Genomic DNA, 71,885 nt, shown 5'->3' on the forward strand with positions numbered 1-71,885 from the left:
TAATGTCACTCTAAGCTCAAAAGCCTTGGCACAGCTGAATTTTGGGAGGATGGTTTTGATGTTGCCGTGAATATGAAAAATGAGGTTATTTTCTGCAAATTAGGGCTTCTGACTCTGATGTTTTAGTTCTTGTACATAACCTTCATGCTACACCAGGCAGGGAAGCGGCATGGGAGAGGTTTCCCACTGTTTTCTTTTCTTTCTATGATGCTCAAAGAAGCCAACGGTTGGTGTATAATTGCACTCTTCAAGTCAGAGAGCACCTTAAAAGTTTGGTACCTCTTGAGACAAATTAGAGATCTTCTGATTGACTCTCGTACAATTTCTCTGCAAGAAATACCTTTTATGGACTCAATGAAAGGTGCTTAGTTTTTGTGATCGTGCATCTGCCTTCCACAGCACAGTTGTACTTTAGTGTTAGCACTGTAACTGCTTTGTTTGAACACCACAGATGGCAGCTGCATTATCCACTGCATCCCTTCCTTGTGAGGGGAGACATGATGGTATGTGAGGGAGGGACCCCAGCTCTGATTTCTGATCCAAACAGTCCCAGGAGTTCTTAGGCCTGGCTCAGGGCAGGGGGACTCTGTCTTATGCATCAATATGGTTGACATATTTGAGAGAAAGCCCATTAAAGTTAGTAGCTTCTGCCTAAATGACATTCCAACCTCAGGCACCTTCCCATAGTGAAAGAAAGAACCCCTTTTTTTGGCAGGTAAGAGGAAAAGCAATGATGTCTAATGTTATAGACTGGGTGTAGCTGCCACTCTTCATTTACTGCAGTTGTGAGAAATTATTAACACTCCTTTGTGGAATCAGGGAGCTGAAACAATGGTGACCTCCACCCCAAGCACACGTCACTGCCCAAAACAAAGGCACTGCCCCAGCCTGCATAGGTGTGGACAGGTTTCCTTGGCAAGAGCCTGGCAGGAAAGGCAGGGAGGCAGCTGGGGAAAGCCTCAGGCAGAGAAGCAGTCAGAGCTTTGTGGGCTGACTGATGGTGAAAAGGGAGCTGAAACAGGAGCAAATAAACTGGGTCCGGCATGGGGAGGAGAGATTTTGTACCTGCGTCCTACAGGAGCAGGATTTCTGCAAAGAATTAACTGGCACTGCTGAGAGGCAGAATCCACATATGGAGTCAACCCAAGGCTCTGGTTATCCACTTGTCTGAAATAAAGTCACTAAAGAAAATGAAATGAGTTGGAAAACAGAAGGCATTGGCAGGAGAACAGCCTGTTACCGGAATACATTTGTTGTATAGCAGTAAATGGAGAAGCCTGATTTGCCTGGCCCTGTGCAAATCCCACTAAGCTTTTACAAACCCAGAAGTGATGACTGACACAGAGCAGAGGGGCAGCAGGGGGAGAGTAAAGTGCTTTGAATGTCTGCTTTTCATTTGACTCAGTTCCAGGACGACACAATCCACTCCAGATTAAAAATAATTAAGCTTCAGGGTATCTTTTAGGAGTATCACAGGTTTGATTCAGCCTCCATTTTTAACCTTCATGCTTGCCTCTCTTTGGAATTGTGGCATTGTGGCTGATGTAATACTGTGGTGACTGGTAGCTGTGACAAGGCCCTTAGCCTGCCTTCCTCATTTTTACTTGGAAATGTAAGGAAGACCTAGCAGTATCCTTATTTTTACCCAGAAATGCTTTTCATCCAGAGGCCAAGCACAGCAGTGCCAGGACGTGTGACTTCTATCTCTCAGTGTGAATTTCTGGGAGGACTGGTGGGAGCAGGGACTGATGTTTGCCAAGGCTTTCTGTCACTTCTTTCAGTCGCCTTTGCAGGTGTGCCAGTAGAAACACCTCCCCACTGTCCTTTTGAGTCCTTTTGAGTGATTTCACCTCAAATTTTGCCTTTGTTCAAGTGGCAGTATATCATCTCCAAGTAATCTTCTCAGCTGAAATCATCAAGTGTGGTTTAAAATGGCTGCTTCAAAATAGTTGAGGGTTTCCAACCCTCAGACTTTTTATTGTCAGAATTATTTGGGAATTTGCGGCGTTTCATATGTTTCCCTGTGAATTTACAGTTTTCTGTAAAACTGAATGAATTACCCAGCTCTTTTGTGGTCATATGGCACAGGCAATGTGGCAGCTGAGAAGCCAGAGGTGCCTGGTTGGAAGTGGCCAGGACTTGCTCTGCCAGCTCTCCTCAAGTGCTCTAGGATTTTGGAAATGCTGCTGTCATCTGAAGGATGTTTCATGCTGCTGAAGAACAGAGAAAAAAATCTTTTCTAAGAACTCAAGCCTGAAAAATACAATGACTCCACGCATTTCTTGGTTTTCTGTGTAATCTCCTTGTGCTGCCTCACAGTTCTATCTCTCCCCCCACCCTTTAGGGTGACTATGGTTGCTCTCGTGCGTAAGTGAGGGAATGTTCCATTTCCTTGTAAGGAGTGTCTACTGGCCTTACCTGCTGCTGCTTTGCCTTGCAGGGAGTGTGACTTGTACAACTCCTGTAGGTTATCTCTTGTGGGAGGAAGAAAACATCTTCACCCAGCAGTGAGGTCGGAGTGACCACTCGTATGTAGAGATGGAGTTTTCAGTGGAGGGCAGGGCTTTGCTGCTGTTTGCCATGATGTACAAAGCCTTCCCATCAGAGATGGGATCTTCTTGTGTGAGGCATGCACAGGTAGGAAGACATTGTTCTAAATCACAAAAAAAAAAACCAAAAACAATACCAAAAAAACCCCCAAAAAAACCCAAAAGAAGTTAAAATACATAAGTGGAAAGTTGGGAAAAGCTGCACAGAATTATTGACTGTCCCATGGCCTTTTGGTGGACTACTGGCGTGTAAGCCCAGCCCACACAAAATCTGTTCAGCATACACAAAGTGAGTTTCTCAAGAGAGTAAGTGTCCAGTGCTCCTTCAGCTCAAAATACCTGTTTTGGGCACTCATTGCAATAGTCTCACATGCACTGGGTGGATGCAGCCAGACCAGCTGACTGAGCCCATCATTGCTGCAGTGGTTTTTTTTAGTGTTAATTTTTGGTCAGTTCAGTGAACTGAATTTGACTCATGTAGGCATCTCCAGTGCTGGAAACATCAGCAGAGGACAGAGTAACAGTGGGATAGAGACTGGCCCTTTGGGCAGCTGTTACATTAAGCCAGTCACTCTGGTTTACTCAGTCCTGGTGCCCCTTCTTCCCTTTGCTGGTGGGACCCTGGTATCCCCAAATTTCTGCAATTTACAGGTCTCTCCTTGGTGACAGAAGAAGTGGAGACCATGCTTTCCAGCATGATCCATGCAGCACTGTTTGCTGCTGATGAGACACTCAGGAGAAAGCACATGAGCAGTGATCAGCTCACAGCTGGAGAGAAACTCGTGGAGTGAAAGAGGAAAACAAGGAGTGTCTTCTGTGTTGGAGGGCTACTCACAGAAGCTGACCCTGCAGTGGGAATTGATGAAAACTTACAGCCCTTCACCATTTCACTTTCCATGGATTTTTAAATTCAGTTTGTGCTTTTTTCATCCTGGGGTGGAGATTGCAGCACCTCCTCAGCACAGTACCTTAAGCAGCTCTTAAATTGTTTGCCAGACTCCTGTGGTTCTCACCAGAGCTGGGGTTTCACCTCTTGTTATTCAGGCTGACTGCATGAGGTAGATTGAAATTGTAGGGTGTCCTTTCACTCATCCTTTTTTTCTTTCTGATGTTTCATCACATCTCCTTATTTTAGGCAGGCTGTTATATCTGATACAACATGAAACTTTGGCGAGGGAAGGCTTTGTTAAGTAGATGAGGGTTACGAAGCCGGGGGTAGATTGTCAATCAGAGGAGAGCTTGTGGTGTCTGTCCTTGGAACTTTTTAGGAAGAGGTTGTCCATGTGCTTCAGCCATGCTACACAAAAGTGGGGCCTGCTTTAAGATGGGATGGGAACTGCTTGTCCCTGCACCATTTCTTCACTTCAGCTTTGCAAGCAGTGCTTGTTAAGATAATCAGCAATGACGAATGCTTATGGAATATTGCAAGTGTGTGAATAACCACCTAAGAAGTATTTGGAAATTGCTGCTCTTAGTTTTCTGAGTCTGAGTTTCCAAACAAGAGCTCCAAATAAGTAAGCAAGAGCAAGACACGTGTTCTCTTAGCTGTGGGTACCCTTTGCTGAATGGGTGTGGGCAGCAAACCCATGCAGAGGCTGTTAGTAATCCTCACAGGCTCTGATGTGGTCACAATGAACCGGAGGCTTTGTGTTATATGTGAATGCAGTGAAATTACTTTCTAATATTTGGCTGGCTTTGTAAACCATCTTCCTTTCTCCCTGCTCTTGTTTTCTCTCATGAAGGCACCATTTCTTGTTGTTGGTTTTGGGCTGTTTTGGTGAGTAGAGAGGAATGTAGGCTTCTCAGAAGCACATGAGCTGTTTTGCTCTTCAGTAGTGTCCCTGCTCAGCTCATAGACAGAGGAGAGCTGGGTGGAGAGGATCAGTCAGGAGGCTAAGGAGAGGCATGAAAGAAAGCCTCTGAAGCAGGATGGAGTGGCAGAAAGGCTGCTTTTTCTCAAGGGATCTGTGAAATGAGGCGATCCTGCTGTCATTTCTGCAGCAGGTAATTGCATGGTTTTTGTGCACTTTGCATGTATCCTTTGTGACCTGTGTGTTTCTCATCCCTTGTGCTTTCCTCTGACTCTGCTGAGCTGTTCTTTCTTATTCTCTTCCACTTCTGTGCATGAAGGAGAGGTGCCTGCTACCCCTTTGATATCTTCTCAGCATGACTGACGCTAGCCAGGCTTTGGAACAGAAGCAGCTGCAACATGGGCCCTCCCCAGCAGGTCTCCTGTCCTGCTTCTGTGCAGTCTCTGTGCATCTGGAGGGGCCAGTCTGCTGCAGTGCCATGGCTGCAGCTCCAGCCAGCCAGAAGCCTCTGCAATTTGCCTCCTGTGACACTGACTCACAGGAGGGGGAAGGTCTTGATTCACTGTCTCATGGGAAGTGCTCTGGCTCCAGCCATCCCTTAGCATTTCCTTGCTTAGACCCCAGCTCAACAAAGCCCTTGAATGGAGTTTGTTGAGCTGCTGCTCACTACCCCTCTGCCAGAAAATGTCCTTGTGGCACTGATAGTTGCTTCCTGAAAAGGTGTCAACAGTATCAAGTGGATTTGGTTGCATTGATATTCCCTATTCATGGTGAATACTAAAAATACTTGTTAAAAGTCATTACTCTGGTGGCAGAATTTTTTTTTTCCTTTTCTGTTTTTGTAAACTCTTTCACTTCAAGAGTAGGGAAACATGCCTGTAGGATGGAGAGAGGATTCTTTTTCCCCACTGCCAAAACAAATGTAACATTTTAGGGAGAGAGAAAAACTTCCCGTTACTTTCATGAGTAATTGAAACTTCATAAAAAGTGTCTACCGTTTATTCTTTCTACCTCTGTGGAGATTTTCCACTTAGCCATCATCTTGGAGGTGCTGGCCAGCTCTGCCTTGGCCTTGATCCCAAAATGTCTCTGATCTGGAAAACCATGCTGGAAACATCACTAGAACAGCCTTTCCTGTGAGATTTATGCTTCCTGCTGGGCCGACAATACTGCTGGATTCAGTGGGATTCTGCTCCTGTGGGGAGCAGAACACGGTGTGTCTGCTCAGTACCTCAAGTCTCAGGCTCCTCCTGAGCAGAGGAGAAACCTGTGAAGAACCACATTCAACTTAAATACTCAAGATTTTCACACTTGAAGGTTTTGGTAGTAGGTATGATGTTAAATCCTTCATGGGTGGAAGGCAGCCTTTGGATTTGTTAATCTTACAAAGGAAATTTAGTTTTTGGAGTGTTGTACTGGGACCCCAGAGAACTATTTTGGGAAAACTAAGAATATAAGATTGGCTGTGGCTGGGCAGTGTTGCTTCACTCCTTTATTCCTTCTTTAGCCTGCTGCTGACATATCTGTAGTACAGCTGGAAGTACACTGATAATGTCACTCAGACATCAGGTGCTCTTATGGTGTTAGGGGCCACTGGATGCCTGTCTCAGACAGACAGGGAGAGGAGAGTTCAGGCAGGTTTTTTCTTTCTAATTTCTTCCCTTCCCAATAAAAAAGCTGGAGCCATGCAGCTCCAATTGTGCAGAACTGGATTTGGATTCAAAGAACACTTTCATTTTATGTCAGTGCACCAACCACCATTTGAGTGTAGGGGTTCTATGTCCTTCAAGTTTGTGGTGAATCCCTAAGGTCTCTTTCTAAATCTCTGATTCCTTGTGTCTCTCTTTGTGAGTTCTGATGCGTCACAGACCTTGCATTTATGGAATCTGCCAGGCTGGAAGGTGCAGCCTGCTGTTAGATCACATTTACAGAGGGCTCATGCAAGACTTAAGCCCAGATTACGTTTGTTCCTCTGTGATGCTTATATTTGTCTTGCACTTTGTCTGGGAATTCAGATTGTGTGTCTTGGCTGGGCTCTGTCATACATGTTTAATCCCAGTTTCTTTGCTTTCCTGCAGGGACTTGCTAGGGAACAGGAAGTAAATGGAGTGTCTTGTGGAGATGCCTTGTAGGGAGAGCTGACTGCCAGCCAAAAACCCATCCAGCTACAAAAGCAGTTGTTTCAGCCCAAAGAATTTGTAAGCACAGTTATTTTCTTAGCACCTCATCAAGCTTCTTGCAGGAACTTCAGCTGTCAGACAGGTTTTCCATCCTGCTAGGCTGGGAAACACAGGGTGCTTAGTTGGTGATCCAGTGACTGAAGGGGTACATGTGGCAAAGCGGGGAGAGAAAGTCTCAAGACATGGAAAGGGGAACACTTGGGCCCAATCAGTACTGGAGGTTTGGAGTCAGGTTTCAGCCTTTTTCCTGTGCCTGCTAACTCCAGGTTTGCAGCTGGATCTGGGACGTGTGTGTGTGTGCACATGCCTCAGGCACAAGGGGAAGCAGGAATTTTCCTAGGCTGTGATGAACAGTCTACCTGGAGGACTGGCTTTGTCCTAGCTCTGGGCTGAGGAGGCAGGTCCCAGCTGTCCAAGCATCAGTCCTGTCTGGAACCTCTCTTACACTAACAAGTACCTGGAATTAAATATAAAAAATGTCATTTGGGAGAGATTAGTTGGCACAGTGAAAAAGAGTGACCTGCTCCCTATATCTCACATGCATGTCTCACTGTCAGTTCTTTTACAGAAAAAATCCTCCACATTTTGACAGCAGACATAAGGAAAATAGATTTTGTTTGGTCTAACCACGCAGTTAAATGTAGCAGGCTGGTTCCCCTTTGCTCTTTGTTTCTCCACTGGCCCAGAGTGGGGAAATTCCTAATCTCAACACTCAGAGGTGCCCTCTTTGCCAAGACTCATTTTGCCCACGTAGCTTGTGTCAGGGCTGTGACTGGGAGAGCAAAGCCTGGCAGCTATTTTTCTAAGACCGTAGCAATCCATTGCTGGTGTTCAAGGATCTGCTGCAGAGCTGCTGCTTCATGGAGCTGCAGGGACCTTCTGGGCAGGTCCTGGCCAGGGTTATCTGTGCTCCCCTGCCCCAGGCTCTCCTGAAGGGAATGACTGAACAGCACAGAAAACAGCTCTGACACAATTTACAGCCCAGAGTGTTAAGATAATGCCAGTTGGTGCTGCTTGGCTGCACCAGCTGCTTCCTCCATTGTGTCATTACTGGGCGGGGGGGACAGACTGTTCTGAGCATTGCTGTTACAAATATGTTTTCCCACTGTGATTGTGAACAGCATCACTGTCCTGAAGATGGATGGCTGCACCACAGCTCATAGAGAGAGCCGAGGTCTCCTTTTCTCCCTCTCTAGGCCCTTGCCAGACCCATGGGACTCCAACTTAAATTCTCAAAATTCTCCATTTACATTTTGGTTGCAGCTGGCTGTGCTGTGCCCTGCATCAGCCTCCAGAGAGCCTGTGTCACAGGACAGGAGACCTTTCAGCTGGAGAAGTCAGCCACTGTTCAAGCTTGACCCAGATTCTGAGGTAAGGGGTAAATCTGCTGTTGTTTCTCAAGCACTGCAGTAACAGCAGCAGGGTCGGGGTCGTGGATGGCAGCACAGCCACATCCTGCAGAGCTGCTGAGGGGTTCACATGCTCACCCTGCCCACGTGTCTTCCCTTGGGGAATGGTTACAAAATGTTCTCTGTAACTTTGATGGCACTTGCTGTCTTTTATTGGACTCCCATATACTCATAACTTTAGTTGATGATGGCAGTAATTCAACAGCAATGCTAAAAGTAGTCAACTGCTGCCAGCCTTGCTGACTGGCTGCTTCAGGCCACCCCTTCAGAAAGCTCCAGAAACATCTGGGGGAATGATGCTTGTACTTATTGCTCTAAGCAAGCCTTAACTACAGAGCAGATGTCACCTTTCAACTTGGTTGTCTGAATTCAGTGGCAGCCTTTCACATGCAGCAGGATGCAGGATCCTTTCCTTCCCGACCAAAACTGTTGAATGTCATTTGTTGTGTCAGCCTAAAATGCAGGGGTGAATTTCATTGGGTAAAGCAATGCCTGTGTGTGGATGAAAAACAGATGAAAGCATAATGTGATCCAGCAGCTAGAAATTCAACTTAGATAAATGTAGCCTAGAAAAAGAAGGTACATGGTTTTTAACCATGACTAAATAGCAACAATTAAATAATTATTGGCACCAATTACCAAGGGATACAGTGGTGGTTCCGTCTCTTGATGCTTCAGAAGAATCCATGTCTTGCTATCCCAGACAGAAGAAATTTGGGATGTCAGATGAAGTCTAAGAACATTTTTATGCAGGAGACCAATATGATTATTCCTGCTGCCTTCTTTATATCTAAACATGTAAAAATTGTAATTTTAAGGGCACTCAGTATTCTTTAGTGTAAATATTGCTATTCTGCAGCAATTTCCTTCTCCTCGATGCTGCTTTCTTAACACATTGCTCTGAGCTGGTGGATGGCAATCAAGATTACAACAGATTAAATGCCTTGCTACCTCTGTATACTGTGGAGTGGTGGTTCATGCCCAATATGAAACAGGGATTGGTCTTTTAAAAGGCTTCATGCTGAGGTCAAGTTTTGCTGAGCATTTCTTCCGGTGGCAGTATGGCCAGAAACTTCTCCTTCCACTGCTGTTCCTTTTGTTTGCTTATGTTGTTTTGAATAAAGTTCTCGATGTCATCATAAAGCATAGTGTGATTTCCTTTTGGTTGCACAGGCTTTCATCTGGAGAGCTTCCTCACTGATTTTCAGTCTTGGCTGTGTGAGTTTGTCTCCAGACCAGTCTGGGAATGTAAGAGCTGGGGAATCATCTGACTCTTGCTGGAAGCAAGAGCACCCACTGGGAGCTGTTCTACCAGGTGGGAGAGAATGGTCATGGTCAGAGATTAACCCTGAGCTCAGCTGAGGCCCTGGGCAGTAGGAACCTTGCTGCATTCACAGTCTGGACCTGGAGAACTGCAAGGGGCACAGATGTTTCTGAAGGATGTAGAACAGACTGATCTAGTGACTGGAAGGTCCAAAGCTCTTTCTTGATTTGACCTGAGATTTGGGAAAGTAGTGGTTTTTAATCCTTGTGATCCTGGAATGCCCATGGGATGTGAAAGGAAGCCTGGACCTCTTGAAACACCCTGTACCACAAAACAACCTTACTGTGAAGGACCGTATTAAACTAATCAAGCTTTTGTTTGCTGAATCCTTAAAAAATGTGAGACACCTGCAAATGACTCTAAATGTTCATTTGTAGTTTTTAAAATTTTGATTTTACATGTCTGTAATCCTATTGCCTATTTGGTGCTCAGTAAATAAAACAACCTGCAACTATTTCCTTTGACTTGCTGAACTTAAGGGCGATGCCAAAGCTGTAACTTAATACCAAAGCATCCCAGCACTGTGGACGTGTTGACAACCAGTCCTCTGACAACCAGTGAATTCCTCTGGGCTAACCAGGGGGTTATAAAATACATCTTAACGTGCAGCTATTCAGCAGAAATCTTTCCTTATATGATATTAGCCAGGAAATCCCTCTGGCCTGCCCTGGAGGGGAGGGGTCCCTGAAGTGCATGGACAGCCAGAGAGGTTTTGATGGCTATATTCTGTAAACACAGCACCTTCTCCACCAGTCATTACCCTGCCCTCCCTCCTCTCCCAAATATCTAATGCGTAAAAGAAAGGCACAATTGCAAGGTCAAACTTTCAAATTCCAAGCTGCTGCTTCTGAGTGCTGTTGAGTTGACCAAAAGGTATTTGAGAAGTGCCGTGGATCTCCAAGATCAAACCAACAAACTGGAGATTGGGCAGACCTATGATGCCCTCAGAGAAGCAGAGGTCAAAGGTTTGGATTACAGGATGAGGAAGTTAAAGCTCCATGTCTGAGTCATGATCTTTTGTTTGGCTCTTCTGAGAAGGGGATTTTTGTGCTTTTAGAAGAGAAATTGTTCTTCTTTTAAAGTATTGCCTTTGATTTCAAATGAAGGAAAAGTGAGTATAAAAAATGAATGTTTGTCCATGTTTTCTTTCTTTTCTGTAAAAGCCTTGTGAAAGCACAAATCAAATTCATTTCTGAAGAACAGGATACTCCAAAAGTGGGAAAGTACCATACCCTGTCCCATCTGCTGTGGGTGACCTGAGTCCAGACATGGGAAGTCCCATAAAAGAAGCAATAAAGCACTCTAGGATACTTCAGCCTGGAAAAGGGATGATTTGAGAGGGAATGTAACAGACAGCAACAAAATCTGGAGATGCATGAAACAAATGGGTAGGGACTGCCTATTCCTACCTTCTCCCTTACAAGAATTGGAGGCCAACAAATGTGGGCAGATTTCAAACAAATGGTGGGAGCAGGTTCTGGATGTACCACGTAGGACACGCAGAGAACTTCTCATCAGAGGGTGTTCTGGGTGCAAGCTGTATTCTTGTGTTCAAAGGAAGACAGTAGTGTTTGAAACCAAGATTGTTAGGGATCACAGAATAGACCAATTCTCTAAGGCTGAAAAAAATCTCTTCAGCTGAAAATGGTTGAAGGTTAAGTAAATAATTTGTGTTTGAGAAGGGAAGTACCATGTATTTTTGACCTGTTCTTCCTCTTTCCTCCATAGTTTATATTGTGGTGGTAGGTGGATCCTTGCTGTGGACTCATATGGCTGCTCTAGGAGTTCTGAGACATTTAAGCCTGGAGACAATATTGTTAATGTTTTTAGTCCTGCAAAAGAAGCATCAGCACAACTAGAGCTTCTTAGAACATCCCAAGGATGACTGATCTCCTTAGAAATTGTTTCCAGGCTATTCCTAAATTATCTGCTGTCTCAGTGGTTATTTCTTTAATGCCCTCCCTGACCACATAAGCAGTAAATGGGAAGGTCTCTGCTTGCTCAGGGAAGTATCCCCTGAGGAATGGGGACTTCTGGGGAAGAGTAAGGCACAAGAGGGGCCAGAAGGCAAAGGGGAGGTCTAGGGGAAGGGACTTAGGAAGTGTAATCTTTGGCAAGCTGTATTTACTTGAAAAATTTCAGCTGCCTGTAAGTGGATAGCTGGATTGAGAGAGCTGGGTAAGAGCTGTACTGGGATGGGGTAGGAGCTAGTGATGAAAAAGAAGCTCTGTGTTGGAAGGTGTGGGAACATCTCTGTCTCATTTGCTCTTGAGGATAACCGACCCAAAGGAGCAGTGCTGGCTGTTGGTTTCTTTAGAATGGGAAGCCAGGCTCTCTACTTCCCACATATTGCTATGAGCAAGTCTGACAACTCCTCAGAGGGATTTTTGAGGACTGTTAAATGTCATGTCTACATGGAGCTTGTGCTGGGGAAATGCATATTCCCAGAGCTGCTTTTCTGAAAGCAGGACTTTTTCCTTTATTTTTCACTTCAAAAGGACTAAGTGTATAAATCCTGTCCCTGGCAGAACCTGCCTCTCCCTTTGTGACGGCTCAAGTGCGTACACAGGGAATCAGAGAGCAGGTGACTTCAACTTAACCTTCCCTCTGAGCTTGAAGAACAAGCCAAGGCAATACAAAAGGGACCTTCTAAGAGACTTGTGCAACTGCACAGCCCTTATATTGGCCCCATGATGTGTTTATCTTTTGCCTTCAAGAAAGTCTCAGAGTTAGGGGAAGCTCCCCCAAGTGGGATGGCTTAAAAGACTGTATCCGCTGCTGGGAAGTGCACATGCTTCTTTCTTTATAAGCCATTTGATGTGTTTTTCCTCCCTTGCTCTCTCTTCCCCTCCTCCCCTGGCAGCAGGATCTCTGGCTGTTGCATGCTTTTCATTAAATCTTTCTGATTGTAAGCTTGTATGTTCTGACCCAGGGTCAGAGAGTACCATGGCAAGGATACAGCTCAGCAACAGAATGGAAAGCTTTTTCTGCTTTGGATTATTGGACATCTCCAGTTATTGCAGAGTGTGTTCTTGTCTGGTGCCTGAAGACGGAGTTAAATGTCACCCGGAAGGGAGCATTCCATGATGCTCCTGGAACACTGGACTTCTCCTCTTGAATGATGAGGGTGTCTGTGTGTGTGCTCCAGTTATGTCTTGGCCAATTTCCAGCCTCTAATGCTACTGTCGCTCTTATCCCACATGTTCCACTTTTGCAGTATCCATTGGGGGAGGTTATTTAACTTTCCTCACCGATATCAACAACTGCCACCGTTGTGTTGTTTGGGTTTAGGTTGTTTGTCTGTAATGAAAGCCCCACGCTTAGCGCCAGCTCAAATCACCAGTTGCTTACTCAGCTTCGCAGCTCTGTTATCGGAAGGCATAATCACTTCCTGCATCTCTGTTTGTCTTTGCCTCCGCGCTGCTGTACTGATGGGCTGGGAGGTGCCCTGCTGCTCCTGCAGCTGCTTTTCCTTGCCCCAAGGCACATCAGCATGTGGGGAGGAAAAGCAGTTCCTGGTTATTGCTTCACCTTCTTGAGATGCCTCAGACACAGGCTGCTCTGTAATATGGAATATCATCCCTCTTACTCCTGAGGGAGGAGGTCAAGGAGCATTTATGCCTATTGTGAAGGCTGTGGAGTTTGCACTTAGAGGGGCAGTGGCAAAATCCATCTGTAAACTCTGGGCTACCTGGTATGAACCCAGGTGCTGAGATGTCATGGGATGTGCGGGCATCTCTCTTAGTGCCTGGCCATGATACTGGCCAGGGCTGTGGAGATGAAGTGTCAGGGCCTTGAGTGTAATTAGCCTGATGAGCCTGCCATGGGCCTCCAGCCACTGTCCTGCCCATGAGCTCAGGGGCTCCATTTAAACTCAGTCCATGACTTTCCACTGCTCCCTGAGCTGTGGTGTAGATGTACCACTCCATACAGGGCCTCACATTGGGACCCTGATCCAGGGACTGACCTCCCAGTTTGGCATCAGACCTGCCTGGTGACCACTAGACTGTGTCTGACCGTGATTACTATCACTGGAGCTGACTGACCTGCACTTTGAGCTCCTGCCTTGATGTGCTCTATCATCACAAATGATCTGGGCTCTGGGCTGGCCCTGGCTGCCATCCCCACACTTGGCTGCTGGACTCACTTATGTCCTGTGGTAGGGGGAGCCCTGTCCTGCTGACTGACTTATCCTCGACTCCTCATCCTGTAGGGAACTGCCAGCCCTTCCTGATCCCTGACCCTTGAGAGGTCTCTATGGAGAGCTGATTCTTTGGAAAGACTCATCTTGGTGTGAAACACTTCCTCAACTACCAGCACAGCACAGCAAGAGCCTGTGGCCTTGGGGATATCCTGTCTGCCCACTGGGGAAGGTAACACTGTGTATCAAAGCTGTGCCTTCCTTCACATCTCCAGTGTGCTAAATGTGTTATCACCAGCTCATTAGTTGCAAAATTAATTAGCATTCCAGCCATGGGATGTGATGTGTTTCTCAACTCAGCAGGCTGGCCAAGCAAGAGCTTCTGTCCAACCTCAGCAAAGGATGTCTGGGGATTTGGGGGTTTATTTCTTTTTTGCTTTTTAAGCTGCTAATAGTTCTAGTGTTTTCTGCTGCAATCAGCATGCTGCCCTATACTGTGACACTTGCAACCTTCCAGGACAAGAAGAGAAACCATTCTTTTGCAGAATCCTTGCCAAACAGGTTCCCTGAAAAATATGAGGAACTTGTGACTGCTCACGCCTTGCAAGAAAAGATCATGATAGATGCATTTACAGAGCAGAAATAATAACAATCATCAACAGACAGGGGGAAATGGCTCCTCTGAGAGTAAGAACCAGACTATGGGAAGAAAAATGCTCAGGTTAGATAACTTAGTTTTGTGAGAAGGGAGGGGAGAAAATGCTGAGAAAGGAGGGGTGCTAAAGGAGGGACAGGGTGGGGAGCAGCCCCTGAGGAGGGGATGTGCCATGGCAAGAAGCCACCTGTGAACATGAAGCCTCCTCACTGATAAGGCTGTAAAATGTGTAAACAGAATTGCTGCAGCCTTGTGCCATGGGAGGCCAGGTCCAGCTGTGCAGGGGATACCTCCTGCCCTAGGGCAGGTCTCAAGGGAGGGAGCAGAGGTTTCCTTGGAGAGGCACTGCCACTGTGGGTTTCCTCCCAAAGGGCTGGGAAGTGTGGAGGCATTTAGCTGAGTGTGGCAGCTCCTGTTGGCTGGTGCTGCCTCAGGGGGATGGAGAGAGCTGTAGAGAGGGGACTGTCCCTCCCAGAGGGCTCTGCATGGGGCTTGCAGTGCAAGAAACCTCACCTATGGTGTGTATTTGTAATTTAGCACTAGGTTGTGCTGATCCCTCCTGCTCCCCTCTTTTTCCTTGCTGAGCTTGTCTCAAGTTGATGGCACATAAAAACTTTTTCTCTCTTTTATGATAGGCTCCTAAATTCACTTATGATTGCAAGATATTGAAGGTTGCAAGCTCTTGCCAACCTTCAGAGGTTTATAGCAAAATCCTCCCACACATGCTATGTACTTCAGAGGGTGGAGTATAAGGGGTGCTCTGGGGACGGCTGGGAGATGTCTGTGATGTTTTGGAGATCCCCATTTGTCACTGAAAGGTAAAGTGGAACAACTGTTGTCCCTGGTCTTGTTTCTTCCCAAATGAAGGGATTTGGTGACCCAGCAGCCCAGCTATAGCCAGAGGAGCTTTATTGGGTGTTCTACATAGGTCCTGCAAGTATTCTACACATAGAGCCTACAACTAGGTCCTTGTCAAAGTAACAATTCAAACAGGGTTCCTTTGAAGCTTTTCCAGCTATTCTGGAAACAAATCAGGGCTGAAGAATCTTATTGTTAGAGAAAAAAAAAACTTTTATTTCCACACAGTAACAGAAGAGTGCTGTTGTTTTGCTTGAAATTCAGGGCTGGATTAAACTGGACATCTGAAACTGGGGAGATGTGAATAAGTGGAATCAAAGCTGAAGAAAATATTCTTGTGATCCCTTGTGAATTCACCCAGATAATGGGTGTTGTGTGACTTAATTATCGTAAAACCAGAATATGGTCCTGCTCTTAGTTTGCTTTTTTCTTTCACTTTGTCTAGCAAGGTCTTCCTCCAGAGATCTTAAATATTATCTATATTATTACTGTCATTATTTTGCCTAAGTCAAATTTAAAGTAACATATCCCTGCCCTGATTATAAATAAGATACTAAGATTATTTCTAGTTTACCTAAGGCTGGATTTCTAATGCAGGGAAGGCATTGGAGCTGTCCTGGTGTTGGGAAAGTATTTCCAGCTCTTCAGGCACTGCAGACTCCTCTGTCAAGACTTGTTCCTACAGCCTGGGCTGTCCACGGTGTCACCACATGAGAAAACACTTATAAAATACAGACTGTTTCATAGTAATTGATTTCTCTGGTCCCTCCTGGGTGAGGAAGAACTGCCCACCACATCCTGTGATGCTGAACAAGATGTGCTAATGGACATTTTAATCCTTCATTTCCCTCTGTCCCACAATGAATTTTACCTGTTGAAGGGCTGAACAGATGATTGAAATGCTCTCTTTTGGCACTGTGTAAGTTCAGGGGAACTATTGAAATGGAAATCAGATTCCCAAACCATCACCCAGAGGAGGAAGAGAAGGAGCTTTGATTGATTGTGTTTTGTTAAACAAGAAGAGATAAATGGACTGAAGTTTTGGTGTGGAGAAAATGGGAAAAATGTCTTGGGGATTATGGTTGGTGCTTTGGTCATGGGAGACAGTGTTCTTTAGCAGCCTATGGAGTATTTTCCCAGTGAAACACCATTGTGGGGGCATGGAAAACAGGGTCAAGAAGGTACAAATAAGGATGGGACTTATCACTGGCAAGAAACCATGTTTCTCAGGGTTTATGGGGAAAGATTGTAATTTGGTTATTGTGAAAGACCAAAGCAGTCTTATCTACGTACCAGGCTTTGATAAGAATGATGCCGTGTCAAAATTCCCCCTGCATTTTTTTCACTGCATTTGTTTACTTTTCATCAAGAGTTTTGGGAAGTGAGATGTGGTTTTCATGTCTTAAAGCTGTACTGTTTAGAATGCAAATTGTTCAGGTCAGTTTTTTTTTTTTTTTTCCCTTTAGCTTTTATCAGAAAGGCTTTGCTTCTGTATATCACCTTTTATCTCTACTTCTCCCTCTGTTCTGAGATGTTCCATTGCCATCTGCTCAAAAGCACCTGAGGGCCCTGTTTCTCTGCCCAGACCCCAGATAAACCAGCCTAGGTCTATGTGAGCAGTGCAATTGCCAGTATCTGATCCTGGCCTCAGTAGTGTCTTTGCCAGAGTTCCTTGCTCTGAGAACCAAACAGATTTTCACCTTTGAAGCCCAACCAGCATTGTCAGAATTAATTAGAAACACACAAGTGCACAAGTTCTGGAGTGACATTTTGTTGTTTCTTGCTCAATGAATGTGCTAGGAAGTAATTTTTATTGTAATGCTGACTGTTAAATTGAAAATGACAATTGCATTTTTGCCAGAACTGGGCTTCTAGATGATAGGAGGTGTTAACTGCATAAGGTGTTTCTGCATGGCATGTCACACTACCTCTAGCTCCAAAACCAGAGAAGGTAATTGCTAGATTTATATTTGTCACATGAAGACTGTCTAGCCTTAAAACTGTGCAAGAGCTCAAAATTTATAAATATACCCTAAATTACCAAAAAACATCACTGAGTGCATCGCTCATGATAAAACACTCAGAGATAATTATACTATTGAATTATGTTAAGAGAGTTTGAGGGAAAACATAGGTTAAATTACAACTTCTGTGAGCTTGGGACATTGGCTCTGGAAAACATCCTCCATGCAGAGCTGCTTTTCTGTCCCTGGGTCATCAGTAGGTGAATTTTTTTTTTTTTTTTTTTTTTTTTTCTTCCCCTGTGATTCAAGTGGTGAAAAGCACAGAACTTGTGAATTTTGGTTTCCAAAATGTGTTTTGCCAGCTCTCCTGAGCAGGGGCTTGAATCCTAAAGTCACTTTGATGGACTTGTTCTCTCAGTGGAAATGGTGGAGAGGGGAGAAAAATGCTTCATTTTGAGCTGCCTCTTTCACAAAGCACTTCAGTTACCTTAAGAACTTTAGATCAAAAAAGTCTGAAAGGGCAATTTTGCAACACAAAGGAGGGCAGGAGAAATGCAGAGCACTCATGGCTGGGAGTGCTGGAGTAAAAATCCATCCCACTGTCCTGGAAAGCTCAGCACTTGAACGCTGGAGAGGGAAGAGTGAAATGCAGCTCTCCTGGTCAATGTCTTCCAGGGAGAATTCCTTCTTGGCCTAAAGTTTGGCACCAGGAGACAGGTGAGAGATTCCTCAATCAACCTCAATCGGGAGGAAATTGAAAGCAGAGATAGGAACAAGCTGTGGGCAATTTGAATTGCTTTCATTATTCAATTACCTTTGCATCAGTGTGTGTGATGCAGAGATGGTGAGTTCTGATAATGCAGTGAACTATTACTCCGGAATCCTTTGGACTTCCAGGACTTTTTGATGACTTGCCTGATAAGAAGACTACTGAGATGAAGACCAGAATCCCTGGAGGAGCCCTTCAGGGATTGTCTTCTAGGAAAATGGCAACTAATGTCTGGAAAATAGGTTTCCCTAAGCTCTTAGGCAAACCTCATCTGGACTTTTCTTCTTGCTAGCTACTGTTACTATTCTAAAAATGGTGGTTACCCCTCAGTTGAGTGAGGTCAGCATCACAGCTTTCAGGCTGCATCTGCACTCTAGTTTTAAAAAACCACTGCACAGAAATGTGCCTTCCTTTCAGAACAGAGACCAGGGAGCAGCAGTGACAGCAGAGGGCTTAGAAGGTGTGAGCCCAAGCAATGACTGTACCTGGCTTTGCCAGCCCAGCAGCCAGGAAGAAGGGGACAAGCCATGGATGCTTTGTAAAATCCTGGGCAGACACCTTTCATTGCCAGGGATTGCCTACCAGCATCTCTCTCTTGGCTGTAAATGCCAGGAGAGAACAGCATGCCATGCATACTTTCAGGAATTATAGCGAGGATCAGGTTTCCCCCGCCGTCCTTCGTGGTGACCCTAGACCCAGGTACATCTAAATAGGGTACTTGGAGCCCTTAGGGTTGTAAATAACCATTTGTAAAGGCTTTTGAAATGCAGTGATTCTGTCAGCACTGCTGTATTCAGACTTTCCCCCTCCTCTTTGTTTCTTGCGTCGCTCCGTTGCAGAAAAATACAGAATTGGTGATAAAGCTGTGCTTGAAATAAAGCCTAACAGATTTACAGTTTCTTTGCTTAGGGAAGCTTGGTCACTTAGCAAGCATGAGAGGGGAAAGAAGGGAGGACATGCCTCACTTCTCATGCATGTGATAGGTTTCTACTATTTTTTTTTCTAAGTCTCAGACTGATAAACACTAAACAGTTTGAATCTGTGGGTCTGTGTGTGCCCCTAAAGGCTGTGGCCAAGCTGTGAAGGCACCTCTCAAGAGTATTTTTACTGAGAACTTGGTTAGCAATGCATTGAGATGTGCCTCAGGGCATGTGGTGGTGTTCTGGGCGCTGTTTGGGAGCAGCAAAGCCCGGAGAGCTCCTGAGTTAAAGGTGATTGAGAGTGGAAGAGATAGGGGGAAAGAGCTCTACCCTCCCCTCCAATTCTCAGCCCTTCCTCAAGTGCAATTCCACTTTGGTGCTTGCCTTTTGACTTCTTGCCCAAATTGATCAAGTAATAGGCCTGTTCCTGGCCTTTTGTTCCTGAGTGCCTCCCCAGGTTAATGGGAAATCAGAGCTTCTCTGACCATGCTTTTGTTTGAAGAGCTTCAGGTAACTCTACAATGTCAGGTCATGTAGGTAGGCTTGAAGAGAGCGGTGTTGGATGCTGGAGAGACAGACCACATGGCAGCAGGGAATGCTGTGCAAGCTCCTGCCCAAACACAGCACTAGTGGCTGGATCCCAACCTGCGAGTTATTTACGGAGCTGTTTGCTTGCAGGATGCACAGGTCTGTAGGACTGGGAAAAACTGGAGACACAGGTGTCATCTGGATAAGCTGTAAGGGAGCTGGAGTTTTCAAAATGCAGGAATCGAGAGCTGGGAAAACCTGCTCTGTGAGAAAGTTTTGAGGAAGGAAAATGAATTATTTTCAGAGGTAGCTTCTGGTCCTCTCCCAGTAAAGCGCTGCCTTCAAAGAAACTGGGAGGGTAGAGGATGGTGCCCAGGTCAGCAGGGGAATTGCAATACTCAGGAGTCCCAGACTCATGTACTAAAATCCAAGAAAACTAGAACAGGGCCAAGCAGGAAAGAAGCACAGACTGTTACTGGAATCTGCTTATAGCACTGAGATCTGTTAAACCTGTGTGGAAACCCTGCAGCCAAAGGTGTTGGCCGAGAAGCTCAGCAGCATGAGGGAAGTTTGAAGAATTCACAGAATGTTCTGAGATAGTAGGGACCCACAAGGATCATCAAGTCCAACTCTTAAGTGAATGTACAGGGAAGTTCATTGCTTCCAAACAAGCAAATAAGAGGACTGTCTCCAGCACAAGTTGATTTAGCTGACACATGATGACTTGTTGTGCCCATGGGCAGGAGGTGCGATCAGACTGATTTTAATTGAAGTTCCTGGGTCTGCTGGCTCAACTGCCTTGTTTCAAGAATAAATTACAATGTATTCAGAGAATATTGTATAGACTTAAGTGTTGGTGGGTCGTTTGCAATAAAACTTCCCCAAAGTACTGGTGAGATGGTGATTAAGCAATAGCTTGTAATAAACTAAGATGCGTGTACTTTACGTAACGATGAACAGCAAAGAGGAGCAGCAGGAGAAGGACAGGAGAGGAAGAGAAATGTTTCTGGTGAAGAGTATAAATTTTTTTTTTTTTTTTCAGAGCATGTGGAGCACGTGGGTGGTTTGACTGGAACGTATTTAGAGTTCTGTCCCTGTCGTGGCTCTGAGGGAGTGAGCGATGGGTGTTCTGTGCTGCCAGGCAGTTTGTTCCTCACAGGCATCACTGTGTAACAGATCTGTGTAAGAGCCACCCTTAGCATGTCAGCTAAAATGATAAATCCTGTGTAGTGCACAGGGTTCAGTGCATTGCAGTTCATGCTACACAAGCAGGAGAGAAAATGAATATGTAGGGCTACGATATGCCCTAGGGAGGCACAAGGTCTCCCAGCTTCTTAGTCCCTTCTGCATGGGTGCAAGGAGCTCCCTCCTTGGCCCACCCCACCCCTTGGGGTTTGCTGGTGTTTTATGTGTTCCTGAAGAGCAGCCTCTTAAACCTGAGCAGTTCAGCACGAGCCGTTTCCGTCCTCCTCTGGGATGTCACAGATATCTGTGGCATGACTCTGAGTCAAACTGTGTCACTCAGCCATTCCAGAGCACACACAAAGCTCATCTAGGCCTTTACAGAAAAGATCCTCAATTCCCTTAGTGCTTGTATAGATTTTTCCACAGTGTGGTATTTGGCTGCTTAGTCACAGAGTTATCTTTGTGTTTTTAGAATAGACTTGTCTGCCATCTCCTTGGCTGCACAGCAAAAGAAAGACTTTATTTGTCTTAGCACAAACACCTTGTATAAGTGTTAGATGTGCCAGCAAGTATGTGCTTAATTAAACAGGCCCCTTAATAGGTTTTGTTATCATTTTAGAGTTCTGCACTGAGCCACTTCTCTTAAAGGACTGTTTAATGAATTTCTGAGGCTATCTGACAAATAATGTTGTTTGCTTGCTTGTTATGCAAATTTCATTAATGTTTCCCTTTGCATGGTGTATACTGAATCACAAATATTATGACTTAATTAGCTTATTGCAATTTATGGGGTGGTGGATGTAGGTTTTTTATTTACTGATCTTATGCAGAACTAACCTGCTTAAAACAAGCAAACAAATAGAAACTCAAGTTGTTTTGGTGTCCCCGCTGACAAATATCTCCCCTTGACCCTCATCGTCTGGGGACTTTTCCATAGCTTGCTAACCCCCTCTTTTTTTTTTTTTTCCATAGAAAAGGAGAAAACATGCTAGAAGTAAGCAGAGCTCTCATTTTAGTGGATTGGCAGGACTCAACCAACCTCATTGCTCTGAGCACAGAACTTTCCATGTGTATTTTCTTCTTACAAGCAAGTCTCTAGTACACATTTCCTTTGAGTCTCACAGAAATGTTTTGGGGTAATTCCTTAGCTGGTATACTTGGATGTGCTTCCCTCACCAGTTCCAAGAAAGGGACAAGAGTAGTTTCTCCTCTGCTTCCTTGGGAATTGAAATTATTCACACTAGTAGACAGAATTGCCACTTGTGGGCAGGCACAAATCCACAGCAAGGTTGTGGGTCTCTGAAATGCCTGTGCTAGCAGCATGAAGGAGAATCAGTGTGTGACAGCTGTGGGCAGAAAGGGCTCAGTGTCCCTGGAAAGACCCACCTAGTGCAGGTAGCTCTAGATAACCATCAAACAAAAGTATCACATTCCAGTTGTACCTTCTGTTGATGTATTTATTTTCCTGTGTCTTTACAACAACCTGGTGTGAAGTTACCATCCACCCAGGCTATCCACATTTTCTTTCCTAATCAACAGTTTTGCTGGATGGGAAAAATGTGCAGTGGGTCAGAAATCAGTGGAATGGTTTCTGCAGGATGACACTGGATGTGAGGGGTGTCGTGGTACCTGTTCCCTTGCAATGCCACAGCCTGATTTGCACTGGGATGGAGACTGTCTCCTCCACAAATAATGTAGTTATGCTCCTGTCTCTCTGGGCTGAGACTGCACAGAGGCAAAATAATAATAACTGCTTGCCCAGAGCATACAAGAAATCTGTGGCAGAGAAACAGGCTTCTGCCAGATATCATAATGGCAGAAACATCCTTTTTTCTATCTCTGTTGATTTTCAGATTGCTTCGTGCTCCCTTTCTGAGTTTTACCCTCATTATAACTTAAGAAAAGTTGAGCTGCTTCAGTGGTCTCTCCCCTTCCACTTTCCTTCTCTTCCTACAGCTCCCTCATTGTTATTTTTTGCTATGCAGGGCACTGAACTCCTTAGGAAATCAGCTGCTGCTGGTGAAGGCTGGACCTGTTTGGAAACTGTAGCCACAAAAGCCAGACTTTCCAGTGTAATCAGGCCATTAAAGCTCCTGTGGGAATTTTTAAGGCTGGCTTTATCTGCCCTGCAAAGAGGAGTGTGGGGAGAGGCTGTTGCACCATTGTTCCTCCAGCTGATGACGCAGACTGGAATTGCTTCTCCTTGAACACTGCCTCCATTGGGGTGAAGCCTGGCTTTGTGTTGTCCTAATCCCTCAGTCCAGACCACAGTGACCACATGAAGTTAGAGTAGCCCTGAGGCTGTTCCCTTGTTCTAACACGTGCCACCAGCAAACTGCTCAAAAAGATAAAATCTTTAACTAGACTCTGACCCAGTGTCTCAAAATGTTGGTCTGTGAGCAGTCCAGTTGAATTTGGACTTTACCAACATAAACAACTGCTTAGAAATTTCAGAGCCTTATTTTCTTTCTTTCATATCCTTTGTCCTCTCTTCTGTCATTACAAGTTTCAGCCCATGACTGTAGACTTTGCTGGAAAGAGTCAGTCTCTCTGGGAGTTACAAATGTTCATGCAGTCTCATCCCCATTTTTGGATCAGAGGCATGGATTTAGAATGAAGAGGAAGTTTTCTCATGATGTAAGATTGTTTCAAGATTTTGATTTTCAGTATCTTCCAAACTGCAGTGAGTTTTATTGTAATTTTGTGTTTCCTGGTAATTGACAAAAAAAAAAAAAAAAAAAAAATCCAAACTGGTTGGCAGCAGCAGAAAAGGCACATAAGGTACCCAAACCTTCTAAAACAAGAACAGTTCTGGCCTGTTCCAAGATGCCTCCCCCTCCCAAAATGTTAAACTGGGAGATTGCTGAAGTGTTCTATTCCCATAGCTGGATTAGACCTCAGTGAATCAGCCCTCTGAGAAATCTCCTTGGGGAATTCCTGGCAGGCTGTACCCCAGCATCACTTGCTGACTAAGTCGGGTGCTTCCTCAAGTAGTGCTGCTGTGTAGGACGGTGGGTCAAAGCCTTGGTGCTGCAATCCTGGAGCCCAGCTGTGGATCACAGCTCTGAGGATGGGGAAAAGCCCTGTCCCATCCTACATCCCTTTTGTCCTCCAAATTGCCCAGAATGGGAGGGAGCTGAGCCCTTCACTGTAGGTGGTGGATCTGGGATGAAAGCACACTCGTTTGAGCTCCTGGCTGCACTGAGCCCTAGACTGCTGCTCTCCCAGGAATGTCAGTGAATGCTGGGCTGCCTGAGAGAGTGGGGCACCAGGCAGGAGTGTGGGAGCCAAAATATGTACCTGCAGCCTCCCACACACTGGAAAGCCTCTTGGCTGTGGGGTGTAGATTGGCCATGAAGCTGCAAAGGACAGATGAAAAGACTGTGGGGTTTGTGTTGCTTAGGAGCGCACCAAAAGTTGTTGGAATAAACTGGAGAGCAGAATTCATCCCAGGAGGCATTAGACACAGGCAGAGAGATTTTACTTTTGAGCTTTTAACTTGATTTGCCTCATGTGACATGCCTGCCTTTTCTCTATTTGGAGTTATCTTGTCCTGTTTGTACCTTTTTAGTGCTTTAATAAAGCCCAGCCATGGGGCCAGAAGCCTTTGACTTCTGACTTGGCTGCCTCCAAGACCAGATGTGGCAATTTCACCTCCCAGTCTGTCTGATTCAAGCCAGTCCCAAACAGCTTTTAACTGATGAAGAAAAGGAGACAAATGCTTGTCAAAGTTGCTCTGGTTGAAAGGAGCAGAGCTGGACAACTGTTTTGGCCATCAGGGCTCCAGCTCCCTGCCCAGCCAGGAGAGTTTGCTGCCTGCAGTGCTCAGTTAACGTGTGTTTATGTGGGGGCTGTTCTGCACATACTAATTTTGAGCTGTACATTTTCTTCCAGGAAATCTGTATTTGGCTTTATAACTTCCTAGGAATAGTTTGTGCATTGGAAAACCCCCTCCTGCCATATGGGAAGGAGCATTCTTACTTGTACCCTCTAAAATATACATGAAGGTTTTTTTAATGAAATGAACTTCTGATAATTGCAGAAGTTTGGAATTTTCAGGGGCTTTGATGCAATAGGTGTAAATTTGTGACAATTTCTGAGATGTACCTGGCAAAAGAGTGCAGCTGAGTGGGTCTGTCTCTTGTTTGGTTCATGGTCCAAGACAGAAACCATCAGCATGGTTTGGTGGTACAGGGTCCATTATTCAACAACCAGTTGATACAACTTTTGTGTAGAAGGCTCAGGTCAATTTCCCATGTCCAGGGGCTGCAGCTGGCCCTGTGCCATTGCCTTTATCCTTTCACCTCATGGTTTCCAATGCTGGTTGTGCTTGGTTGGGCAAGGCATGACAAGGGAATGTCCAAGATGATGAACCTGTTCTTAATGTTCATTTAATCAGCTCCCAGCTGCCCTCCCACAAAGCTGACTTTGCTTATCAACCTGGGCACTTCTCACCCTGAATTTTGTGTGTCTTTTTAGTGCAGCAGAGGTAAATTCTCTGCATGGAACAAGTGCTAGAGGAGAAACAGGACTTCAACAGAAATCACTTTTTTTCAGCTTCCCAGCAGTTACAGTTCCTTGAATGGAGCCTCTTACCTCAAACAGTTTACACTGGCATACCCTGCTGTTTGCAAGGAATGAGACCTGACAGAAGTCCCATGGGTTAAGCAGGTTTGAGTAAAATGCTGTCAGTGTCACAAAATCCCTTCCCCTTCTGAGGCTCTGTTGCTCCTACAAATGCGTTTGGATGTTGATTGTGCAGTATTCTGGCATCCCTTATGTCTATGAGGGTCAAAGCAAAGCAGTTAAATGACATTTTGCATCTCAGAACTGAAATTACCTTTTCCTGCAGGATGCTTCAGGTGTAAATTTGCTAAAAAAGCCTAACCAACTCAATGACTTACCCAAAATTCCTCCCAGGAAGGAGAGATTTGTAGACACAGAGTTTGTGGTGATTGGGATGGGGCTGGCCCAGCCTCATCCCCAGTGGATCCAGCTGTGAGCAGCACTGACAGCAATGAGCCATGGAGTGCCCAGGAGCTCTGAGCAAGCACCAAAGGGAGCAGAGGGCATAGAGAGGCAGTGCAGGAACATGAGGGGATAAAAGGCTGGGTGAAGAACAAGAAGGGCAGATGCTTGCAGCCTTCTGAAGTGATGTTACTCTGTGTGGGCAGACACCTGAAGCTTTCTGAAGAGGTCTGGTGTTACTGTGTATGGGCTGAAGCTTTCTGAACTTGTGTGGGGTACTCTGTGTATTGTGGCTGTCTGGACTGTGGCATGTGCTGTGACAGGAAGAGAGGGGAAGATTGGGTAATTCTTTTGTAGAATTCATAAACACGTGACAGATAAGGTGTACAAGAGGGTCAGTACCTGCTGGTAGAAACACAGGTTTTAGAAATGGAGTTCTGGCCATCATTTGTCTTAGAAAATCTTAGTGCTTTTTTTCTCTACATGCAACCTGTAGTCTAGATTAAGGGCATTGTTCTGTGCTGCTTAAAAACTTACACTGTTAGAAGTTTCAAGAAACTGAAACTAAGGCTGTAGGTAAATGTTTGCCACATATTTTTTTTGTTGAAAAATGCTTAAGTAGCTCTTGCTTCAGTGGAAAACCCACAAAGTTGTTGGATAGTTCCTACTGTACATCTATTATAAGAAGGCTTTGATTCTTTCCCCCTGGATTGCTCTGGAGCTTCCTGAGGACTTGTGTAGGAACATGGGGCAATATCATTTCTGCAGGGATTATGTCAGCAGAAGAAAGCCCAGTCTCTAAAGTGGGATGAAGGATTGATGTCCTTTCACATTTTGGACTTAGATTTGAGAATTGGACCTCTCTTGAAGGACAACCTGGAAACTTGAACAAGCCCTAAGATTAATTTTTCGAGTCATAGAAGAATTGTGACTTTTCTGCGAGAGCATAGCATACCCATCCCGTAGCAGATGCAGCAGTTGTTTGCTCAGTAATGTACCATCCACCTGAAGCACAGTGGTGATGATATAACCTGTGCACTCAGTTCTGCACCTGGTTTTCTGGGGGGCTTGAGCCACATGTTTAGGATTTTGCTGAAGGAAACAGAAATTACCTTGTTGTTGTCCAGATTCTCCAGCTCCCGTCTGCTGCCCTGGCTCCCATCACTCTGGGTTCCTGCAGTGCTTTTGTTCTCTTTCCAGATTGGAAGAAAACTGTGTGTGCTTGCATCCCCCTCAGAGCTGAGGCTGCTATGGTGGTACTGTAAGGGAGGGCTGTGTGCCATGGCCCTGTTCAGGTCTCTGGCTGGACTGTGAGGAGTCCAGCATTTTGTGTATGAGAGAAATCCCTCTGGAATTCTGTGTTAGAGCTGGATTTACTGGAAGCAGGTCCTTGGTGAAAACCTTCTTTGCCCAACACTTTTCCCTCTACAGGCAGTGGTGAGTGGCACAGCCCAAAAGCCTTTGACAACCAGTTCTTTTGTAAATGTCTGGCAAGCAGGCTCCAGATCTGGAGAGCAAGGCTTAACTCCAGGCTGCTTTAATTGGAGACACTGCTGTGGGTTTGTGTATCAATGAGTAGGTGATGACCTTGCGAGCTCCCAGCCCTGCTCACTCATAATAGCTCTCAGGGCTGTGTTTGTAAGAGGATTTTTGGAAGCAGTTTGTATGCAGAGTGACAGGTGTAGAGAGCTGAATTTGCAGCCCCAGATCCTGATAGTTTCTGGGAGGGAATGTTGAAATGTGAAGGTGCTCCTTCTGTACTGCTCTTTTCTAGAACTGTTTTCTAAATGGCTTGGGCTGCAGAGAGACAGTGTATGCAGAGAAGAGAATATGGCATTTCTGCCTTTTGATTTTAATAGTCTTGTATAATTTTGAGGAAGTCTGTGGCTATTGTTTGGTGCTATTCCTGCTTCCCATGCCAGCCAACGCTGGCAGCACAGGTGTATGTCTGCGCTCCTGTTGACTCAGCCCCTGGTGAAAAGCCACACAAAGTTCCTGGTGAAGGCTTCAGTCTCTTCTCCTTTAATTAATGTGGTTTGCTGTGCTCTGATGGAGATTGTTTATGGACTAGACTATGACTTTGGCCCCAGCATGTTACTCATGTCTACACAGATGAGCACAGACAAACCTGAGCTTGTCTGCCTATGCAAAGATGGAGTTGACTGGAGTGAGCCAGACACCTCTTAGCATGGAGTCAGAGCAGAAGCAGCTCCATGCCAGGCTCTGTGTAACTCTGCTCACAACCATGGAAGTGCCTTCTGTAGCTGCAATGAAGTCCTTGCTGTGCAGCTTTCCTGTTTTACAGTCATTTGTCAGTAAATCCCCTCCAAGCATAAGCAGGTGTTTGGGATTTGCAGGCTTGTGGGAGAGACTTCTCCTTACTCCTCTGCCTGGTGACTGTGTTTTGGGTGATGAAACAGAGATACAAAATGCAGATAAAACATTGAGACAGGGAAGTATATAATGACCCCTGTGGATGTGCATATCCAGGCTTGGTGTCAGACTTTGACTTGATCTCCTGAGCTGGGGCCAGGGTGTCTTGCCAAAGTCTGACAGGACAGCAGGGACTGCCTGCTGAAGGGGGCAGCTGGTGGCAAAAGGCAAGGAGCAGCCCCTTGGGCTGGCAAGGGGATCCCCCCAAGGAGCATTGTGCCTCAGAAAATGCCAATTGTCTGAGACAGAACAATTTTGTGGGAAAATGTTGGTTTTGATGAATTTCAGTTGCTGAAAAATATTAGATGAAAATGTTTTGAAAACTGTTTGACCTTTTCTAAATGGCAGAGTTTCAATGTTTTTAGGTCCAAATGCTGCTTCATTTTGATAGCTAGCATTAATTGAAGGTTAAAAAAAAATGTTGGAACTGAATTGGAATTCCTGAAAATGAATAGAAACAAAATGTTCTCTTCCTCTTTTCCTCCCCCAGCATTCTTATTTCTGGAGAAATGGTGAGATTTTTTTTGACTTTTTAGTTCCTCTGAGCGGAGATATTTAAAACCTCACAAATTATTGTGGGAGGGCATCCCATCCGGCTCACTATCCACCTGCTCCAATGCAGTTGCTGGTTTTGAAGTGGTTTTTGTTTTATTTCGTGATGGAGCTGCAAGCATTTTTCAGACATTCTAATGGGAGAGTCTCCAGATCTGCTAATGGACTGGGATGAAGCCTGTCCCTGCAGCTCTCATCTGCCCAGCACCCTCTGTGGCTTCCTGGCAAGCCTTGCATCTCCCCATCTGAAAGGAAAGAGTGTGAGCAGTGTGCTGTGACTTGTGCTGTGGCTGAGTGACAAACACACTGTGTTTGCTAAACTAACACCCTGGGAAAGCATGGAATGATCACTCTAAATGCATCATGGCTAAAAGGAGCCAGTTGTGTGCACAAGTCGGGCTCACGTCAGAACATAGGAATAGAAAGTAAACAGGACTGTGCAGCAGGAGATGCCTTAAAAGCCTCACCAAGAAAATGCTGCTCACAAGTCCAGAGCCACAGAGAGCAGGAATGTCATCTGGCTGTAGTGGTGGGGCAAAAGCCTGTGCATTGTGACGTTTGCCCATCTTTCAGCCAGGTGAAAGAATTGGGGTGGAGAGAGCAGGAGGGGCTGTGAGCTTCCTCCTCTCCAACTCTGCATTGGAGTGAAAGTGCACCTTTCCACCTCCTTTCTTACATGGAAAGGATTAATACAAGATCTGTCATGTGGGGTCTGATGGCAAATAGGCTGTGCTGTCTCCCCCAGCACCCCAAGTCTGTTGCCACGTCTCTGGCTGATGTGAAGATCATTCACTGCTCCTCTTTTAGCTCTGCTCTGTTTGCCTTGTCCATCAGGTGATGAGTCACATCATCATGGTGAGTGGTGATTTCTGACTTCCATATGTTGCTGTATTTGGAGGCCTTTGTTTCTCTTTTTGAGGGGATGTCTGGCAGTTTTATTGCATCTCTTGGAGTGTCCTCAGTAGGAACAAGAGCTTGCACTTCAGCCGTCTTCATAACATGTTGGTGCCAGTTTGGATTTTGGTTTTGCACAAAAATAATTGAGTTCAGTTTTGCTTTTGAGAGATATTTGTGAAGTGCAAAACCATAGGCTTCAGGAAATTACTAAAAATTAATGTGTAGTGATGGTAAAATGATCCCCTTGATACCAAGGGTGCTCCTAAAGCCTGCCCAAGAAGGCAGGGTGGGTAAGATGACATCTGCAAGCAGTTTAGGGGCTGATAGGTGGTAAGGTGTAATGTTCTTATAAATAACAAATACTGGTTTCAGGTTCCTGACAATATTGGTTTTATATTGGTCATTGATCTATTTCTGGAACATGGAGTATTTTGAAAATCCTTGTCAAGTTGATTTGCATCAAAAAGGGCTCCTCTAGGGTAGCCAGTAACTGGACCTGAATCCTTTCCCTCTTCTCTAAGAGCAAAGCCATTTCTTCCTCATTTCTCTGTTGGTGTTGGCAGAAATGCCAAATATAAAGAGGTTGCAATGTAAGCAAACAATTTTTAGGAGACTACTAAGAACAAAGTAATGGCAAACAACAACAACAAAACCCCCAGGAAAATCTGAAAGATTTATAAGATGCTTTTCCTCATTCAGGTGGATGCCATTATGCAGGGAGAATGAGTGGATAAAAGTAAAAGAGACCTGGCATAGAAAAATCAAAAAACATAATTTCTAGGAGAGGTGCAGACCTGAATTCTCTCTACTATGTGTACTGACTATATTCAGTGCAATTATTCTGAAGTTGCTTCTTTTAACTTGCCCAATGCTTCTAACAGATTGTCCTGGTAAACTGCTGTTGTCAAAGTACTTCTCGCATCTTAATGTGTCTCTCAGAAAGAGGTCTGCTTTCAAAAATGCACCTTGCAGGTATTTTTATTTTGAATATCCCTGTAACTTGTGCCTTGGCAGCCATTCTCTCTGTTTGAATACTCCTCTGGCTGAACATTTGCTCCTTTGAGCAGAGTATAGGCAATTCTGTGTTCCACTGGTGCATTTTTCATGCTTCAAAATCACCTTGAGCTGAGTGGGTGAAACTGTCTCTTACACAAGTAGCTTATGTTCCTCTGGGCAGTTCCCTTGCTGAATAGGATGTAAGGCTTGTACTAAGAATTTACAACCCTTTCCCCTCCCTGCTGGTTTTCACTAATAGTTCACATTGCTTTCATTTCTGCTTTTCCTCCAAAATACGTAAATGGATTTTTAAAAATTAGTGTTGTGAGCGCTTGCCACAAGAACTTGAGGCTGGGCTGCATCTGAACAGAAAGATGGAATGCCCTTTTTCTTCACTGTGCTGTTCTCCTTTTCAAGCTTTGTGTCTAGGCCCTACATATTTAAAAAGAAAAAAAAATGAGCCTGATTAAAAAATACAAAAACTGGACACCTGGATTGCACCATGTTTTTCTGCTGTGCTTTTTCTGCCATTAAGAACTGGAATCCACTATTTCTCCACTATCATGCCCAGAACCTGACTGTTACCATGAGAAAGGGCTAGAAACTCGGATTCTGAGAAACTCAAAGTCTTTGGCTAATAAGGAGCCCTTCAAATAATTTCAAAACATCTTATGGGATTTTACAACCATGGCATGTTTTGCTTTCGTTTTGGATTCAAAGAAATTCTCAGACTTAAAGTTTAAAAACCCACTCACCAATCTACTCTTGTACCAGCTTATCAGGTTCCATCCAAACTGCTCAGTTCCTTCCATGTTAATTTGAAGCTGCTGTATTAACTGCTCAGAAAATCTTCTGAAGGGTCTCAACTGGTTACACCAGCAAAAGCCAGGATTTTTTCAGACTTGGAAGTTTCTCAATTTTTTGGAGATCACTGCAGAATTTGAGCTGTAGGTTTTGAAGGCTGAGGGTTGCATGTGTGTAAAATAAGCTGGGCAATCACAGATCTGTAATGTAACCTGATTCTTGCATTTTTATGTTCCCTAAATGTGTTTACAGTCAAGAAAAATAGTAGTTTTTCCATGAACACATGGCTCTTGGAGCTGTTTCTTGGATTTTCTATCATCAATGCTCTCTTTATTATTTTCTGCAGATGTAACTCTGCATATGAGATTTCTATAGACAAATAATATCCTCTCTTTTCTGGGATTTTGGAAAGTAACAAGGAAAGCCAAACCAATCCTGTCCCCCTCTTGAGGTTCTCTTTGAAGAATGATTGCTTTGTGGTTTCTTTAGGGCACAGCTTCAAGTTTGGAAGCAAATGCAAAGTGAGCAGATTCTGGCCAGCAATTCCACCTGCCAGCAGGGTGCATTTCTTAGGTTTTACTGCCCTTGTGCCCAGAACTCTCTCTGCAAGACACTAACAAAGCAATTAATGGAAAGGGCTTATGGATAACCCCTTAGAGAATAGTTAGTCTCCTTTTCATGTAAAACTCAGCATCCAGAGTAACCTGATGCAGTTGGCTTTCTAGGATGACTCCTTATAAGTCCCAAAGCACCTGGACTTTGGGCAGTTATCCTTCTCTGCTTGTTGCAAAATGCATTAGAAGTGTGACCTCTCTAAAAATATTAATTACCACAAGCTCAGACCTGGCACTGCTGCAGGCAGTGCTTGCCAGGAATATGGCAGCTGTATCTGGTAGAGCTCCCTTTTAATGAGAGGAACTTGCTGGTTTGGCTGCTTTAAGCAGCTTTCTTTGAAATATTGTCTCCAAAATGCAGCAAAGCCACCTCCTGTAGCTGTGCTCGGAGATCACACAATCATAGGATGGTTTGGGTTGAAAGGGACCTTAAAGACTATCTTGTTCCAAGCCCCTGCCATGAGCAGGGACACCTTCCCCTAGCCCAGGTTGCTCAGAGTCTCATCCAACCTGCCTTTGAGCACTTGCAGGGATGGGACATCCACAGCTCCTCTGGGCACTCTGTGCCAGAGCCTCACCACCCAAATAAGGAAGAATTGCTTTCTAATATGTAACCCTGCCCTTTTTCCATTTAAACCCTCTGAACAGGGAACACTGAGCCTGTTGGCAGCTCTGGCTCAGGTCGGAAAGCAGAGGTCACAAGCAACGTGGTCCCATGAGGCATCGGAACATTGTCGGTCTCTGTCACAAGATTTAGTTAAGCCACTTGAGTTTTCACCAAGCTGCTGCCTCCAAAGGAAAGAAAATTTCCAGGCACAGATGAGAACACAGCCTGAAGCTGCTCAAGTGTGATGCCACGGCGTGTCAGGTTGTGGACTGGGTTGGAAATGCACCATATCTGCACAAGGCTTTGCCAGATCCCAAAAATTGTGCCTCTGTTGTGTTTGCCAGCAGTGCTGGCTCTTCTGTGACACCTCTGTGTGTGCCTGAGGGAGAAGTGCTCTCTGGTGAGAGGGTGGTTAGGAAGGGTGACCTCTGGAGAGTCTCAGCTGCCTCCTTTGTAATCTGCCCATGCTGGTGCAAGTTTAAGGTTAAAACTTGTCACCCAGGATTCTGTTGGTGTGTGTCCTTTCTGCCCTGGGCTGCAAAGGATCCAGCAATACAAAGTGGTGGGTTTCCCATGGAAACTGTGCAAGATACAGGTGGTTGTATATTTTCTCATTTCTTACCGCATTGACTCTTTGCTATCCTGTCCCCATTCCAGGCCAAATCACAGTTTCAAAGACTCTTTGGTCATGATATTGGTAAAGACAAATGAATAAATTATTTTAAAATCCTAGTAATTATAAAAGGGAAGTTTTTTCAAGACACAGGTTAAGACACTTGAGGATGTGGCTGTGATGATTGTGCAATGGGAAGCAAAAGAAGTTCTCTCCCAGATGAATTACAGGATGAGTAAGAGCAGCCTGCCCGTCCAAATCCTCCCCAGGGCTCTGGTGGGATCTGATACATCTCCCTTCCTGTCTGAATTTGCAGCATGACTCTTGGGTGATTATTTCACAGGTCTCTGCCTGAAGCTAGCCCTACCCTTGGACCACCTGTTCCTTCTCCCCAAGCTGTGCTCGTCGGGTTTGCATGTCCTGGATGAAACCAAACTGACACAGTGCTGCTTTTGGAATGGTGTTCAAAGCCTGCAATGAAGGTGCTGTGCTTTGGTGTGGCCTCTGCATCTGGAGGTTGTGGTGATGGTAGAAAACAGATATGGGAAGAAAAAAAACCAAGGGTGGGAAGCACAAAAGGTTAATGCGCTGGGGCAACAGGCAGGCCCGGGAGGAGGGGTGGCAGGAAGGGGTTTGCAGATGCAGCTTTTCTGTGCTCTTATCTACCCCTCTGGCAGCAGCCTCAGCGAGACTCGGGCTCTTTGGGAACTGGCCCAAAGCTTTAATGAAGGCAGGTAGGGAGGCGCAGCGCTCCTGGCTCTCAGGGGGCCCTTTGTCTCTCAAGGCTATCGGCTTTCTCTGAGGAGACACATCATCACCCAGCTCTGAGCTGGATAAGGGCTTTTGAAGTTTTCTGTTTGATATGCGTCACTGCCTCCGTCACGCAGCACAAGACCTTCTCTGGTTTTATCCTTTCGCTGCTGCAGTTTCACCCACCTGGTACCGCAACCAGAGATAAAACAGAGCCGAGCCTCACGTGTCTTGAAATAACTGGAGTTCGGGGAACGTGCTTTCCTAGAGAGAGCAATTAGCACCTTCAGAAGGTCTTAGCAGGAGTGAGGATGATGAGTCTCTCCCTCCCATGCACAATCTGGGCTTTATTTCATGTAACCAGCTCGTTGATGGTCTCGGCTCTTCTCCCCAGATCTGGCTATTGAGCTGTGCTTTCTGGGGCTGTCCTGGCTCCAGCTTTTCTGCCGTGTGTTTGGCTGTCCAGGCAGGTATGAGTCCTGCCCTCTGAGCTCAAGCATTGCTCCGAGGTCAGGGCATCCTGCAGTTGTCTCTGGAGGCCACACAGCCCCAACAATGACAATAGTGCTGACTGTAGTAAAGTATTTGTTGTTTAAGTTCAGGCTTTGGTCACTAATGCCCGGTAAAGACACACAAACAGAAACCAATCTGGGCTTTCAGGGTCGTTGTTAATTGTTTAGGGAGGGGGACTCCTGGTTTCCCTACCAGTGGCAGAAGGATGCTTAGAACCTGTTCACTGGAGTGATGAGCAGGTAGCTGATAGTTCTCCTTTCTTTCTTCCAAAGGCACATGGCCCCTGCTAATGGAGCAGTAAGAGCAGGCAGCAGGGCAGTACCTGAATGTGCTGGCTGGGATGACCTACCTTGGTGACTGTGAGCCAGGATGTGTGAGCAGCTGGTGTCCTGGTGACACCAGGGTGCTTGCAGAGTTAATGTTTGACTGACCTGTGTGTCAGGTGACCTCTTGCAGTTTAGAAGTCAAGTCATGCATGGAGTCAACCAAGGAAGAAATCATGTGGAGGGGTGGGGTGAGGTACTTAGCCAAGAGGCAAAGCAAACAAATGATGAATGAGTTAAAACAACACTTCAGGTTATAACCAGAAGGGAGGCTCTGCTAAGAAGCTGTCTTCAGTCTCTGTTTGTCTTGCCATTTCTGAGGGAATAGTGAGCACCATGAACTGTGCAAGATCAATAATAAAATACATTCACCTTGGATCTCGTTATATCTGCTGTGCAAGCAAACAGTATTTCCCATAATTGCTGAGAGGAAAAAACTAATTAAAAGAGCAGCTATTTAATTGGCCTAGGTTCATCTTTATCTAATAGTCAACAGCAGACAAGAGAGTCTGAAAAGCTCTGGAGGGTTGAAGTGACTTGACCAAGATTGAAATAAACCCAGCTTGAAATCAGCTCTTGTAATTCCCAGAAGGAGCCTGCCCAGCTGACCGAAAAAAATCTCTTGCTTGTGTTGCTGGCAAAGATCCTCAGCTCAGAGCAGAATACAAATGCCTCATTTTAAAGAAATTACTTCTGTAAAGCTTGTCCTGGTGCTTATACATCCACATGAGCAGTGGTGGCTTGGAGAGACTGCAGCAAAGCAAACTGAGGCGAGATGCAGGTGTGCAAAGAACCCGGACAGTAAAATTCCAGTGAGAGGACTGCACTGAGCTGCTGGGATGTACTCAGCAGTGGCTTTGTTCATTGTGAGGGTGGGGGGTGAGCCTGTCCTGGGAGAGAATTGGCAGCACATTCAAGGGGGTTGAGGGCAGTCTTCTGTGTCTGTTGGTGCCTCTGCTCAACATGCCACATTTCCACAGATTTAACCCCAAGCTTTCCTCTTTGGGGAAATTCAGCCTCTGAAAGTTACAGTCCCTGCATACAGTGGTTTTAAGATCAGGTCTTGTAAATGCTTAAAGTGCAGCAGGAGTGTCATTCCTGAGCAACATCTGAACTCTGTAGGATAGAGGCAAGGTAAAAACCTATGGATGGTGCTTTAATGGCAACTGTGTGTGTGTGTGTGAATGAAGTGGGGGATGTAACTCATCCATGTCACCTCTTTTTATGGGATGGTACTGACCAGATAAGCTTGTGTCAAGAATGCTACTGGCAGTTTGCCCTGTCCCTTGGAAGTTGTTCCTGTTCATAACTGGGGAAGCTCACAAGACAGAACTTGGGAAGAAATCAGGTTTCAGCTGCTGAACAAAAACGACAATTCAGTGTCATGTCTTGGGATCTTCTGATGTTTCTGTGGACACCAAAATATTGAATGGCCTGTGGCGAAGTCTTGACTTTTGTTCTCTCTAGTAGCTTTGCAGTTGATATCCATGTCTCCTGGCATGGTGTAAAGCACACCAGCCAGGCACTGATCTCTACTGTCTATGGCTCAGGTGAATATACCCATGTAGCTGACAGGGCAGCCAGAGCAGTGTGTGTTAGCAATAGTGTTCTCCAGGCTGAGGGGAGATTAGCTCCTTTTCCATGTCCTACAAGGGCATTTGTGATTGACTGACACCTGACACAGTTCCTGGGATACCCACTTGTCACCTGAAATCCTCCTGCACATGCCACTGGTACCTTTGGAGCAGACACTGCTTTCCTGAGGAGGAAGGAATCAGGTCAGGCTGTTTCTGGGGCAGCATTTACTGCGCACTCCTGGGGCTGGCAGCTTAGCTCCTCTGACAAACTTGTGCCTGAGATTCAAGAGACAAAAACACAGTGTTTGTTACAAGTGATTGCCCCTGTCCTCTTCAGTCCATCTCATTTTGCAATCTGACATAGGCAAGTTATCGAATCAGTGCTTTTAGAGGCTGGATTCATTTTATTTGTGACCAGGCAGTCCTGGGGACACAAGCTGCCAAGAACCTGTCAATAATCAACCAGAGGATATCTTATCTTTTTTTTTCCTTGGCTAAACACATTGTAAGGGCTAACACACCATGAATAATAGATAGTCATAAAAAAAACACATCCCTTGTAAATCTGTCCCAGCTGTTACTAGGCTGAATTTATGACAGCAATATTTAATCAACTGTTTTCAAGAAGAGGGTTACAAAAACACTGTGCTAAAAGTGGTGGGTGGGTCTAACAAAAGTTTTCTGCTTTCTAGCCTATAAGAGTCCTGGAAATGGAGAAATGTGGGAGGTAAAATGGCTAGACTTAGGGGCTTTGTTTTTGTTTTAATCCACAGCCATGCTGGTGTGCTGTCTAACCTGAGACAACCCACAGGAAATGGATTTACAGTCTCTGTGTTTTGTGCCGTGGTTGTCTGGTAAAAGCAACGCCTGAGAAATCTGACTCTGCTCTTATTAACCTCTATCTCTTGCTTTTCAGATCTTTGGTTTTCTCTATATTATGGGATGTAGACAACTCATTTGCTGTGGTAGTTGAGATGTTAACTGCTGTACCTTTTCCTAGGTGTCCACCCCTGCATTAAGGAAACCTGAATTCTCAGTAATTTCCATTTGAATTTGGACTTGAGGTCAGCTTTCTGGTCATCTTTGTGGTGTCACACCTCATACTGTTGTCTACTAGAGCACTAGATTTCAGCCTTTTCCCTGTTCTCTAGATTTTTCAGGAGTCTGGAAAATCATAGGTCAGCATTTTTCTACCATTAGAACATCCTTTGTAAAAACAATAGCTTGAATAAATGAATAGAAATTTTTGTTTCCATTATGGAGCTTGAGACTTCAAGGTCCATTTGTTAAGTGACCCTCTATGCAGCAGTGATAGCTGTTATTTTTACATAACAACATGGCTCCATTAGTATGAAAAGCTCCATCACCTCCAAAAAAAAATTAATAGTCCTGCTGGAAGACTGAGAATCAGAAATTGTCTCATGCAAAAAAAGTTTGCACAGAAAAGGGATCCTGTCAAGTCAATGTGTTGAGATTTAGGCAGAATGTTTCCTCACATTGCTAAGGAGCTTGGAGCAAGTATCTGAAATGCCTTTTCAGAGCTTCAAGCTTAGTGGAACCCAGCATTATGGGAAGTCATGAAGGTGATTTCTGCATCCAAGCATCTCTGGATACAAATAGCATGCAGGTTCAGATAAGGGTAATCAAATTGGATGCCCCAGGTTGTGAGATGATATCAGCAGAGGTTGGGAAAGCTCAGCTTCCCAGTCCTCCCCACTGGCCAGTGGCCAAACTTTGCCATTGATTTGCCTGTCAAACTATTAGGGAAGCAAAGTTCCATTCAGTGTTAATAACAGTAATGAAATCCATTGCTCTGCTGTTTGCTCTTCTTTCTTAAAAGCATTCTGCTTGGAGGTGGCCAAGAACACAGGTTATAGAATACAATCTCTTCTTCTGAGCTTTCTGCTCTTAGGCTTTTGATATTTTAAAAGTCTTTTATAGTGGGTTAGACATCCCAAAAGTGCAGTTTATCTGGGCACAAAACCCTTTTTGGTCTTTGACTTGGGCTAGTGATTTTATGGGAGAGGATCATTCCTGGCCCGTGTGGTATTTGGCTAACAATGAAGATATATTAATGAGAAATGGCTGCTGAAATGAACTGTCAGGCCAGTGTAAGAGTTCCTGCTGTCTGAGGAGATCTGGGCAGAGTCTGCAGCCACCAAGAAGCAGATTAATACTCAGTGCTGCTGCAGCCGCAGTAAATCTAATGTCAGCTATATCACGCCAAAGGCAAAGCTTCTCAGGCATGTTGCAAGGATGACTTTCAGTGTGGTACAGCAGTCAGCTCCAGTCCTAGGTAAACAGAAACTGTAAAAACACTCAGAAATTAAAAAGAAAATGGGAGGGTGATGTTGCATCAAAATATTTTATTGGGCTTGGGTGCAGGAGGGAGGTGGGTTTGTTACCAGATTTACTGCTGCTTTGCTTGGTGCTCTTGCTCGTTTCTTATTTTGTTTGTGGTTTGGTTTCTTTCCCCTCCAGAGGTGTTGTGAAGTGTGTATCCTTTCTGAATATTGCCCTTAGTCTTTTGAGCAGAGGTGAAAGATCAAATATTGATTCAATTTTGAAATGTAGGTAAAAAATGGCCATTCCTCCCATTTCCACCTCTAACAGTGTTGCTTACAACATTGTTAGCTAGGATAGGTTGCAGTGCTGTAGACCTCTGTACCTTGGACTTCCAGGTGTATTTTGCTGATCCCACTGCCCTCCAACATGCGCAGCTAGCAGCAATTTTGTTTCGAGGGAAGGTTAAAACTCATGTCTCCCTTTTCACAGGAAAACTCCAAGTGCCATGAGATTTGAGCCTCTTGGCTTTGTGGCTTATTTTTAGTTGCTGGGTTCATGATTCACTGGTTCTGATCAAACCAATTCCCAGCAATAAACAGCAGGAAGGGGAAAAAAAAAAAAAAGTGTGTCATGTTGATAATGTGATGAGTGAAGGGACCAATGACCCTGAGAGGAGGGTGAGCCAGTCCTGTTGCAAAAGATATGGCTCATCCTGTTCATAGCATGGCACTGCCAGGAACCTGGGGCAGAGAGAGATGAGATAAAGCTTACAAGGAGGAGAGAAGGGCGAGTGACCACAGGCTCCAGCTCGGGGAAGCACAAGCACCCTCCCTGCTGCTGTACCACAGTCCACCAGCCATGTGAGCAGTGGGGCTGAGCGTGGGTGCCCATCATGGCCTGGGCTCTTGGGTTTCCACTGGGGGCCTGGGCTACCAAAAAACCCCACAACATGGTCTCTGGCTCCTTGGTAGGAAAAGAGATTCATGAGGGTGGGTATGATGACAAGGCTGTTTCTGTGCACCCTCAGCAAATTTCTGTGAATCTTCATCTCTCTCTTACAAGACAAGATGTCAGTGTGCTCAAGTACAAGAAATTTTGGTTAATAGCCTGTGAGGTCCTGTTGATTTCTCAGTGCCTCTACCTTGCAATTTTAGGGCCCAGCCAGCTGTGCAGCTGCCACACGCTCATTTGCCTAATGAGCCTCAGCCATCAGAAAGCAGCCAGGGAAGGGAAACGTAAAGCTGAACTTTGACTTTGTGGGCTGGACTGAGCTGCAGATGTGAAAGAAAGCATAACAAGCTTGGTAGAGCAGCACAACTGTACAGTTTTGGGTTGTTGTGTTGGTGTTCCTGTTGTGATTAGAAGCTTTATCTCCAATTCTGTTGCTTTTTGCCCTCTGTTCTTCCTTATGGTGCCTACTTCATCTCCCTGCTGGAAGATGTCCTCTCCTGAAAACATGAAATTGCCGGTCTGCATGGTGCTTTCATGTGAGTTATCTGGTTTCCTCAGGTAGAGCCTTTTCCAGCAGTTCACAGGTCCAGGGCAGCTCTTGGAGCTGGGCCCTGTTCCTTCTTACACTCAGGGTTCCACGTAGTCACTTGCTTTTCTTGTCCCTCTGCATGACACACTATCATGAGACATCTTATCAACAGCAGTGATGCCTTGAAGAGAGCTAATTTATGTGATAAGGCCTTATTGCTCGTTTCTCAATCTGTACCAGCGCTGCCTGCTCAAAAATAAGATTATGGTGATCAAAAACCTGCAGGACAGTCACCTTGAATAGTGTTGTGCTCCTGAAAATGTTGTACGTGACATAAATCTTTATCAGGATGTCATTTAACAGGGAGAGAAGCTATTGTACTTCCACCAGCTTATAGTGAGTGCTTAACATTTTTATTATGTGGAGTTTATTATTTTAATGGATCACCATGATTATGCAGCTGCACTGTTCAGCAATAAAAAGAGGGAGGTTGCCTGGCTAAGTCCACTGGCCCTGGGTGAGGTCTCAGTGGTGGTTGCAACCACCAGCAGTGCTAAAGCAGCCACTGCTGTGGCCACCTGCTGTACATGGGGCTGAGCTTGGTGGGAAAAGCTGGCCGGTTGTCCTGAAAATACTGAGTCTCAGAACTTTAATTGTGGCTGGTTCGTTGTTATGAACAAGCCAAATTTCTCTAGTTCCACTTTAAAAACAAGTGGTTTAATTAGGCAGTCTATTTATGGTGAGATGTGTATCTAAAGTGAAGGGCATATCTTCATCACCTTCCACTTTGCTAATGATAAGCACAGCTACAATAGATTGCCTGCCTTGAGAGAAGTATCTCCATGGATTTTTTGGTTTCATATAGAGGGTGCCCTTAAACTTGGTTTAACGTGACCTTGCGTGGTTAATTTTTCCCACCTTGCAAAACAGACACGCAACAAAATAAAAGGGTAAGAAGGTATAAAGTTGATTTCTCAGTTGCTATGAACTGCCATAAACCTTAAAAAATGCATTTAATGCCTGGTTGATAGTAGCAAGAAATTTATTTGTGGGCATACTAACCTGGCACAGATACATTGCCTGGGTACTGTCTTCTGACAGTGGCCAAGGGCATAAACCGAGAGTATTGGTGATCCTTCCTTATGGGATGTGCTCTGCAGTGGAGATGTGTCCTGTGCTTAATAGCTTCTAATATGCTTTCCTGTGAATTTGTCAAATTGTTTTTGGAATCCTTGGTAAGCCCTTGATATCCTTGTCATCTGCTGGCAATTAGCAGTTTCAGAGGTTGTGGTTGAAGCCGTCTGTGATACTTTGTTGTCCTGGTGCTGGGTCCTACTCTGAGGGCTTTAATCAGCCTTGTTTTCTAGCAAAGCCTTTGCTCTTGAATCTCCTCATTAGCAGGTCTCTCTTCTGCTTTTGTGTTAGAAAAAGGTGAAGTGCACAATGTCAGCCAGGAGTGTTTTGTTTGGGAGCAAGGATATGAGTTATCAGCACAGGAACAGGCAGATAAGGTTTTTCCATGCACAAGTATTGCAGGGGTTTTGTAAGTCACCGCTGTATTTGACCAGCTCTGCTAACTTAAATATACAATTTCTCATTTACAAAATAAATTTTAAATGCCTCCTTAACTCATTAGTGACTGAAAGAGAGATCTCTGTGGGAGGGCACTGAAGGAGATGTGGGCTGTAAGTCATGGCATTCCCACAGCCACATCATGAAGGATGTAACACTATGTAACTCTGCTCTTGCTTTCCAGAAAAAACTGGTAAGATGCCATTTTTGCTGCCTTTGGATTTTTCTTTCCTTGTCGCTGTTAAGGCATTACCCTAAGAACTTACTTCTGAGAAGCTCAGCAAAGATTGTGACCAGAGCTGAGCCACCCTGGGCCATGCAGTCAGGCAATGGGGCACCTTCAGCCTGAAGCAGCAGGGAAATGTGTTGGGGTTTTGCTGCCTGGGAGCCTTTGCCCTCGGCTCCATGACTGCAGTCACACAGGTCAGTTTGATGCCTGGGATGGGCGTCCTGCAAGCAGCTTGTTTTCCCTTCAAGAGAAGGGGATGCAATCTGTACCAGGCAAGATGCTGAGGGGGCCATTGCATCTGTGTGCAGCTGGTCTAGGGTGTAACATGGTGGTCTGATATTACCAATAATTTCAAAATGGCAAAATCTACAGATTGTTGTATAGTCCCACTTCGGAAATACACATAAAAATTACTGAAGTGTTTAAATTGCTTAGACTCCCAAGTTAGTTTTTAAAATCCACTCAGGGTTTCTGTGTGCCTGATCACAATTTGCCATTAGGGATCTAAATGCCTCGGGAAAAAAATATTTACTTGCTACACTCTCCCACTTCTGGGAAATCACACCCCAAACCTCCATTTGGGTCAGATTGGAGTTGGTCCTGTGAAGGGAGCCAGGAGGAAAAAGTGGTCCTTGAGCTTGGTCAGTCTGCCCAAGGCATCTCTTGATTCCTGAGCAGTGACTAAGTACCTAAGCAGTGGCCCTTTAAAGTAACCCAGAAAGTCATGACACTTGCCTACGCAGTACTCACAGGCACAAAAGAACATTTCATAATTGTTTGTCCAGATAAACAAGTGTCAAGCCTGCACTCTGAATTAGTTGTGGTGGCTTAAGTTAGCCTTTATTATCAGCAGAAGAACACTTGTTATTTGATCTCTCAGAAGAATGCCTGTGCTTCTCCTTTGCTCACTCAGTTAAGTAACACATGATAAGGTTTTTCTTATGTCATGTATTATTTTATACCACCTAGAGAAACAGATAATTTGATTAAAAAAAAAAATCAAACCCAAAAATTAGCATTGCTTCCTAAATGCCAGTGGAGATTAGTCAGTTTAAACCAGCTCTAGTTGTAAAATGAGTGAACTTCAGACAGGGTTATGTTTTCTGTAGTCAAAGATGATGAGTAATAAGTCTTGAAGTTGAAGGTTGAGTAAGGGAAGCTCATAGCTTGTCAGAGAATTTCCAAGTATAAGGAATAGGAAAGAAAGCAGGTTAGCTGTATTTTAAGATGCTGATTAAGTATAGAAGAATCACGGATTTGCCTCAAAACCCAAATCTGAAATTGCCTGTCTTTAGTAACTCCTCTTTAGTGTGTCTCAAGATACTGAAGCCAAATGGGTGGTTCCAAAATAAAAAAACAAGACCCAAACCAAAGCCCAAGGTGCTGGCAGCCTGGCAGCCTTTCTCTTATCTTCAGTGAAGAAAGAACTGCTTGTTCCCAACCTGTGACATGGGGTCATTTGAAGGTGGGTTGCAAAACAGGGAATGATAAAAACAAGGACATTTGAGTAGGTTTTGTGCCACGAGGAAACCGGTGTGATCACCTTATCTAATAAATCCTCGTAGAATGTAAATTGAAACAACCACCTTCCTGGTGTCCTAGCTTGGATATGGATACTAATGGAGATAGCGAGGTTTTCTAGCTGAAATGGAAAATAAAATTGCAGCCTTCCAATGGTCCCAGTCCTATATTGGCAGACTGTTGTCTTTATTGTGCCAGTGGGGCTGCTGGATTCAGCTATTCTTGCTGGATAGTTTATGAATGTATTAATGTTGATGCAAACAGGTGTGTTACCTTCAGAAGGCTTGAGAAAAGGCCCATAATCCTTACAGATATGTTTTATACTTCTGCAAAAGGTTGGTGTTAACCTGACTATTGAAAAAAACCTCAAACTCTAGAGGCATAGTCAGTTTAAATGTATTCTGCCTGCCAGCTGGAGATAATTCCTAGTTGGCAAATATATCACTACTGGCCTCTCTGATACAGCTGGAGAATGGTCAGTTATGTAGACCACTGTGGGTCCTGCTCTGCCTAATAACCCCAAATTGTTATGCAGCACTTTCTATTCATAGGTCCTGGAGCACTTTGCAGAGGTACATCTGTGTTTCACAGAGGGCAGAAAAGGCATACAGAGGGCAGTTACTCAGCTGAAGTGTGCCAGTGGCAAGCTGTAGACTAGAAAATGAGCTCTACTCTGTTTTGCTAAACCTTTGAGCCTATCTAGACTGTTACACTAAAACTCACTGGTTCTAGACTAATACTTTCCAATAGTTACTCCTAATATGGTAACTGGACAACTATTATTGAGAGTGTGTAGGATAGGGAAAATTCCTATGTCAATCTGATGAGGTTCTCTGCTGAAAGCTAAATGAGTTCAGGCAAGGAGAAATTCTTAATGTATGGCACTGCAAATGAGCATTATGGATATCTGAGTGGATGCCTGGGCTCCGATTCAGTCCTGCAGCTGGGAAATGTGCCCTGTTTGTTGTGGGAATGAGGCCCTTTTTGCCTGGGTAAGAAAACCACGTCATGGGGAGCAAGTGACCATTAGCCCTGTCCTGCAGTTAGGGACTTTTGGGGTGAAGTAAGCTTCACTTTGTTTTTTAGTTTCCATGGAAAATGTAGGGACAGAGACTCCTGAATCTCCCCCCTGCCTGGAGTGTGTTTGCTGTGGCACTGCCAGGAAGGCAGAGCTGAGCAGCAGGCTGAGCCCACAGAGGGTGGTGGCCCACCGAGCAGTGCCCAAGCCATCACCTCTTGGGAAGCCGTGCAGGGGCAAAATGTGAGACACTGGCGATCTCTGCTGAGAGAAAAAGCAGGTCTGGCACTTCTGTGCTCCTTGGGGGACATCCTAACTATGATAGCCAAGGAGAAAACAAAGCCAAAAAGCGCAAGCTGTGACGTGCAAAAGGTTTCCTGTTCAGCTTGGTGGGTTGTCCTAGGTTTTGGTACAGAGAGGTGCAAGAGGGCAGGATGCCAGGAAACATGGATCTTGGTTTGTTTTGGTTTTCCTTCTCTAAGGTAAGGGACAGATATCAAAAGGTCAGGAAAAATTAGTCGCCCATTTGCAGAAATTATACTGCAGGTTTCTGAGTGACAGCAACAGGTCCAGCCAGAAGCCCTTATCTGTATGTAAGGAACAGCCTTCATGGTAAGAGTTTACCTATGAAAGATGGGGCACAAAGGGGAAATCGTCCTTTTCCATTTGCAGATGCACAGCACAGGGGGATAACTGGCCTGCTCCAAACCACACAGGTGACAAGTTGGAGGAGACCTGGCCCTGCCCCAGTGCCACTGGTTGCAGACTGGAGCCAGCTTTGTCTCCCCCTCTCCTGCCCCTCCTCCTGCCCGCTGCAGGCTGTAGTAACAGGCTCCTGGAGCTGGGCCATGAGCTGGGGAGAGGCTCACGGCTTGCTGTGCCAGGGCCTCTGCCAAGTGGCTCCATTAAGAACTGCTTTCATGATTACAGTGCTTATGCAAGCGGGGAGCAGGCTTTTGGGAGGATGTTTATATTGCACAGATCCTTTATCTGGCTTGACTATCTCCTCATTACCTGCATCGAAGAATTGCCTGCCTTAGTGGCCAATAAACTAAATTGCTAAATCCAGCTTTGTGTAACCCTGTTTACCTTTTGTACCAGATTAACCTTTATCATATTTACAAGTGTGTTGGGAAAGTAACATAAACAGAGGTAGGTGGTAGAGGCAAAGGCCAGCCTGGAAGAGCCAGCAGTGCCCTGTTTGCCAGGGCAGCACAGATAAGAGGAGGCTTGTGCCAGGCAGGGAGTTGAAGAGAAGCTGTTGCCAAGGCAGTGCTGATGAACATAGAATTTGAAGGAGTCTTCCACGCCTTCTCTGAATTAGCAGAAATGGCTGGGGCTGAAGGTAAACAGTGAGGAGCCCAAGCATTGCAGAAATAGTTGGTAGGGAAATGAGTCCTCAGGGCTGGCATCAGCAGGGAGCTGTCCTGGTGACTTGGCAGCTGGGCCAGTGCCAGCCTGATGTTACCACGCTCTTCCCAAAGCACACCCAGAGCACAGTCACCACCCTGCCACGCTCAGCCTACACCTGGGGCAGGACCAAGGTGCTTGGAGGGATCTCTGTTCTGTGAGCTATGGAAGGACTTCAGGTGCCAGGGATGGGGGCTGTCTGTTGGGATAAATACTGCAGGGATCAGCTCTTGAGCAATGACATTGTGGCCTGTGTGTTCGCTGGTGCATCCCCTACTGCTAAAGACAGGAGGGTTTCCAAAAATTCAAATGTGGGAGCTTCCTGGTTTTCTGAGAGCCTGCTCTGTTGGGCTCACTTGGAGCAGATCTGGTTTCTTGGTCGGCTCAGTTACCCTATACTTGAGCAGCTCCTTCTATGTTTCCAGCATGAAAAAAAATAATTTTGCCTTGAGAATATTTATCAGAAAACTGCCTGGGTAAATGATCCCAGTCCTTCCCCACTGCAGAATGTGTTCCCATGCCTTTTTCCTGCTGATTTATTTACAACAAACATGTATCTACATAACTTCATGATAATTACAGCCCTGGCAAAAATTTCTAGGATAGATTAATTTTACGAATGAGTCTTGCATGCCGTTTGCACTTTGAATTGTGTTAAGATCTTGCTGCTTCAAGTTCAGATATGTTTCCTAGAAAGTGTGGCTGTGCAAGTGTAGACTGAGCAGCTGAGAAATCCATGGTTTAGTAGCTGTGTGGTTACATTTCAATTTTTTTCCTAGTGTTTTATCCTCTCTAAGATTCAGAAAAAGAACTGAAGGGGAAGAATATAAATGCATTTTTTCACCATATTTTAATTTTTATTTTGTATCAGGATTTCTGGACTTCTGGAATATCCAGTGAAGTCAAGAACAATTTTTGCAGTATTTGAACAAGCCATTGTGAGCTGTGTTGTACCATCACTGAGTTCACAAGGCTGTATTCCATTAAAGGGAAACTGGAGCTCTCCTTGGTTGTCAGTCCAGCTTAGTTGAATGGGAGTACTTGTCCCTTTGATCTCCTCAAGAGGCCTGTTAAGCTAAACCTTGCCATTTCAGTTGAGGGCTTTGCCTCATCCTTAAAAAAGGAGGTCCCAAATGCCTTTTTTCCAGTTAGATCTAACAGGGCACAAGGAAAGGAAGAACAAGGATGTTTAGGGCAAGGTTTCAGGGTCTTGCTGTCCTGAAGCAGAGAGCAAAGGGAGGAAATACCAGAAGAAATCCTGGGGGTGCCCGTGTTTCCAGTGAGAGGTGGGTCAGAAAGCTTGTTCTCCATCCCTGACCTGGAAAACTCAGCAATGACCACCCTCCCTGCATCCAGGCTGTGCATCCTGAGTGGAGCTGAGCTTCCCCGAGTTCTGAGCCTGGGGTGTGGTTTGGAAATGGAGAATTGAAGCAGTGGGAATCTGGTACCCAAGAATAACTTGCACTTGAGTCCAGACTGATTATTTTGAACTCCTTCCATCCCACTGAGCTGTTAACAGAAGGAGTGTGACTTGTCTACAGCTCTTGCTTGCACACAGCCCTGTGCCAGGTGTGGCAGATGCAGCCAGGAGGGAAGAGGTGGAGCAGCAGAGCCTGTGTTTCCCCTGAGCCTCTTGGGATGCATCTTGGCTCCTTAGCTGCATGCTTGCCTTGCCCTATTGCTGGTGGCTCGAGAGAGAGAAGCATTTGCTTTGCTCTGTTTCTGAGACACCTGGGATGCAAAGAAGGTGAAGATCCTGGGCAGGTGAGCATGCAAAGGAAGAGCTGGGTCTCAGAGCTTCCCCAAGGGGTGTTATCCCTGTTGAAACAGGCACGTGCTTTAGCTATTTGTTGAACAAAAGCCTCCAGTCCTCTGTGTGGTAGTGGACTGTGACAGGCCTAGTCACACGTGGCACAGTTGACATGGCATTTTGTCAGCAGCAGGTCTGCAGTCTTGGAATTTTTTTTCCTTAAATCATTTAAGAAAGTTACATCACAGAAAATGCAAGTTCAGTGGAAATTTTACTGTCCTGGACTTTGCAACTTCTACAGAGCAAGCAGCAGCCAAGCAGATAATCCCATCTTCTCATATCTGTGACTTTGTCCTTCTTGCCTGACATGAATTTGATCATGATTTCTGTTTATGTGCTGGCTCCTTTAGATGCTGGTGAGGACAAAGATATTGGGAGGGTGTTGAATAGGAAAAGAATGATGAGAGAGACCTGCAGCTGCTGCAGACTGGTTAACCAGTCTCACTTGCAAAGAAGGCCCATAGCAAGAGGAACCTTTTAATAACTCCAGTGAACTGGATGCTGGCAGGACTGGGGTTTGCATGAGTGGTGAAATGGGGAAATCATCCCTAAACTGTTCCGAAGCTGGGGAGGCAGAGGTATTGTCAAGCTTTTGTTCCCTGTGAAGTTTTGGATGTCTTTGCCAGCAGAAATCAAATGTGAGCATTTCCAATTGTTGGGTGAAAAGTCCTTAAGCAAAACTATTGCTCACTAAAGTGAAAAATTTGCCTGTTCCCTCTAAAATTACCATCTTGTTTCCAGACCTGTAAGGTGCATGTCCTAGGAATAGAATAAAATGTAAGTTGGCCACAAATGTTTCCATGCAAGTGTTTTCATTAGAAAATTTTGTTGAAATTGAGACCTTTGTGTGAAAGGATCAGATTTAATGAATTTCCTGTTCTGTAAGTGGTTGTGAAAACAAGTTTCAAGTCTTGGACATATGTTTCCTTTTTTTTATGAAGAGGGACTTTATATTTTTTTCCCCCCATCTCCCATTTTGGCACAAAAATCCATTTGAATGAAACTTTTATTTGAAATTTTAACAAGTTCCTGGAAAAAACGGCAATCACAAAAGAGGAAAAGGTCAAGCCTTTGCGTGTCTGGCTACTTCCAGCTCCCTTTCAGTGCACTGCAGAGCACTGAGCTGTCACTGAGGTCTGTCCCGTGCCACTGGTGGCATGTTGGCCAGGGAGGGGAGTACAGGCACCTTGTGACTGCAGTCCTTGTGCCATTGGGGACTTAAGAGTCTGTGGCTGCCTTAGGTCATGTAGGGGACAAACAGGAGCTGGAAGGACACACAGCCCTTGGGATGAGTCCTGTGAACAGCTGAGTTACCTGGATGTGCTTTCCCTCCTGTCTCAGGTGCTGGAGGAAGCCTCCAAGACTGTGCTGAGCAAACTGCAGAAGGGGTTTGTTTTGCTACATGATTTAACCCCCTACCACACTGCTTAAGTGACCTTTCTAACACCTGACAGTTGTCATTGTGTGACATGCTATGCTTTCCTGAAAATATAAATATGATTTATGGCTACTGTCCTGCCCTCTTCAGCATCAGGGAGCATGGCTAAATCAAAACAGTTCTAAACTCAATGAATTCCAGAAGATGGTGATCTTCTCTCCCTTTTCTTAATCTTTGGCCTGATAATCAGCCTGCTGAAGCCAGAGAAAAGGCTCCTGTTGAACGTAATGGATCCATTGTGTAGGCCAGATTTGCACTAGCATGTTTCAACCTTGTCTCTTTAACATTTGGAATAAGCCTTTTCACCAGTTTCCCAGGATATGAGGATATTGAGAAAATTCAGAGTAGCACAGGCAATGTGTGTGTGAGTCACTTAGTGTGTGAAGCCTTCTCCCAGATTTTCCACATGGCTTGGAGCAGACAGGTTGTGTTATGGAACAGGAGCAGATGAGTCAGTTGGTTATGGGCTCTGAGTGTCACTTGTAGACATGAGCCTCCCTTTGCTCCATGGTGACTGACCCGCTCATGTGGGGTCTGCAAACCTGGACATATCTGGCCTGGCACCCAGGCTTAGTGGACAGATGAACTTAAATGATGGGAGAACTTCTTCTTGCTTCTGTCCTGATTGCAGACACATTAACAGGCCAAAAATACAGACATTTGGAGAGTTATGGCAGAGTTTGAGTAGACTCTCACCTTATTTTTATGTCTCTTGTCTGCTTCCTTCACCCCTGGACTCGGTGGTTTCAGATGCATCCTGAGAGAGATGATGTTCCTGGCCTGAGACTGCCACAAGTCTAAAGGCGCCTCACCTCTCCAGCCTGACTTCCCACTGGCATTGTTCTCTCACTGTCAGCTTGCAATAATGTGTAGCTTAAATGACATTGCCACTGCCAGAACTGCTGCTGCCACTGTGCAGGAGCTCTCCAGGAGCTCATTGCAAAAAACTGAAAAAAAACCAATAATTTGGGATGTATCCCTGCTTATGCTTAGCTGCTACCTGTATTAAACCTACATGCTTCTGAAGCCAAAAAGCAAAGCTCTTGCTGTTCCCTGGGGCACCAGGGCTCACAAGGGAAAGGATTGCAGATGTATCTTGTCCCTTTCTGCTTTTACTTCTGATAGTTTTCCCAGGTGGCCCATCCTGAGAGGGCGAGGACAGATTAGGAGGGATTGGTGGTACTGTGGTTTGTTGTTAAAGCAAATAAGAGGGGCTCTGTCAACAGCCTTACGCAGCAGGATGTGGAAAACAGTTTGTTTCATCTCCTTTGGAGTAGCTCAGAACAGGATGGGATGCTCTGAACTTCCTATGTTATGTCTGTCACTTTTCTCCACTTTTCCTTGCATACTCACCAAATTCTTGGTATCTTGATTGTAACTGGTCTGCAGCAGGGAAATGGAATCTGTCCTGAACCTTCGTTTCCCTTTTATTGCAGTCCACCAATCTTTTCTCTTCTGTCACACAGAGATAAATATTGGTTTCAGAATTAAAGACCATGTCAGAAGTAGACTCCAGTTTGTCTTACTAAGTTCATACAATTTGTTTCATATGATGATATTAATAAACATCTCTCATCTCAAGGCATACTCTGAGCATGGGTAGGAAACAAAGCCATCCTGACAGCCACAGCTGTGCTCTGCTCCCCTCAGCTTGGGGAGGGTGTTGCTGAGCCCCACAGCCTGGCCAGAAACCTCTGCCTTTTCCCAGGAAAGTTCTCTGCTCTAGACCACACAGATATCTGGCTGGATCAGGAAACTCCATCTCCTAAATCATTACTCTATGATTAAACATTTTCACAATTTATCCATTTAAAGAACTGGAACACCAAAAGTTTTGGCAGATTGAACTTGATTTAGTAAGATAGAGTGCTCCTTCTCCATGGAGACTTATCAGAGCCTTTGAGTGTTTTGTGAAGCTTCTTCTTTCTCCCCTAAATTTTGCTACCATCTACCTGATATTTCATGAAGAAAATGCTTTGTGGCAGCTGTAGGACAGCTATTTTAAGCAGACTTTTCCTGCAGTCAAATGAGGCCATCACTGCTCTGCCCAGTTTCACTGTGAGGGGGGAAGGAGCAGAAGCCTCTTCCTGGCAGTTCCCATGACCTGGTCTTCAGCATTGGCTGTGCTGGACACATGTTCTCCATTTGCCCACAGTGCTGCCCTCAGCTTTGGCTTTTGGGGGCTGAATCCACCTCCTCAAGGTCTGCCTCACTGCTGCCTAGAGAGAGCAGGAAGTGAGAGGTCCTGCATGAGGAGAAAGGTGAGGCCATTGACAAACTGACATGGCCAGAGCTTGTCCGCTAATTCTTGGGGGACAGCTGGAGCCCCTGTTTGGTCCTGAAATAACTGTTCCTTGCTCAGACCAAACAGCCTGGGGAGATGCTTGGATTGTTTTTCTTGCTGTTCACAGTGCTGGCCCTTGTGCTGGGGGCAGAGAGGGAGAGAGCAAGAAGAGCCTGAAATGGAGGTGAGGTTAAGTTGTGCAGAGAACTGCACTGGATCCATGCCTGGAAGCTGTAAAAGTGGCTGTCCTGGGAACACCACCCTCACCCTGCTCATGGATGCAGCTTTTCCTGACCTCTGATCTCCCTACTCAACCCTGGCCTGCATGAATTCCTTGTCTGCTTTCCCATTCCACAGCCAGGATGTGACCTCTTCCAGTCTCACCTGGCCTGGGCTAGGCCAGCTTTCCTTGTGCCTTGCTTCCAATGGATTGTATGTGACATAAGTGGTTTGCAGCATCTGCTCTGCTTCCTGCTGCATTGCTGTAACAGCTTGTTCCATCAATGTATTTTATCCCAAAAAAAAAAGTGTTGATGAGACATAAAGAATTTAAAGTGGTCCATGATTAATGAGCCATCTCCAAGAAACATCCCATGAGGCTTGTGACTCCTGTCTTCTCTCAGAAGAACTCCTGTTCCACCTACATTCTTTCATTCCCCCAAAATCCCCCTCAGAAAAAGGGACTGGTGGTTAGAGGCAACCCCTGTCAGGGTTGTAGAGGGAAGCAGTTTGACTGTCTTGTCCTGTTTGATCTGTTGCCACAAAATTATTTATTTTCATGCTGTTCATCTTAGGACCAACTGAGAGAATCAAGAGTATTCAGAGACAGAACTCCGTTCATCTGAAGTTCTCTGTAGCTTGGAAATGGTGTTGGCTTGTCTTAAAGCACCTCTCCCTTACTTTCCTTTAAGTGTTTTGCTTCTGGCACAGGTTATATGAAGGGTTCTACCTGACCTTGGTCAGGGACAGGAGCCAAGTGCATTGTTCAAGGCCCCAGGGTGAATCCATGGCATGATCAGAACCCTTGGCTATGGATCCTTGTTCCTCAGCCCTCCCACTCCCCTTCTTGACCGTGGTGTTTTGTACCCTTTCACACAGTCATTATCTGCTGCCTGTTTTTCAGGGTGAGTGACAGGAGATGTGCTGCATGAGGGAGTTAACTCCCCTGTGAGAGAAGCTCTGCAAATGGTCTGTCTGCAACAGTGTAGGAGAACTGAAAAAGTGTCATTATTTCTCATTATTTCTCTTCTCCTATGTAAGCCCTTGGTTTTCCAGAGCAGAGCCTGCGACGTGCTGCAGAGAGTCCATGAGTGGGCTGTCACACGCTGCAGTGTAGGATCTCAAGATGAGGAAATCCCTGCAGGATAGTGCTGATATTCTCTGGGAATACTAGATTGTACTAGTGCACTGAGTGCACTGTGGTAACCCCCAAGACTATATTGTCTTCCAAGCAGACCAAACCTGCTTCTTCCAGGCCTCATTTCTACCATTCTATCCCTATACCTTGAACAATCAATTTATTTATTAATTTTTGTCCAGTTTAGGCTCTTCTGTTGTGACAGAAATCTCATGGAATTTAAACATTCCTGGTGGGTTTCCAGCCCTCACAGAAATAAAGTTCTAGTATCTTGAGGTCCCTTCAGCCCTTAAGGTGTCTAGTCACGGAGTATTGCCATTTAATGGCAAAATTGGTGCAAGTTTTGCTCTCCACTGCCCTGCAACAATTGCAAGCACCAAGGCTCAGACAATCAGAGCCTCCTGCTGAATCAAGGTCGTCTCCTGAGCTGTGCACCTTGAGGAGATCAGGGTAAAGCTACACAATGTTCCTGGCTATGTGTGGGTTTTGGGGTAGTGACTGCCCCATAAGACAGAGTTATCCTTTGAAGGTTTATGTCCAAGTTCCACATTTTTAGTACTTTTAGTTTTGTAGTAACCAATGAAGAAAACTCCACCTGCAGAAAAGCTGTCCTGGCAAAGCAAATCCTTTTCCAGCTGGAAGAAGCTGTAAAGGTGACACAGTCTAACTTTCTTTCTAGTGCAAATGAATTTTTTCTGAGCCATAGGTGTAGGAATTTGCTATGCTGGCTGATGTGGGTGCTTGAAAGCAAACACAGGCACCAGGAATCTGCATTTGGGGAATATATACAGGTGTAGTTTAAGAATCCATTCAGTCTTTCTGGCACTGCTAGGAAAGGGAGCCCCTGCTCTGCAGCAGTGATGGTTATTCTTTTGACAGCCTGATTACTGGCCCACAGATGCAAAACCCCAAGTCCTTGACTCCTGAAATTCATTGTAAAAACACTTCCGCCAAAACCAGACCTGGGTTTGCTCTGCAGTCTGAAATATTTGACTAGAACATCAAAGTGAGTTTGGAAAGGAAGGGTTACTTGATAGAATTGATGTTGCAATTTACCTGATTCTTTTCCAGCTCTAGATATTTCTGACATTGATGTTGTAATCTCATTTCTAAATACCCCTATTTCCTAAATATTTGGCATTTGGCCTTGTTTTTCATTTGATTCTTCTGAAAAGTCAGTACTTGCTTAATCACTTTGATATAAACACTCAGTGAATCATGGCAGGGGTCTTCTATATAAATTTATATATGCTTACAGGAAATGGGGCCATGATCTAAAGGCTGTTCTGATCAGTATCAGTGTGCAGGAAATTTAAGTAAATGATTTTTTGGTGGTTTTTATAGCATAACTAAGCTGTTAATACTAGTGCTCCTCCAAATCATGACATTTGCTTACAACCCAGCAACAATAATGACAACTTAGTTTCTTCTGTTGGTGCCCATTGCCTTGATCTGCTCAGTTGAAGGGCCCAATCCAGCCTGAAGCTGAAAGATATTTTCGTTGGACTTGACTGATCACTATAGAAGCAAAGTTCTTTGGACACACTGGCTGTAGTATTTCTGCCTTAAAGAGGATTTTTTAGAGGTTGAAGATAAGGCTGAAAGCTCCACTTATGGGAAGACTTTCTCCCTTCCCCCCAGCTCCAACTATAAAAGAGAGCAGCAACTTTTCTGCCCAGCTTGGAGGTGGTTCTTTTAAAATCAAATACAGACTTATCCTGAGACTACTGAGACTAGGAGTTATGGGCCTGTTTGAATATTTCATGAGGAGAAGCTGGTCCATACAACACTGAAACTACCTTGGGTTTGGAGGCATCAGGGTACTTGGTTGGTGACAGTGAGGACTCTCAGGTCAGAGAAGGGACAAATGAGTTTGTGTGTAGGAGATACCCTTTTCTATCCCACAACCACTTTGTGGAGACTCACTCCCACCTCATAAGGTAATTTTTTTTCTTTTTTCTCTCTTTTTTTAGCTTGCTTTATATGCTGTTATCAGATATACGTTCACAAATTGCAAGTGAAGCTCTCTGTTATTTACATGGCTTATAGATGGTCAGCAAAGTAGGATCTGCTCTGTCCCTCTGGAACAGGCTACAAGAGAGGAAGCAAGGCTGGGAGAGTTGGCATGATGTTGGGCAAAGCCTGCTACAAAGCCAATATGTTTGTGACCATGCACAGATAATATCTTGCACTTCAATAGCACTTCAGATTCAAAGGGGTCACTGAAGAAATGATATGCACACAAGCTTTATCTCTCTATTGGAATGGTGTTCTCTGGGGCAGTGCTGATAAACAAGGTGATGTTGTTTTGAATGGTTTATGAAGACAGGAAGTGAAAATGCTTACTACTTGCTTAAATTTCCAAAGTGACTAAGCTCTGGAAGCACAAACAGCAGCTATTTGCCTATCACCAATTCACTGGGAATAGCCCTGTTTCCAAGAGCAGACACAAAGTCTTTGGTGATAGCTCTGATTTGGGCTCAGTGTGTTCAATTAGTTGAACACATTAGTGTTCACACACATTAGTGTGTTCAAATCGGTGCTGCCTGCATTCTGCCTTGTTGACTCAGACACCACCTCCTGAGGAGCTCATGTTCTCCTGCAGGATCTCTGCTCAGCACTGCCCACACCCAGTCCTGCTGTGCTCCAAGAAGGGCAAGGCGTAGCCTGGGGCCAGGTGGCTGCAAGCTGTGCTTATGGTCTTTGTTCCTATGGCTACCAGGATGATGCTTCCCCATCTAAAAATCAGGCAGATGATTTTCCCTCCATCCCCTTTGCCTGCCTGTACACAGCAGTACTGGTCAGGACCTGCCTCTGAGTAATCCACTTGCCTTCTCTAGAGGGTGTCATCTTAAAAAGAACAGTGACACTTAGTTTGATACAAACTAAGAAAATATATCCTGAAATAACCAGGACAGGTGTTGAAATCTTATTCCTTAGAGCTAAAGTCTTCAATATTTTTGATGGCATACTTCTTTTGCTTGAAAGTTGCCTTTAGGAAGAACATCCTTAGTAGAGTCATCATGTAAACATTATCCATTATTCCAGTGCCCTACTCGGGATTTTTTTCAGCTGGGTGCTTCTGATACCTGAAGAAATGTCCTTATACTCTTTGTACTCTTTGCCATCTTTTCACTGAGTCTCCATAAGGAAACACCATCCAAGATGTTTTGGGAACTTAATCTGTGCAGTGATGGTAAGAGAGAACAGCTGCAGATATGTAGTATGTAATGCCATTTCCTCTTGTCCTGTCTCTTGTTACCTGGGAGCAGAGGTTCAGGGAGTTGTAGAGGGTGATAAGATCCCCCAACCTCCCTTTTTCCAGGTCAAGCCACTCCTTGCAGGACTTTTTCTTTAGATCCTTTACCAGCTTTGTTGCTCTTTGGGCACAATGTCATTCTTGTAGTAAGGAGCCCAATACTAAATCAGAATGAAAGAAGGAAGGAATCTTGTTAGGCAAAGATGTGACAGGATCAGCATCATCTTACACCTTTATACCACATAATGCAGTGAAGAAGCACCATCTCTTTTCCTGACCTATCCTGCTCTGGAGGTGCCACTTCCTAGCATAGGACAAGGGTCACAGCCAACCTGTTGCTTATCACTCATTTCTGCCATTTCTTGCCTTGAACCAGCTCCATTTCCAGCTCTACAGTGAAGAAGTGGCTGAGGCCATCTGCTTATCAAAGCAATGATGAAGGGAGCAACTCTGTTCTTGGTAGGCTCAGCTGACAGAAGCTGCCTGTTCTTTGTTGTAATTAAGAAACAGTCCAGTTGGACAGTCCAAGTTTCAAATACTAATTTCTCCAAAGCAGCTGTAGTCCAAGAACTCTCTTAAATTTCTCTTCAAATGAGAAAATGCTGTGCCACCACCAGCCTGTTCATATTTTAAATAGTGTAATCATTGACACTAAAGGTATGTTGCAAAATTTTGGTAGTTACGACTGAGTTGTGGTATTTATACCAGATTTTATACAGCTATAAAACCTACAGATAATATTTCTGGCATAGATTACACTCACAATACAAGTGGAAAGGGTTTCTTAAAAAACTAAACAAATGGGAGGTTGGGGAAGGGGGGGATGTTGCTCAAGAGGGTTTGGAACATTAGGGTGGAAAAGCAACAAGAGCAGCACTGAACTCCCAAGACAGTGGAAAAGTTGAAATATTGACAGAATAATTGACATAGCTGACTTAAAAATATCCTGTCAGCTGTTAACCCTTCTAGTACCAAAAAAAGCATTCAATTCTTGCCTGAGAAGTTGAACACTCCACTAGTGATGATGATGATTGTGACTGAGTAAGAAGTAGCAAAGTGGTCCTTGTACTAAGACATCCTCAGAATCAATACTTTGGGAAATTTGGTGTTTAAGGAGGACCTGAAAGGCACAAACATTTCATGTAGAGTTTTTACAAAAATGCTGTTAGATAATGTTTGTAGTGTACAGAACTAGAGTTCTGAACAATATCTGATATTGCTAAAATATTTATTTAAATACTAGAAAGGCAAGTGTGCAACCAACCCCTTAGGAATGTTCACCAAATTTACAGCTCTTATCTTTCTGGCCAAGAAAATGCCAGCACGGTTAGAGCATCAAGAATGGAAAATGAGGAAAGAGCTTGAGGTTTAGGGAATGTTTCCTAGAGTGTTTGGGTCACCACAAGTCAGATATTCTCAAACAAATATTGGTCAGAAATGTGGTGCAGTAGGTGTGGGTTTTGTAGTTTTGTAATAGTGGTGAAAAGTACAGGTTAGAGACCATGGAAAGGGGTACAGCCTGTTAGAAGGTACTTGGATGTAAAAGCAATTTTAATAGATCAATGCAAAGCTTTACGTCAGCAGAATTGAGAAAGCCTTGGAAAAAATCTGCACTTTAAAGTGTGTTTGCTGTTTACAAAATACAGCTAATCTGAGTGAGTGGGAGCAGTCAATATTGTACATAAGGATGAAGAGTAAAAAGAGAAGCTATTTGTATTTCACAACTCTCCTACCACTATGTTAGAAAAACACATGAACCTTACATAAGGAAGTGAGTTAAATGAAGAATATGAGCACTTTTTTTTCTGTTGTTGCTTCCATGAGAGTGTGGGGTTTAGTAGAAAAGGATTGAAAATATTTTTATGTAGTATGCGTACTGAGTACATGATGCATACAATTTCTATCTGTAAAATATTATCCTCTCTGACATTTTCATTACAGTCTTGCATTTGACTGAAATCTCTGAAGGTTGATCAAAAACCAGTGGGAAATTGAGCTCCTCAGCCCCTAAACTTTTTCCTTTTCTCTGAGGAGTCTCCTCTTTTTTCTCCAAACTCTTGTTTTTGATGGTGTATTTTTTGTCCGAACACCTATTACCACGGTATCTGAACACCTGTGAAGAGTTGCTGCTGCAGGATGTGGTCAGGTTCAGAGGCACACAAGCTGGTGAATGCCTCATTCTACCTCACATTGTGTGCCACCCCACACAAATCTTTTTTTGGCAAATCAATCAAGGAAGGAGGTTGGTGCAAGATTCGTTTACAAAATGCCCAGGACAGGGAAGGCAGGAACAGGCAGGTGGAGACAGGACATCCAAATGCTGTGGGAGCAGCTGTTTAAAGCAGTCTGGAGATGACCAAAACTTTCTTTGAGGCTGACAGTAGGTTTTACTGAAGGATCTGGAGCAGCAAAGCCCAATATTTTTAGAATAGGGTCTCACTGTCATCACCTTCTCCCCTACCCCAAGCCTTACCCACCTCTGGTCTCCCTGCCCTTCCTATCCACTCCCCTACAACTGCTCCTGCCTTATTCCCACCTCAGGTTTAAGCTTTCTAGCCCAACCCTGCTGCCAGGTGCAATCAGGCAAACAGAGATCCCAAGCTGGTAGGCCTGAGGAATGCAGCAGCTTAAGCTTAAGCCCTGCTCCACATCATGCTTCAGTTTTGGTTTTGGCTTAGGTGACCCTAGGGACCTGACAACTGAAAAGAGAGGCTTCCTGTAGCTCCCAGCAAATTACAGAGCTGGCTGAAAAATCACAAGGAGGACTCATAAGATTGTAAGGATGTGGGAACAAGAAATAAATGGAAATGTTTAACTTTGTTGCTTCAATAACTGCTTACAAACAGGAGAAACGTGTGTCTGCTGATAGTAAGATGTCCATAAATGAGCAGGGAGAGCCTCAGTGTGCCAGTCTTTTGACTGAGTATGGCTTGACAGTCTGTGAGACCCCCCTTCCCCTCTGCTCTCTTGACTACAAAATGGGGCGATGATGTCTGTCTACATTGGACCAGTGATGTACAGTAGCCAAAAAAACCTGAGTGAGGCCTAAACTCACCTTTCCTTGCAGCTTTTGTTTGTTTCGCAAATAACAACAGCTAAACTAATAACCCAGAAATTAAATATTTCATATGGAAATATTTAAAAAATGAGCATGTGGTGGTGCTTTTCCCTGTAGTTACCTGGTTGAAAGCATTGCTAGGTGAGGCTCAAGACCCAGTTTCAAATCCCTTCTCTGGGTTCAGAAACAGAATCTGGATTTAAATGTCTATGATGACACAGAAGGGCCTTGCTAGGTGACTGTGGGCTGTTTCATGATGGGTTTCTCTGCCTTTCTAGCCAAGTCCTTGTAGAGGTAGGTGCAGTCAGCAGGGACAATCTGTCACCAATCTGAAAAATGACTAGGCCATCTCAGGTGTGCTGGAACAGCTGTCACTGGACAGTCATGCCATTGCAAAACACTCTGTTCAGCTGTGCATGCCTTACTCATAAGATGATGTTCCTTTTCCTCTAATTACCTCGGTGCTATTGTTACTCCCAAGCAGGCTGGAACACTATTAAGTAGTAATAACTACTGATACCTGTGGGAGAAATAAGTGTTAATACATAGCTCGTTAGGAGAGCTCCAGGAGGAGCACAGAAAGGGAGTTTTGTCTTGTACAAAGCATAAAGCTCCCATGAGCGAGTCTGGATGAAGGCTCACTGGCAGGAGGGCTACACTCAGAAGACAAGCAGCTTGGTCCTGGGAATGGAACTCTGTCAGTTCAGAGAAAGGGAGAGCAATACTGACAAGCTGAGCCTCTGTAGTTTGTTTTATTTTTGTGTTTATTGTGGTTTGCTTGTTATCTGTATCCGATGTGGCCAGCAGAACTAGGAAGTGATCCTTCCTCTGTACTCAGCACTGGTGGGGCCACACCTTGACTCCTGTGTCCTGTTCTGGGCCCCTCAGCTCAGAGGACATTGAGGGGTTGGAGTGGGTCCAGGGAAGGGCAGTGAAGCTGGTGAGGGGTCTGGAGCACAAGTCCTGTGAGGAGCAGCTGGGGGTGTTTAGCCTGGAGAAAAGGAGGCTCGGGGATGACTTTGCCACTCTGCACGAGTCCTGACAGAAAGCTGTAGCCAGGTGGGAATTGGCCTCCCCTGCCTGGGAACTAGAGATGGGGTGAGAGGATGTAGTCTTAAACTGCACTGTGCTGGGCATCAGGAAGAATTTCTTCACAGCTGAGGTGATCAGACATTGGAACAGGCTGCTCAGGGAGATGTGGGGTCACTGTCCCTGGAGGTGTTTGAGGAAAGGCTGGCTGTGGCACTCAGTGCTGTGGTCTGACTAACATCCAGGAGTTTGGTCATAGGTTGGACACAATGATCTCATAGGCCTTTCCCAGCCTGATTGATTCTGTGATATTTTTCAGAAATATTTTCAGAATTTTTTCAAACCAAATAGAAGATGCAAACTGGCGTTGAGTCAAGCCCTTGATCTGGCTATGGGTATATGGAAATAAGCTGGAGTGGTCAGGATGGGCTGTATCACTTCAACCTGCTTTGAGTGCCACGCCTCAGACCTTTCTTCTGTACTGGGAGCCTTGTGTCTCCCCATTGTGCTGAGGAAGCGAAAGGAAAAGCTGAATGAGCTGCACCTTTCACAACACAGTTGTACTGGGAGATGTTTCTGGGTAAGAACACAGTGGGATGCTCGTGTTGCCAGCTGGACAACTTGGTTTTCTTTCTGCTTTTTCCCCTGCTGATGATGAGGGTCATGTGGTTTTTCACCACTGTGAGAGTGGCCTTGGGTGCTGCTTGGAGTCTGAGTTTTCAGCACCACTTGTCCAGGCTGCCATCTGTGGCCTTCCAGGGCTCACTCCCTCCTTCTGGGAAGTGTGTGACTGTGTGTGTGTTATCCTGTGAGGGCAACACAGGTGGTGCACTCTCAACCATAGCTTCTTAAGGTGTAACTTTAGGGCTTTCTAACTGCACTCCTGATCCTCCTGCTCCTTTTGCCCTACTTTAAGAGACAAGCAGGCTCTTGTACTGTTGTCCATCCCTCTGATGTTCTTGCTGAGGCTTGCTCTAGTCTGTGGCATTAAAAAACTAGAAAGGACATACCCTGATATCACTGTGCTGTGGCAAGAACACAGTTGTATCCATTGCAGTCTGTTTATAAGACATGATATAATTGAAAAGTCTGGCACATTTCCCACAGCAAACATTGTTAATCCCCACTAGCTAGGATTAGTCACCACTCCTTACAAGCCTTGACACAAGTCTAGCAAGTTATTCAGTTAATCCGCACTTACAGGATAAATATTGCATCCTATGGGAAATTAGGCAGCGTCTTCTTCCTCTCCTATTGTGCAGTGATGCATTGTGTCCTTTACACCTGAAGGTGGAAGGGAAAAACGCAATAACATGTGATAGATGTTAGCAGACACCTGCTAGCACAATGCAGCTGGATCAGCAGGGAAATTTAGTATAAAATAGCTTGCTGAAACCAGGCAGTGGATATAAACAGCATCTTTGTGCTCTTCGTGGCACTGCAGAATTTTCCCTTTATACAACAATGAGCACTTGATGCCCCACAGCTGCAGGACTCTTCTAAGAGTCCCATCTTCCTCTTTGCTGGGGGTTTTCTCCTTGTGTGATGTCAAGCTGTATCTGCAAATCATTGGAGTTGGGTGGTGCATTTCCCATCAAACTACAGCCTCTGAGAGGAAGGTGTTTCAGGCTCTGAACATTTGCAGTATCCAAATTGCAGCTCCAAGTTTCCTCATAGGCAATCTCCAAAACAGCAAGATCTTACTCAGTGGGTGGCCTGAGATCCTATTTGTCTGGGCAAAATAGCTGAGTGGGTCGCAGAGACCAAATTTCCAGTTCTTGGGCAATTTAGCAAGGGCAGCTGGCTTGAAGAAGAGCACCAAGGAAGCTTGGAGACTTCAGGTCAGCAGCCCTGTCAGGGAGTTTCTTCCAAGTCTGCACATTGCAGCTGTCCAGTAAAACCAAAACCACCAGTGGGCATAAACAGGGAGAGGAGGGGCCTTTTGGCTGGGGAGGTCTTGATTTGTGAGGAGTTCTGGAAACTTCTGATTCTGGTGTGGTTTGAGCCAAAACCTTTTAAAAATAAATTATTATTACTTAAGAATTCCCTTAGACATTTAACTCTCACAGTGTTTTAGAACAACATAAATTCCATTTTATTTTGGGTAAATAAGTAATTTCATAAATGAATTAATGTTTCTTCACCTCATTGATTTAACATCTCATTTGACTGAGTAATGTTTTCAAGGATTTAAGCTTAAATTTCACTCCCAGTCAGCAATGTGGGTTTGTAAATCTTAAGCAAGGTGCTTTTGAAAAGAGAGGACTCATGCCAAGTGCTTTTTCTGCTTTGACAATCTGTCTGGTTGCTTACCCTCAAAACTGTGTGACTAAGTTTCCTTAAATCTGGTAATGAATTATGTTCCCTCTTGCCCCATACCAAAAATTGTTGTAGTAACCATGTGTGTGACCAGCCCTGACTCCCCACATCTTGTCTGAATGAGTGCAGGCTGCTGGGAGAAGTCTGGCACGGATTTTATAACGTATCATCACATCTGGCGGCGTTTGTCTTGTCCTTGCCCTTTGCTTTTTTAGTGTTGGTTGTCTGCCTAGGAAAATTTAGGATTCATTTCCATCTTATCATGGACTTAAAGGGCTGAAATAGTTCTAGACATGATACTGGAGCTTAACACAATTTTACTGCTCTGAGTTGTGAGTCCAGTGGAACGGGGCTGGTTTTAACACTTTACTTGTGCCTACTGACCATGGATGTGGTGAGGACCCGTTGTCACACTTGGTATCTGCTCAGAAGCTCTCCTGCCTGTTTTAAATTCTTAAATGTTTCCATCATGTCTCCTCAGGGCAGGTCAGTACTGCAGGAAGGAAGCACCCAGCTCAGCAGTCAGGTGCACAGGTTGTGATGTTCCTGTGCTTTCCAAGGACATCTCTCCAGTCTGGTAAGCCCTGCTGGCAAGGCTCTCTCTGACACTGCCCTGCAGCCCCTGGAGGCAGGAACTGGTGTCCCTTTCATGGGGGAGACATTGCAGTCTGCTTGGGATAAATCACTGAGTCAATTGGAAACTGCCAGCAGTATTTTTCTCTCCTCTGTCCACATCTAGAATTTACACAAGAAGGTCATGTTACTGTTGTTTCCTCTTCCACATTCCCTGTCAGACAAGGTCATTTTCGAAGCCAATGACCAGTTAAGCTTTAATTCTGCAGCCATGGAAAATTATTATCAAAAGGGACAAGTTTCAAAGTAGATGATTAACTGGCACATCCGACCGCTGGTTACAGTTTAACAGGATCCTTTTGCACAACTCTCTTCAGCTGCAGCAAACTTGAACTCATACGAAAATGAGTGAGATGTAAGGGGTGACTCTCCCTTACAATAAATCCTGGCTGAATAAATAGATGTTGAGAGAGAGGACGGAGTCCCCACAGAACAAACTTAGAGCTCTCCTTGCAAGCCCAGATTTTGCTCCTGCTCCTAGTCCTTTGTTGCTGCTGGTATGAGTAACTTTGTTTTCTGTTGCCAGAGTTGTGGGAAACATAGCACAGTCTCAGTTGTGCAGGTACAGACTGTCACAATTCTGGGCTAGTGATGGCACCAAGGTGGATTAAAGCCAACCCCACTCCTGTGTTGGCTCAGGTTTTGGAGTACTCAAGAGCCAGGCCAGGTTTGTGTGAGATGTAAATCATCAGAGGGAAGGGCACGGATGTACACCTGTGCCTGGAGGAGCAAGAGGAAGGATGGGTTATCCCAACATGGCCTAAATTAATCCTTCTACTGCTGTGTTTTGGCAATGTTGTTTCCTAAAAGAAAATGTTGCAAGGCTGTATGTGTTTTGGTGTAGAGGGTGCATCCAATGTTTATAATAGTCCTCCCATCTGAACCAACTGCAGGGTTTGAACATTTCAGTTTTAATACAGGGGGGAAAAGAAGGCTGACATACCAAAAAGGAGCACAGCTATGAACTGAAACCTTAAGAAAAGAAAAATAATGTCACAAGGGGGGCTTTTTTACTAGATTGATTAATTGCTTCAGGCAGTTGCTTCAGGCTTTGCCTTCTGGCTTCCCTTCACCACGTCTGAAAGGTGCATTGGGGAACTTCAAGCCATCTTGCCCCAACCTGAAATGCAGCACATGTTGATGTGGTTAAAGCCATTCAGATCCAAACCTTCCAGTCGCTGATTATCACAGACACTGACATTTGGGGAGCTCTGCCTACCTGTGTCAGCAGAGCATCTGGCACAGATTATACCCCCTTGTTGAAAAACTCATCCAAAGTTACTTTTTCCAAACTTCATTCAAAATTACTATCCTGAGCCACTGCAGCCACCCTGCTTATAGGTATCCAGCCAAGCTCCTGTGCCACTGGCACAGATGTGTCTAGACTGGCTGAGGCTGTCCCTGTTTGGCTGCAGTCTAGTCCAAAGTCCATCTGCTTACATAAGAAATAAGCAGAATTTGCCTTGCTGGTGGTTCTGGGGGAGGCAGAGGCAGGTATGCATCCCCATCCTGGCAACGTTCCCCAGACTCAGTTGTCTTGTCTTCCCTGAATGACCCCTTCCAGCTCACCTACAGATGAGGGCAGAGGTTGGCCTTTACTTTGGTTTATTTATGGCTGCTTCATTTTTGTTCTGTTTCCCCTATTAGTAATAAGGAATGAATTCTGTTCTTGGCTTAATCAGGGTAACTATGAGCAGGCTCACGCTTGTGCTGCTTGGAGGCTTTTTTTAAAAGCTGGCTGCTATCAGTGTTATGGTGTAAAGCTGACAAATCTTTAAAGAGAAGGTCACAGGGCTGCCTGCAGAGGCCTGACATTACCTTCTACTGACAGTGATAGAAACTGGTGGTGTATGTCTCTGTGGTATCAAAGAACAATATCTAAAATTCACCCCTGCCTAAAGGACTAATCTCCTAAAGTCCTTCTGAATAGCTTCTGAGCTGGGCTAGAGCAGGGCAGGCTTTTACATTTGTCCCACTGGCTGTGCCTGCCCTCCCCTTCCCCACGATCAGCTTTGAAGCAGAGCTTTGACAGCTTTGTATGCACAGCTCAGTCAGAGACCAGAGCAAACTGGTGTCTCTGCTGGACAGCTGTTAATTGAGATCTGCAGAACTGAAAGCCTCTGGCAGTCAAAAACCTGGTTGTAAGGGTTTTTTTTCCCTTTTCCTTTCTAGCCACATGAATGGAAGCTGAGATCCTCACTTAGTGATGTGATCCCCATTCCCAGGTCTTAGAATGAAGTTTCAGATGTTTGGATGCAGGAGCAGAGGAGCCAGCACTGGCAAACACCTTGTTCCTGTGCTGTCCTTGCCCTGGTGGAGGCAGGCTCAAGTGTGGGACCTGTGCAGTTACACTCCAGTTGGAAGTTCCTGGCCCTCACTGTCTGCTGTTCCAGTAGTGTAACTGTTTCCAAGGGGTTGACCAGGAGTTTATGTCTGGTAAAATATTACCATAAAACGCAAGATGTTGAAAATAGGGAAACAGAGGCCTGTCTCTAATAGTGCCAACAAGACAAGGTTTCTGGGTTGAATATCTGAGAATAAATCAGCTGCTACTTCTGGGGATAAAGCTGACACAAAGTGGCCCTGGAGATCTCTTTCAGGTCTGAAATAGAAGCTGATAAAGTTTAGGAAGGTGTTAAATGGTTAACCACCCTGGGGCCACTGTGGCTACAACAACACTGCTGTAACAACAGCAGCAGAGGCATTTGCTAACATCTTTCTCTGTAACTCCACTGGGACCCATTAGTCCCTTGTTTCCCTCCTCTCATCAGCCTTCTACCTTTTAAAAGGCAGAATACTCATATAAAGGCATTAAAAAAGTCCAGAATTGATTTTACATGACAGACGTTGCTGTCAGATTTAGGAAGATGGGCAAAAGGCTAACAGAACTGAAGAACAATTGAATACAAACATTCTTCAGTGCCAACTGATCTACTGTGTTCTAGAATGTTATTTTCAGAGCAGCTTTTTCTATGCCTGAGCAAGAGAGAGATTCATCAAGGTGCCCAGGAGAGTGCCAATGGGATCAGTGGCCTCGTGTTCCAGCAGCCAGTACTTTTTGGATTATGCATTTTCCACAATGATTATCTATGTCCTTTCTTTTGTTGTTCCTGCTTGGGTGAAGGACTGCCCTGTAACTGCTCCCTCTTGGGAGCAAGGACCTGTTTATATTATAGCAAATGATTCATTAATAGAGGACTATATTTGGTGTGTTCATCTGATATCAATATCTTTGAGCCCTCTCCATCCAGCTTAGCTAAGGCATTGCAGCAGCTGACAGTGCTCAAAACAGTGTAGGAAGGTGGTAGCTGGTGGTCCCAGCTGAGAGGCTGTTTTCCACAGAATTGGGGAGGGTGGAAATTTGCCAGGCCTCGTGTAGGCACAGGGTTTGTGGTGATTGGGATGGGGCTGGCCCAGCCTCATCCCCAGTGGCTCCAGCTGTGAGCAGCAGGTGAGCAGCACTGACAGCAATGAGCCATGGAGTGCCCAGGGGCACTGAGCAAGCACCAAAGGGAGCAGAGGGCACACAGGGGCACTGCATGAACATGAGGGGATAAAAGGCTGGGCTGAAGGAGAAGGGCAGATGCTTGCAGCCTTCTGAAGTGGCAAGGTGTTACTCTGTGTGGGGTGGAGCCTTCTGTTACTGTATAATGGTACTCTGTGTATGGTGGCTGTCTCAGCTGTGACAGCCTCAGGGACTGGACCATTGCTCCACTTTTCCACAAACTGAGGCTGGTTTGATGCATGCTGAGGAGCTGGGTCAGAGCCAGACTTTGTAAACAGGTGTAAAGCCACTGTCTGAATGCCTTTGCACCTGATTACACCAGGGAAGGCTTGGCTCACTCTCCTCCCATTTCCTCCTCATTTGACTGCAAGGTTAAAAGTAGTGTTTGCTTTTGTAGCACTGGCCTGATTTCACTGGTTTCTACTGCAGACTATTAGTGGGAAGTACCTAGGCACTGAAATGTTAATGGCAAAGATTTCAATTAGCATGTTTTATTGTCTTAAATTGTTAGGCTTGTGCAGTTTGTAAAGGGCTGGGGGGATTCCAATAGAAGGAACATAATGTAAGTATGTATTGTTACACACCTTCCAGTGTCAGCTGCAAGGAAACCCCAAGCACACTTCTGTTTTTTAAGGACAAGGGCAAAGAATCAGCTTGGATCAGAGACCTCAGTGCACTGAAACCTGAGAATTTGTCTAGAAAAAACCAAAATCAATAAGGCTGTTGGTGCTGGTTTAAAGAGATAGCTTTGGAGGTAGGATTTTATCTTTCAAAGGGTGTGTGGGGAGGAGGAAGCAAGTGGCTGTGGAGGATGGATGTAAGGAGAAGCTTTTGTATCTGCGGTCATTCCATTTTTTGCTTTATTATCTGTCTGGAAGATGATAGAGAAATACAGAAACCAAATAGTTGTTTGTTTTAGATGTATTTTAGTCTTTAGCTCGAAGGTTGGGAGAGCCCTGTATTGTCCTTAAGCCACATGTTTTGGTTTGTTTTTTCTCTAGGTGTCAAGGAAGGATAATTTTATTTTTTTCTTTTCCTTACTGAGCTGAGACTTGTTGGAAAAGTTCCTCCAAAATTAAACTCCTTTGGGCTTGGCAGAGTTACCCTGGAATGTAGGGCATTGGGCAAAATATATGGCAGGCCCTTTGCAGTGGTCTCTCCGTTGTGTCTTGCCAACCACACAGGGATTTCACAATTATTGCAGTGTGGAAGTGATCCAACAAAACTTATTATATAAAGCTTTACAAAGACAAGGGACAAAAAGAAGGCCAATGCACTCAGGAGCCTGAATGCTGGGCATGGAGAACACCTGGTTTATCTCCACTGAACAAAGTTCTGCCACAAAACCTGTGTGCATCAGCACAAATGTCAACAGGGGTACAAGAGCCCTCTAGGTTTGGCCAGCAATCTCAGTTGTCCAGGCAGCATTTTCTTTTAAACTTCTCATAAGAACATATCCTGCCCTGCTGTTACTGCTGTAGAAATTGTTGAGTTTAAAGCTCTAATTTGCTAATGAACCATGGCACTGTTTTGGGTCAGCCTGAGTGTTAAATCCCCAAATCTGTTCTGTGAAAAGAACGAAAAAAAAAAAAAGAGTTTAGATTGGAGTTGAACAAACTAGTTTAATTAAACAGCTATTACTGAGCCAGCAACTCCTTGTTCCATTCTCTTCTGCAAGCCAGGCTTGGTACGTGGTGAAGAGAAGCCCCCTTTTTCCACCTGGAAGAAGTGTGATATAGCAATAATGGATTTGAGGCCATTTCTTTCTTTCTTTCCATTGCTTTGTTGGGCAAGTGAAAATACTGTCAGGGTCATGTACTTTGTCTTCTGAGGGACACATGTTCTGCTCTGCCTTCATTTCTTGATGCCAGACAAATTCTTCTAATGGATGACACCAAGATGAAATTTGCTGGGTGTCAAAACTCCTGGTAATATGCAGAGAATGTCCCTATATGTTCAAATATTTGAAGAATGTATTTCAAGAGGATTTTTACAATGAGGGTGGTGAGGCACTGGCACAGGGTGCCCAGAGAAGCTGTGGCTGTCCCATCCCTGGGAGTGTCTGAGGCCAGGTTGGACACAACCTGGTCTAGCAGAAGGTGTCCTGCCCACAACAGGGGGGTTGGACTAGATGACCTTTAAGAGGTTGTTTCCAACTCAAGCTGTTTTTTGATTCTATGATATCAACTTATCAACCCAGTTAGCGATAAGACACAAAAGAGCAACTCTGCCAGGGGAAATGAGATTCCCATGGCACTGAATGAAATATTATCTTGTGTGAACCAGACAAAAGGAGGGCCCAGAACCTCCATGCTCAACCTAACTACAGCTGTTTCAAAGCAGATCCAACAGCACTACAAAGAGCTTTTCCTTTTTTTCCATTTCCCCTAAACAAAGCACTTATCATGGAAGTGAGGATGAGAAAGAACAGGCCATCCCATGGGCTGCTGCTAGATCAAACCTGGTGGGAAACCCAGCGTCCAGCTGGCATGTTACACTGGCCACAGGAGGTGAGAACAGAGCCTACCTCCCAAATTTCAGCTGTGCAATCAGAGCCAGGAAGAGGCTAGTTCAGAGCAATTCTGCCCTGAACACACTTTTTTTCCACCAGACAGCCATTTAATGGTTTTAACAACCAGATGCTATGTCCAATGGACTTTGTGAATTTGCCTAAGTTGGTGCAAAATCCAGTTCTGACCTCTGTAAGAGCTCTTGGCATGTGGTTGCCCAATCCCACCATACATGAAAACACACAGTTAGTTAACCTGCAGATATTGCTACTTCTTAAGCAAACCACACCCCAAGACCTTGTTTATAATGTGAAGGGAGGGATCACATTTGCAGACTGTGTCATGGCAACTGAAATCATAATTAGCACAGCTATCTTCATATGTTGCAAGATAATTTCTCTTCCGGAGGGGGTGGATGTTAAAGATTATGTAAATAATCACTTAAAATGAAGGACTCACTACTGGCTTGCTCTCTAGCTGTGGTATAGTAGACAAAATTGGATAATGTACATTTTTGAGCTGTCATTGTAGTTAAAATTATAAAATGGCAAAGGGGTTTTAGAAAAGGTTCTTCTGCTGCTTTCTGGTTCACGTCACCCTTTTCAGAGGGAAAGGAATCATGAGAGTGTGACTTCTTGAGCTGGGTGTGAGCTGTGCAGGTAGTTTAGTGCCATGTAGGGACCTGTATGGTCCTTCTCCAGCATGGCTGAGAGCAGACGTGAGTGACAGCACAGCAGCCCGTATGGTATTAGCTATAATTATAGACTGCCATTGTTCATCAGACCAGGAGGGGAAGTCAAATATTTACTGCTGGGGATAAATGGAGAAGGAGGCAGGTTTTTTGAGAGTGGGCCCAGTTCTGCACTCTCAAACAGACTGATATGAAAGGTGTCAGCACCTGCTCCTGCTCTTTGTCAATAGATGCAAGCAATGCAGCAATCAGGTTCAGAACTGACAGCACATGGTTGACTTTGGAGTTTTTGTATTTTTAGCACTGCTGGTGTCAGAGATACCGACAGCAGAATGATCCCAGTGATTCTCACTGAGTGAGAAGTGATTCATGCTCTGTAAAAATAAAGCTTGATGCAAGCAGTCTTGTATCCACTGAAATGAGGGCTGCAGCTCCCAGACTTTTGAAAGGATCTTTCCCTCCCCAGTTCTTTAGAGAAGACATGCAAGTTTTCCTGTTAGTGTGGATCCCTGTATTTGGACAGCTCTTCTGAACAGTGTTTTCTGCCATCACTCTCTTTTGCCCTGGCCTGGCACTGAAGTTGAGCATTTAGGAGATGTGAACTCAGATTACATTTGACATCTCCAGTACTGACATGAATTGCTCTGTTCTCCACTGCAGCCAGATGTCGGCCTTTTCAGTAAAGAAGACTGCAATAGTTAATGTTTCCCTCTGATCATTCCTCTGATGTGTAAGGGGAGAGACACTGAGATTGTGATCCTTGAGTGTCTTGGCTCCAGCCATCTGCTCCAGGTGCTTTTTGAGGCACAGAGAAGATCTATTTCCAGACAAGTAGCACTTGGCTTCGGTGGGAAAATTGGGATCTTTAGTAAAAGGTTTTACATAGACTTGATATAAAAAAGGGGGAGAGTGTGAGTGGGGAAAAATATTTTAGTAATGCTTGTGATTTACAAGGTCTTATGATATTTCAACAAATGGCATGTGCATGCCATACTGAGACAGTTGTAGAAGCAAATTCAGAGAGTTGATACGTCTCTTAATGAATTCATTACTTGGCCTCTATAAAAGGATGCTCACAGATGTGCCAGAGGCAGATGATTTTGGTACAGAAGGCTGATACTGACTCTCCATACCTTTGACAGTTGTTGGTCATATCTAAACCCTTCTCCTTGTAGCAACACATTAAAAATGTGCAAGGTCGCTCTGTGAGGCTCTGTCTGTGCAGTGGGACCAAGGAGAAGGCTTGAGGTTTTCCCCTGGGATCTGCTGGATGAGCTTTGATGAGGAATGTAATTCTCCACCCAGAGAATTCTGCATCCTCACAAAAACATCTTGAGATGAGTGGAGAAGCTCATTGTATTCCCACACATAGGGAAATTCTCCTGTAGAGAATTGGAGGACAGAGGTTGTTTGCTCACCCCGTGCCTGCTCCGCAGTGCAGAGCTGCTCTGTGCGCGTTCCTGTGCCAGGCAGATGGAATTACTCAGCTCCAGGAACTGAAATAATGATTCAACTAAAACTTTAAACAAAAGTTGCAGAATGGCAAAAAAGCCTTCTGTGGACTTTCCACTGTTCCAACAGCTACTTATGACCTTTCATAGTATCAGATAAGTGGCTTTATCAGACAAAAACCTGAAGCAGGAACCCAGCTTGTTAACAGAACCACTTGGGTTGCAAGTGACATTTCTTTCCTTCCCTTTACAAGCTTGATTGCCACATTTTAAATGGCAACATTTATTCTGAGAAGAGTTGAGTGAGACTTTAGCCACATCATTGATTTATGCACCAGATACCGTCAAATTGTATTTGCATTAAAGAATGAGTTGTAAGCAGGGAACTAGAAACTGTAGCTTAAAAGTGAATATCCTCTGGATATCGAAGTTCAGATTTCAGGTCACAGCTTAAAATGAGTATTACCAACTCCTAGACTGTACAGGAAGGTGTCTTTCTTTTCTCCTTTTTTAATAAAATTCCACTGAGTAAGGCAATGCAGAATTGGCACTGTTGAAAACAGGAAGGAGACTTGAGGTGTATGTGCAGAGCAGTGTATAACCATATATGAAAAGTCCAGTTTATAAATTGATTCATTAGATTTACTTGCTCATAATTTACTTTATTTCATCATCTATTGAAAGATAACTCTGGCTATGGCAGAAAGTTGGAGGGGATGATTTTTAAAGGTTCCTTCCAACCCAAACCATTCTATGATTCCTCTCCATTAGAGGTACAGTTCCATGAGAAGGAGGTGATGCATTATGTGGAGCGTTTTAAGGTTCTCCAGAATTGATTCAGTCCTTTACAAAATTCCCCAACTTTGACGAGTAATCATTGGAATGGATTATATTTCCTCTCTTCTATCTCATGTAGAGAAGCAAAAACTTAAAATATGCAACAAGAGGGATAAGGAAAGCAAGAAAAATGGCAACCTGTTACAGCTGTGTGCCTCGGGGAGTGCTCCCAAATCACACATCTTGTTCCCAAACTGAAACATATGGACCGGAGTCTTTCTTGCTGAAATGCTTGTATGGCTTAGGTG

Source organism: Vidua macroura, chromosome 13, assembly GCF_024509145.1.
Source record: "Vidua macroura isolate BioBank_ID:100142 chromosome 13, ASM2450914v1, whole genome shotgun sequence".
Classification (NCBI taxonomy): Eukaryota; Metazoa; Chordata; class Aves; order Passeriformes; family Viduidae; genus Vidua; species Vidua macroura.